Source organism: Amblyomma maculatum, chromosome 6 (genome assembly GCF_055883805.1).
Source record: "Amblyomma maculatum isolate TAMU_Amacu chromosome 6, ASM5588380v1, whole genome shotgun sequence".
Lineage (NCBI taxonomy): Eukaryota > Metazoa > Arthropoda > Arachnida > Ixodida > Ixodidae > Amblyomma > Amblyomma maculatum.
In genome coordinates, this window is record NC_139349.1 from 124,082,998 (window position 1) to 124,155,086 (window position 72,089).

Sequence of the window (72,089 nt, forward strand, 5' to 3'; positions counted from 1 at the left end):
AACATTCTTAGGGCGGGGGGTGCATGTGTGAGCCTACAGCCTCTGCCCTCATCCGCAGTCGGTGTTGATGTCTTACACAGTTCATCTTTCTTCGTTTCCCTGCACTGCCTTCCATCTTCAGAAGCCGAAGCCGGTATATAAGCCTTACCAATTGGTTGAATATTTAGGAGAAAGATGTATAGCTTTCCCCTATAGCCGCTTGGGTGCGCTTTTTGTGTATGCCAGTAAGTGATTACTTCCTATTTCAAGCCCAATCAGTCATGATCGGGCTACCAGGCGAAAGCAAGTCTCCTTATTGAAACATTTCCTTGACAACTGCGTCTCCACTTCCTTATTACTGATATTTTGGAATTTAAGGTAACAAATATAATAGATATTCACTTACAAGGAATTCGCATCACCCACGCACAAAAAGAAAAAGAAAACACGCAAGATCATTTTGCACACAGTATGTAAACATTCAGGCGGGCGACATTCGTTTCCCATCTGCAATAGCAATGCCAATTCGTGTCAGGTAAGAACCACGCTCTCAAGCTTACTTTTTTTGATGCATTTGCCATCAAGCTGCTTTGACGCTGGTTATATTATATATATAACCTGGTTATACCTGGTTATATATATAACCTTGTTTGATGCTGGTTATATAACCAGCCCTTATACATAGCATTGATTGATTACGAAAAAGCATTTGACTCAGTTGAAACCTCGGCGGTGATGCAGGCATTGCGAAATCAGGGGGTAGAGGAGCCGTACGTGAAAGTGCTGGAAGATATATATAGTGGCTGCACAGCAACCATAGTTCTTCATAAAGCAAGTAACAAAATTCCCATAAAGAAATGTGTTAGGCAAGGAGACACAATCTCCCCCGTACTGTTCACAGCTTGTTTAGAAGAAGTATTCAGAGACTTTGAATGGGAGCAGTTAGGGATAAGGGTAGATGGAGAATGCCTCAGTAATCTGCGATTTGCCGATGACATTGCCTTGCTAAGCAATTCGGCGATGAACTGCAAATAATGATTGATGACCTAGACAGGAAAAGTAGAAAGGTAGGCTTGAAAATCAATATGCAGAAGACTAAGGTAATGTTCAACAACCTCGGGAAGGAACAGCAGTTTACATTAGGTAGCGAAATAATGGAAATAGTAGACGAATATGTCTACTTAGGACAGGTAGTAACCGCAGATCCGGACCATGAAAAGGAAATAACAAGAAGAATAAGATTGGGATGGTGTGCATTTGGCAAGTACTCGCAGATTATGACTAGCAGCTTACCGGTATCGCTCAAGAGGAAAGTATACATCAGCTGCATCTTGCCTGTACTCACCTATGGGGCTGAAACATGGAGGCTAACCAAGAGAGTTCTACTTAAGTTGAGGACAACCCAGAGGGCTATGGAATGAAAAATGGTAGGGGTAACATTAAGAGATAGAAAGCGTGCAGAGTGGGTCAGAGAAATAACTCCAATACCGACATTCTAGTAGAAATTAAGAAGAAGAAATGGACATGAGCAGGACATGTAGTGCGAAGAGAGGATAACCGATGGTCGCTGAGGGTAACAAACTGGATTCCAAGGGAAGGAAAGCGGAGCAGGGGGCGGCAGAAAGTTAGGTGGGCGGATGAGATTAAGAAGTTCGCAGGGGTCAAGTGGATGCAGCTAGCACAGAACCGGGTTAAGTGGAGAAATATGGGAGAGGCCTTCGCCCTACAGTGGGTATAATCAGGCTGATGATGATGATGATGATGCTTTGATGCCAAAGGGTTGAATGATTTCACGGCAGTCAAATAGAGTCGATTGATAATTACATGCCGATTCAGTGCTCGGAGCTCGTGCGGTGGCGTTTAGATGAACCGTAGTGGTAGAAAGCTCCTCTTCTCGCTTTTTACCATAACCTCCGGTATTTTATGACAAAAGGTAAGATGGAGTCTAAAGTCAGACTCCGCCGGTACCACTAATGTGTCGCGGGGAGAGAAAGTTCCGCAATTCGAAAAATAAATGAATAGGTCAATGAGACAAAAATTTTTGTTTGGAACCCTAGTGAAAAATCCCGTATCGCGACAAACGGGTTTGAACCAGTCCTGTATTATCCCGTATATATCTGATACCATGTGCCCTGTCCTGTATGAAGCTTAAACGGGTTTATTTCGGACAGGTCATGTCCGTATGAATCTCGATCCGGACGGTCCAAACCGATATAGAGTTAATACAGGGCCGACCATTTCCAGTATGCAACATATACATGACATCCCAGTCCGGTATGGATATTAAACAGGGCGGACCAAACCTGTATTAAGCTTAAACGGGTTTTTATCGGACAGGTAATGTCCAATATGAATCTCAATCCGGTTGGTCCAGTCCGAGATAGAGTTAATACAGGGCAGACCATTTCCAGTATGCAACTTATACATGAAATCTCAGTCCGTTATGGATATTAAACAGGGCGGACCAAACCTGTATTAAGCTTAAACGGGTTTTTATCGGACAGGTAATGTCCAATATGAATCTCAATCTGGTTGGTCCAGTCCGGTATCGAGTTAATACAGGGCAGACCATTTCCAGTATGCAACTTATACCTGACACCCCAGTCCGGTATGGATATTAAACAGGGCGGACCAAACCTGTATTAAGCTTAAACGGGTTTTTATCGGACAGGTAATGTCCAATATGAATCTCAATCTGGTTGGTCCAGTCCGAGATAGAGTTAATACCGACATTCTAGTGGAAATTAAGAAGAAATGGGCATGGGCAGGACATGTAGTGCGAAGAGAGGATAACCGATGGTCGCTTAGGATAATAAACTGGATTCCAAGGGAAGGAAAGCCTAGCAGGGGGCGGCAGAAAGTTAGGTGGGCGGATGAGGTTAAGAAGTTTGCAGGGGTCAAGTGGATGCTTCTATCACAGAACCGGGTTAATTGAAGAAATATGGGAGAAGCCTTCGCCCTGCAGTGGGTATAGTCAGGCTGCTGCTGCTGCTGCTGCTGCTGCTGCTGCTGCTGCTGCTGCTGCTGCTGCTGCTGATGATGATGATGATGATGATGATGATGATGATATCATCTGAGTGTCAGCCAGCAGACATTTTGTGGTCATAGTTTGAGGGTGTGTCTGAGCTGATAGCCTGAGCACTAGTTTGATTTGAGAACCGGCATAACAGCTGTGCCTACTGTGCGAGCCTGTGCAATGTGCTGCTTCTGTATCTTGTTGGAGGACAATTCCTTTATAAAGGTTTCATTTTAGGCCTTACTCGCCCATTAAAAAGACAAAGAAAGTGGCCGCGTCACTGCAGCTTCGCGACATGACAAATCTGGAATGGCGTCAGTGGTCGCTGATCTGAATAAAATTGAAAGCATGTCGGGAAACATACTGATCTTACTTGGTTAAAGTTTGAGTCTCAGAGTCAAGATCTTGCATTTAGTAGCCAACAGATACGTGCTATCAGCATTTCCTGTCGCAAACTGCTCAATCTAACATATGCTGCCACATATGTGGTTGATACATGCCATTTGAAAACTGACGGTACAGGTTCCCAAAAAAAGGAAATGCTTGAGGTACAGATGTGCCGTAATTTCATAGCGGCGCCTTTCTTTGCCTCAGCGCATGAGCTATGTTGTCTTTAACATGCCGTTCATTTCAAGTCTCTCTCGGAAGCAAGAATCGGCGAAATTCTTGCTTCCCAATTTCTAACAGATTGACCATTTTTTTCCGCTTAATGAAATATCAGTGCTGTCTTCTGCAGTGCGGTGCTTACTTAGCTGATCACAATCGCTGATCACAAACATACGAGTGCGAGGATCTTAAACGCGCAGTATATCGTCCCTCGTAAAGTGTGTTTAGATCCAGATCGCTGCGGGGGTCTACATCGAAAAAACATTCTTAGGGCGGGGGGTGCATGTGTGAGCCTACAGCCTCTGCCCTCATCCGCAGTCGGTGTTGATGTCTTACACAGTTCATCTTTCTTCGTTTCCCTGCACTGCCTTCCATCTTCAGAAGCCGAAGCCGGTATATAAGCCTTACCAATTGGTTGAATATTTAGGAGAAAGATGTATAGCTTTCCCCTATAGCCGCTTGGGTGCGCTTTTTGTGTATGCCAGTAAGTGATTACTTCCTATTTCAAGCCCAATCAGTCATGATCGGGCTACCAGGCGAAAGCAAGTCTCCTTATTGAAACATTTCCTTGACAACTGCGTCTCCACTTCCTTATTACTAATATTTTGGAATTTAAGGTACCAAATATAATAGATATTCACTTACAAGGAATTCGCATCACCCACGCACAAAAAGAAAAAGAAAACACGCAAGATCATTTTGCACACAGTATGTAAACATTCAGGCGGGCGACATTCGTTTCCCATCTGCAATAGCAATGCCAATTCGTGTCAGGTAAGAACCACGCTCTCAAGCTTACTTTTTTTGTTGCATTTGCCATCAAGCTGCTTTGACGCTGGTTATATTATATATATAACCTGGTTATACCTGGTTATATATATAACCTTGTTTGATGCTGGTTATATAACCAGCGCTTATACATAGCATTGATTGATTACGAAAAAGCATTTGACTCAGTTGAAACCTCGGCGGTGATGCAGGCATTGCGAAATCAGGGGGTAGAGGAGCCGTACGTGAAAGTGCTGGAAGATATATATAGTGGCTGCACAGCAACCATAGTTCTGCATAAAGCAAGTAACAAAATTCCCATAAAGAAATGTGTTAAGCAAGGAGACACAATCTCCCCAGTACTGTTCACAGCTTGTTTAGAAGAAGTATTCAGAGACTTTGAATGGGAGCAGTTAGGGATAAGGGTAGATGGAGAATGCCTCAGTAATCTGCGATTTGCCGATGACATTGCCTTGCTAAGCAATTCGGCGATGAACTGCAAATAATGATTGATGACCTAGACAGGAAAAGTAGAAAGGTAGGCTTGAAAATCAATATGCAGAAGACTAAGGTAATATTCAACAACCTCGGGAAGGAACAGCAGTTTACATTAGGTAGCGAAATAATGGAAATAGTAGGCGAATATGTCTACTTAGGACAGGTAGTAACCGCAGATCCAGACCATGAAAAGGAAATAACAAGAAGAATAAGATTGGGATGGTGTGCATTTGGCAAGTACTCGCAGATTATGACTAGCAGCTTACCGGTATCGCTCAAGAGGAAAGTATACAACAGCTGCATCTTGCCTGTACTCACCTATGGGGCTGAAACATGGAGGCTAACCAAGAGAGTTCTACTTAAGTTGAGGACAACCCAGAGGGCTATGGAACTAAAAATGGTAGGGGTAACATTAAGAGATAGAAAGCGTGCAGAGTGGGTCAGAGAAATAACTCCAATACCGACATTCTAGTAGAAATTAAGAAGAAATGGACATGGGTAGGACATGTAGTGCGAAGAGAGGATAACCGATGGTCGCTGAGGGTAACAAACTGGATTCCAAGGGAAGGAAAGCGTAGCAGGGGGCGGCAGAAAGTTAGGTGGGCGGATGAGATTAAGAAGTTCGCAGGGGTCAAGTGGATGCAGCTAGCACAGAACCGGGTTAAGTGGAGAAATATGGGAGAGGCCTTCGCCCTACAGTGGGTATAATCAGGCTGATGATGATGATGATGATGCTTTGATGCCAAAGGGTTGAATGATTTCACGGCAGTCAAATAGAGTCGATTGATAATTACATGCCGATTCAGTGCTCGCAGCTCGTGCGGTGGCGTTTAGATAAGCCGTAGTGGTAGAAAGCTCCTCTTCTCGCTTTTTACCATAACCTCCGGTATTTTATGACAAAAGGTAAGATGGAGTCCAAAGTCAGACTCCGCCGGTACCACTAATGTGTCGCGGGGAGAGAAAGTTCCGCAATTCGAAAAATAAATGAATAGGTCAATGAGACAAAAATTTTTGTTTGGAACCCTAGTGAAAAATCCCGTATCGCGACAAACGGGTTTGAACCAGTCCTGTATTATCCCGTATATATCTGATACCGTGTGCCCTGTCCTGTATGAAGCTTAAACGGGTTTATTTCGGACAGGTCATGTCCGTATGAATCTCAATCCGGACGGTCCAAACCGATATAGAGTTAATACAGGGCCGACCATTTCCAGTATGCAACTTATACATGACATCCCAATCCGGTATGGATATTAAACAGGGCGGACCAAACCTGTATTAAGCTTAAACGTGTTTTTATCGGACAGGTAATGTCCAATATGAATCTCAATCCGGTTGGTCCAGTCCGAGATAGAGTTAATACAGGGCAGACCATTTCCAGTATGCAACTTATACATGAAATCTCAGTCCGTTATGGATATTAAACAGGGCGGACCAAACCTGTATTAAGCTTAAACGGGTTTTTATCGGACAGGTAATGTCCAATATGAATCTCAATCTGGTTGGTCCAGTCCGAGATAGAGTTAATACAGGGCAGACCATTTCCAGTATGCAACTTATACATGACATCCCAGTCCGGTATGGATATTAAACACGGCGGACGAAACCTGTATTAAGCTTAAACGGGTTTTTATCGGACAGGTAATGTCCAATATGAATCTCAATCTGGTTGGTCCAGTCCGAGATAGAGTTAATACAGGGCAGACTATTTCCAATATGCAACTTATACAGGACATCCCAGTCCGGTATGGATATGAAACAGGGCGGACCAGACATGTATTAAGCTTAACCGGGTTTATATCGGACAGGTCATGTCTGATATGAATCTCATTCCGGACAATCCAGTCCGGTATCGAGTTAATACAGGGCAGACCATTTCCAGTATGCAACTTATACATGACACCCCAGTCCGGTATGGATATGAAACAGAGCGGACCAGTTATGTATTGAGCTCATATATAGGACAGGTCATGTCCGCTTTAACAGAAACCGGACAAGTCCGATATGAATGAAACTGATACGGGACAGAGTATTTCCGCTTCTCAGTACAATTCGGGCAGATCGTGAAGCTCAGCAAGGATGACCACGTCGGAACATGCCTTCGCGCTAAATAAGCATGACACCATACATAATATATGTTAAAACTTTTCTGTATATGTGGAGTACGCGTTGTTTCGTACATACCTAGAAGATATGAAGCCATGGATGTGTGCGCTAGCAAGTACATACATGCATCGCGTTTTGTTTTTGCGTGTGCAACAGTCGCTGCAGCTTGTACGATCTTGCGGGGCATCTTCATAATCTGCGACTGAAGATGTGCCACCTTCAAGTGCAAGCAAGAACGTAGCGTTTCGTTAGCGCGGATAAAATACGCTCGAGAATAAATGAAACATTGCTGACCATCGAAATATGCACAGCTCAGCCGGACATCGGGAGTCGCTTCCTAGAGTGTTTACGCATGCAAAACACTTGGTGAGAAGTAAATTCATTGACGTCGCGGCTCCGCTGGCAGCACGTGAAGCTAAAACAAGCAGTATTACAAGTGTTGGTGCACCGCATATATCTATATGTAGCAAAAATTGCATGCGTTCGAAGACGATGACAAAACACATCAGCACTAGTAAATTGTGACATTCGAAGGTTTGTCTGCAAGAAAGCGATGCATTGTAAAGATGCGGGACACGGATAACCCTTCGTGATAGCCAGGAAAAAGATGCAGCGTGTTTAAAGGGCGATTGTTCAACTACAACCACAATTTCTACACCCTACAAAAATACACAAACTATAAAAGAGCAATCTCGACTACATAAGCAGATATATAACTACCATCACTGTGTGCTGCCGTGGTGTAGTGTAAATTGGGAAAAAAGTGCCGGTTTCTGGCATGGAGACTGGGATGTTACGCCTGAATACATTTCTCGTTTGCAATGGTCAAAATTGCCGACCCAGTATTTAGGCGTGCCGCTTGAATCGTACCGAGATCCCGCCCCTTTCTGGGCTGGCCAAGCAGAGAGAGCGAGAGAGAAAGCTAATTCATGGCAGGGCAAGCCGTTGTCAATGTTCTCACGCGCTTATGTGTGCAATGTTTTCCTTGTGGCAAAGATATGGTACGTAATGAATGTGCTTTCGGCGACGCGTGTTAGCATTCAAAAAATTCATCGTGTCTTTGCCGTTTTCATGTGGGCATCAACATGGGAAAAATGCAGCAGAACCAACCTCTTTCTTCCTGTTAAGGCGGGGGGCTTGGGCCTTGTGCATCTCTTTTTGCGACAGGTTGTCTCGCGCTTTTTTTTCCTTCGTGATCAAAACGACAAATTCTTGAGGACGGTCATGCAAGTACGACTGTGTAAAATGCTTCCAGAATACGTTGTCTGTTCTGGTGAGAATATGAGTGGCGCTTTAAAAGGGTACATGCGCGAAGTTGTCTTGTCTTTCAGAATGTTGCATGCGCGTTTTTCAATGGAATACTTGAGCAAAGTGTGTAAGAAGAAGCTGTACAAAGATCTTATGGATGTGATGATACCGTTGCCGATTTACCGTGCACCCTACCGTGGAGGCCCCGGACAGGATGTCTTAAAGCGTGTGAAAAAGATGCCAGTTAGGCCTTCAGTTAAAACGTTCTTCTTTAAGCTACATTCCAACACGTTACCTGTTAAAACCTGGTTACATGAAAGAGGCTTATTCGTTCCTTGGACAACAGACTGTCTCCTTTGCAAAAAACCAGAGACAATCGAGCACGTCTTTCTGGATTGCTGGGACCCAGTCTTTCACTGGGATGTTCTCCAGAGAACACTAAAGAAAGACCTTCCGTTAGATCCGTATGGCATACGGTTCCTTCCAGTCGAGAGTGAGGGTATTCCTTTGGATTTAGTCATGGTCTTGGGCCTCCACAGCCTGTGGAAAACAAGGATGCAAGTGCAACATGCAGATGTCAATACGCGTTCTGTACGCGAGAACTTTATCGAGAATGTGCTGCTCCTTAGAGAAACGTATCGGGTGCTTTCTGATCCACCTGACTGGATCAGTGTGCTCGATGAACTGGCTGTCCTCAAAAAATTTTAAACCTTTCGTGACAGCCGAAGTCTGGTTGTTGCGAGTTTTACCATTATTGTGGAACTTTTTTGAATTGATGTGAACTCAAAACAGGCAATAAAGAAAAAAAAAAAAAAAAAAACTGCCGTGGTGTAGTGGTTAAAGTACGCGCTTGCTGGATAAAAGACTGAAGTTCGAATCAGAAGTTAATTTTTTTTACTTTTCTATTTTGTTTTTTTTTTTGTTTTTTTCGTTTCTTTTTCTTTATTTTTCAAATGTAGTGGTGTTATGTAGTGTTCAGCCTGTATCAATTAACCAGAAACTGGACGAACGCGCCTTTTCTGGAACTGATACCGGGCAGAGTATTCCGCTTCTGAAAAGAAGCCGGGCCGATCGACGAAGCTCAACCAGAATGACCTTGCCGGATACGCCAGCGCACTAAATAAGCATAATACCAAACATATTATACAACTGTTCTGTATATAAAGGGCACGCTTCGTATCCCAAATACCCCGAAAATGCGAAGCCGTTGAAGTGTGCGTTAGCGAGCATATACGCGCGTCGCGTCGCTTTTGCGCGTACAACAGTCGCTGTAGCTCGTACGATCTTGCGGTGCGTCTTCATATCTGCGACTGAAGATCTGCCGCCTACAACATGAAAGTAGAAGCACGAACGTATCGTTTCGATAGCGATGACAAAAAACTGTTCGAGAAAAAATAAACATCGCTGACCATAGAAAGATGCTCAGATAGACACACACACGGCGACGCGTTCTCGAATGTTTGCATATTGAAACCGCTCAGTTGGAAGTGTATTCGTTGACATCGATGCTCCGCTGGTTGCACGTGAAGCTAAAACGCCCTGTATTACAAGTATTAGTGCACCCTATATCTCTGTATGTAGGAAAACTTACAAGCGTTCGTAGACGATGAAAAACACATCAGCACTAGTAAATTATATCTTGAGGTTTGCCTTCAATAAAGCGACGCATTATAAAGATACGGCACATTTGTGAACCCTTGTGATAGCCTGCAAGATATTCAGCATTTTTAAAGGGCGATCGGTGAATTACGGCCACAAATTCTACTGCCAAGGGAAATACACAAAGTACGAAAGAGCAAAAGTAGCTACATATACTCAATAATAACCACTGTAACCATAATCCGCCATAGAGTAGTGGTTAAGGTGCCCGTCTGAAGACTATAAGGACCGAGGTTAGATTCCCACATTCGGTAGCAAAATTGCTTCATTTTTTTTTTACTTTTATTTATTATTTTAAATGTAGTCGTTTTATTTTATATTGTTGCATGCTTTTTCTACCCTGGCGACGCGTTTCTTTCCGGAAACGAGGGCCATAACCATCAGGCCATTCCGGTATCAGGGCTCCGCGCGGTTTTATTCCGGATTTTCCAGGGCAGTACAGGAATTTCCTGAAATAGCCTCCAATCCTGTATTCAGAACCTGTACAGTAAACCTGTATACGATTTCCTGTACGAATTTTATTTAAGATTTTTCAGTAGGGAAGTTATTAAATAAAAGGGGGAGGTGCTACTAAAGCGACCCATAGCCGAGGAAGTGGGCCCGGGGAGACCCCACGCATCGCTCCTGGGAAGTAGCGGAAGGGATGGGTTGAAGGATAATGGGAAATAGGAATTAGGATAGGGTTATGGGAAGATGTAGGGGAATGTGGGCAGCGTAAGATTTGGCTGTTAGACAATTCGAGTCGAGCTCCCATATGGGCCTCCTTAGACGGCGAGCACTCGCTCTTATCCGAATATCGTGCCCTCGGCCCTTGGATCATTCCACCACCGCAATGCGTTTGCCGGGTCTCCGGCTTCTGAGACAGGCTCCCTGCATGAAGCCGCTTTTGAGGTTCCCCGTCCCCCCAGCTTGGTTTCCCCACCCCGACTCTAGTTGAAATACTAAGAGATAGATTTTGCAACGTTCATGCCCACTTCAAGGTACTCCGCAAGTGGCCAGACTTTAATCAGGCGCATACTGATGGATACTCTTTCACGGTTTTCGCTCGGCATGCATGTTGGAAGGTACATTTCATCGGCGTCCTGACCAGACAAAGGAAACGCTTTAATCCCATCCAATGGTTATGTCCGCTCTGGTGCTGGAGGTCCTTGTATCCTACAGAGGATACTTCCAACGTGAGCGCTTGGCGACTTGTTCACCGGCTACTAACCGTTTCCGAGGTCGGCTTTCACACCGTTCCTGCACCCCCCCTTGGGTGTGTACTCAGCCTTTAGGCCTTTCCGTACTAGGCGCTTCCACCTGTGTTCCACCACTCTTTTCCCAAGTTTCGGCATTACTAGCCTATAGCTACTCTCCATCTCCTTTCCGTTCTTTCAAGCCAAAGGTGGGTTCCCCAGAACCCGAGCTAGGTTCGCTCCAGCCGCCAGGCTTCCGTCGAGCCCAGTTCTCTTCGGCAACAGAAACCAACGCGTTTGCGGCTGGGTGGACACTACTGGGACCATTAATAATGTCTATAGACTTGCACGTGTGTTCATCGCATGCGGCATTATGACCATGTCCTCCTCTTTCACAACGTCGACAAACGTCGGGGCTTTTAGCGGAATGGTATAGTCGTGGCACATTGCCTTGAAATGAGTCACCAAGTACCTATTATTACGATAAAAATGAATGGTCGTGGCATTCATCTTGCACTATTGCTTGTTTTCCAGGAGTAATAGTATTATATATGCCCTGCTTTTACCGTAATCTGTTTCAGCATATGGCGCGTACCATGATTTCGCGTTATCTTGTGCGCCAGATTGATGAGTATGCTGATCTTATGTATGTTACTTTTTCCTTACTATCTTCAGACATTTAGCAAATTAGAGGTCTTTAGATTTAACTCTAGTTCCGCTGCCAGCTGGATGCCATGCTTTGAGCTTTCATTGCTTTAGTAATCCGTAAAGTGCGAAGTGGGGGGGGGGGGGGGGGCAAACCACCCTTAAAAGTAGCGTGCGTTCTCTACATTATGCGTTTATTTATTTTCCTCTTTATTTTGTGCAGCCCACTTCTGCAAGTGGCCCTCATTGAATATTGGTGAAATATTTTGACGAAATAGCTATTGCAAACCTTTCACAAAGTCCGAATGTCTTTGCATACATATTACTTGAAAATAACGAAGAGCAGATTTGCATAGAGCATGGCTGTAATGACTCACACAAATTTATCGTTATTAAAGCAACGCTTGTTTTTATCGCCTTCTTACAGCGATCAAGCACATATGCCATTAAGGAGTCCTTAAAAATATTTTTTTTTGGTTCAATTCTCAAATTTTTACAGAGCGGTGTTTGCAATTGTTGGAAACGAAAGTTCTATGATTTATCTAGGTACAATGCATATGTGCGGCAAATGTCAGTTAGCAATCTAATAAAAACGAACACCAATTCTGCGCACGATCCTCGAAGAAAAATACCTCGTCTACAATTGCATAGTATGTATGATCATCACCATATAAATATGAAAAAAGAAGGACAGGAATAAGTTAAAGGTCAATCGAAACTTTCGAAAGCGACAACAGCACTACGAACCAGCTGCGATGTTTTACGGCAGCGAAATGTCGATTTTGTTCTTTTATATTTTCTTGAATAATTCGGTGGCCAATAACTTCAGTAAATGTTGGCGCTTTCTTTCTTGAGCTGACATTTATCATTACTTGCTGACATTTTGAATCCTCTTGTACATCTTCAGTGTACGGCACCTCTCTCTTCTTTCACTCCTCTCCGCCTCTAGATGCACTCGCTGCAGCAGGAATGGCTAAGATACAGTTTACCCGCGCCGTACCGAAACGAGGTGGAAACTCGCTGGTTCAAAGAGAGCGCTTCATAGCTGTGTCCGGCAACTTGTTTTTGCGAAAAACCTTATAACGTATCCACAATTCACCATGAATCTGTTTAGATGGTGTTTGGATATTGCGAGGTAACATCAACGTGGCCTCTGGCTGGTAAATTAATCTGAAACTGACATAGAGGCTAAAACTCACAAGACTTTCCCGCTGAGATTTTTATTTACTAAAACCGGCTGAGAAGTTAATATAGCTATGACCGACCAATTGCTAGCTGTTACCGCTTTTGTTATTTTCACAGTAACAAAAAAAAGAACACCCGTAACGCATTGAACCCGATCGGGTTCAAAATCATGTACTATGGTTCAGTAGCCGACCGTCTTTTCCGCTAAGTCACCGCCGTGGCAACTTTTGCTCGTTAATACTAGGTTATGTCAAATCGTGTCCATTTTATGAAGTTGCTTCCGGGTGGGGCCACAAGTAGATTGTAACCGGTATCCGGCGTGATCATAGGCACCGTTGCATCGGACCTGGTCGTGTATATAGGCCGCGGTTAAACCTTTGCTATTTAAAGTGGCTGCTCCCAGATGACAGCATATGTATAGCTTAACCTGTTGCACGCCAGGCCCGTAGCCACATAACGTTTCCTTCGGCTAAATGTCGTGTCAAAAGAAGAATTACGCCGGGTTAAAACAAGTGACACGAAACAAATAATTTGCTTTTGTGCCATATTGCGTATAATGTAGATGTCCCCTGTCACTTTTTTAGTACGAAGTCAATGTCGAGCTTCCAGATTCGTTCAAGACAACTACCAATGAGCGACCTCAACTTAGCTTCCGGAGCAACTGTAATCACTTGGTGTACACAATTGGCTGCCAGGGAAAAACTATAAGGTCGCCGTGTAATGAATCTCAGGAAGTTCTGACAAGAAGAAAGTACGGAAAATCGTACTTATCCCAGAAGCCGACCGCCCCGCGTGTAGAATGCAGCACATCCTCGCGCTTTCTATTATCGTTTAAGAGTGTTTCCTTCAGAAACCTCAGTGTCGCCTCTTGCGATGTGAGCGAAAATCACAGGCATACATTGAGCTGGCGGAGTGTTGCGCAAGCGACGTTGAATGGCGCTCACTGGTAGCCGTGGTGGTGAGTTTAGGAAGCAATATTACATTGGAGTATTTCAGCACAACACTATAAACATAGGTGTCCCATAAAATATCGTGAACAAGACTGTGTGCTGATATTTGTGTGCAAAATAAAAAGGCTCAAATTAAGGAATCACTGCTAAAGCGGGCAGAAAAGAGCAAGTAGGGTAGGCTAAGGGAAATTCGCAAGAGCACTTGCACCCGTGAGCCATGAACATTGTTACGCAATACAGAGAAAAGCCGAACATCCATGTCCTCAACTTCTTTATATTTAATTCAAATTGAATCCGCGTACAGTAGCAATTTGATCGTCAGCATTTCTTGCGTCCTTGTTTAAGCCCACTCTTGTCTATTCATTGTAAGAGTTCCTTGCAGGATGTTCTAAAATTATCAAAATGATTCCCGCTCCAGCCATGTCTATTATCAACCAGTTGCTACATATTTCGCGGTAAAACTAGATTTTTGTTTTTGCTAAACATTACTGTCAACACTGCGCCTGTATATATGCAAGCTAACGTTTTAAAACGACATTTTATCGACCGTTTTCTGCTCAGTCTCTTGAACACAAGAAATCAACAGCCACGCACAAATTCAATAAACAGTGCTACCAACACCTTAAGCGAAGCTGTCACATGACAAGCCGAAAGCCCAAGCTGTGTCACTCAAGTGTATTTTATTACATAGCTAATAGTGACGGTCACCTTCTTTCCCGGCTTCTTACGATACTGCTGTAAATAAATCCTAACGAAGATGTCCTCATCCTTAACATCTTTTCACTGTGCATCATCTAAAATAAATGTTGACTTTTGGCATGAAAAGGGCATATAAGCCACATCCCCGAACAATGCTATTTAATGAAAATAAATAAACTGTTTAAGCGGTTATATTGACATTCAATTAGAAATACTAGCCTTGTATTTTATAATATGGCCTTACAGTTTTACCAACCTTCTATTTTCAAAAAAAGCAAAGAACATCTCGTCCCGCCTTACAAACTACACGAATGCGTCTTGCAGTGCGCAAACCACTAACCAGGATGTTGGGACTTGCAAACACTTTCCCTATCCACTTGTCTTTCGCCATTAAAAATACGCAACAATAAAACATGTTCGAAACCAGGTAATCTTGTAGGAAGACAATACAAAAAGTCGATATTGATCGCCCCACGCGCAGTGACATTGAAGTGCGCAATGCATTGCACGCAGTTGTCTCCATCCCAGAAGCCTTAAATATTTAGTACGTCCTAGTCGGCTTTGCTAAATAAAAACGCTGCATATTCAGACCTATTACATATGTCTAGTTTGCAAGGACTCAATAGACAGCAATGCTTTAAAGAACAATTTCCATCGCTTCAAATCGGATCCACACTAAGAATATTTACCAGCGTTATGAATATATAAACGGCATTGTTGACAAATAATGAACCTGCGCATTTAAAGAGGCACTGTTGAAATGCGATTGATAGTACTTTTCTGTCTGCTGGGCATTCCATTCATCCGGCTGGTTGGTTGTTTAGCCGAGAGTTTACGGGGTACGCAAAGCAGAAGTTCATCTAATTTATTTTACGAAAAGGGTGATGCTAATCTTTTCCGGGCGTACTGTAAAAGTGTTTCCAGTCAGAAGGTACCGGCACTTACGAATTCGGTACCGCGGCCGATGAAATCATAGAATGCAACAAAATAGTTGTTTTTTATCCATAAATACCTTTTGAGCTTATTTCTAGGCTAATGAAGATTTAATTTCAAATTATTAGGATGTCTAGCTTTGAACTGCTAACGATGTAAATCATTAGTTCGGCGAAAATCTACACCAAACGGGTATAATTAGAGTCAATGAGACGTCTGTATAATTTAGAAAATTATATGCGATCAACATACATAACGCCTGCAAGCAAAACAAATCCTTTCCTGACGCTTAGGCAATGCTCCATATCGGGGCATTTGGAATGAAATGAACTCGGACTTACGCTGCCCATCAAGTATCTATATTGGACCTATGAAAATAATGTCGGAAAGAAAAAATTGAGCTTGGCAAAGTACAGTCCAAATAGGCCCAAAGTCTTTATAGGCACGGCTAGGTAAAATCGAAATAAGCTTTCATGCAGAGCAAATGTCCACACCTGTCCACAATAGCACCACTGGGGTAAATTGGCTAGGTGTGTATCCGGATGGTGTAGCAAGATGGATGTTCGGGCAAGTTTGTTTCACATCCTGAAAATACAGCGCTTTAAAGACAGGGTGAAAACACGGGCTGATCACACTGTATTTGTCCTTTTCATTAAAGCTCTGTATTTCCGTGACAGATATACGTGTTGGTCAATAGAGAGGAATATCTACCGTGAAATATTTGCAGCATGCAGGAGTCCCAAGTGGGACCTATCCTGCTGTTTCGTGACAGTCCTTACCAGATCTACGTTGCCTCCTGTTGCGAAATCCGTATTGAGCCCACCAGGAATCACAGGATGTGCCCCAGCGGACCGACGGGCCGCGACTTAATTGCGCAGCACTTGTGATTGGTATTTTGAAGCCATTTATGCTATTTGTCGCTCTTGCTGTGTGAATGAAAAAGGCAGTTTCGGCTGCATTAACATTCATGATATGCGCGCACAAAATAATTCCTGAAAAGGCAGACATCGTATTTCTTTCAGAGAGCCATTTTGAAGGTCTTTCTACGTTCTCATTATTCTGAAAGCATTACTAGGCTATGTCGGCAAGATCGTTTGTGCTCAATGTGTGTACAGTTTGGTGGCGTTCACGTACTAGTTAGGATCAAAGGAGTGGTTGTAATTGAAAGAGAATTGTGGCAGGATGCTAAAAAAATATGTGAACAAGATGATTAGGTAACTATTTTAGGCTAAAAATGTAAAAGTAGTAAAATTAAGCAGATGTTAAAATCGCCATTCTCCTGATGTTGACGCCCAAGGCATGCGATTTCGCGTCAGCCGGAAGTGCTTATTTTTTACTTAATCAGCAAAATAAATGCAAGATAGAGATCAGAAGTGTGCAATGAGTATAAATTAAGATAATTCCGAGAGCACTGCAGAATCTGCACTGGAGAAAGGTGTAATCCTGGGTGTTGCTGGGACATCCAGAAATGTGATAGGGAAATTCAGCAGAAGACAGATACTGCACCTTCCTTCCCTGTAAACCAATTTAGAACGCCTGTGAACTTTGATGAGTTCAAAACGAACGCTTGTTGTGTTTGACAAGGGACGCGCGAGGTGCCGTGTGAAACAGCAAGGCTCAGGCATTCGCATTTCTTCTGTGCAGATTCTTCAGAGCTCTCGGAACTTTTCCGCTACTCCGATAACCAAGGAACACAACGCAAATATATACGTTCAAAGGAACCGTAAGTGTTGTACAAGTCGCATTTGTCACACTGTTACAAAAAAAAATATGTTAAACAGATCTCGACGAATGTATATTGTGATAGCAGGTACAGATAATCAGTCAAAACATATTCATCGAGCTGTTTTTATTTTATTTACATGTGAGTAAGAAGTGTAAACGCCTCCTAAGTGCGTCAATTCCCTTCGGCCTCTGACCTTATGGGCACGTTGTAAGAAAAGTGAATAAGAAGAAAACGCAAATCAAACGAAGAGTGGAGAGTTGAGCATGTTAAAGATATGATGGATGCAGCGCTGACAAAGGGTGAATCAAGAACTCAGCACAAGCGCTGAGTACCAAGAACCGTTTATATCAGATACAGAAATATGTGCTGCAGCCATGCAAAAACTACAAAAATAGAAACCGAATCCTTCACAGGAAGGTAAGAACCCACGTGCTCGGGTTATAAACAATGAACCCCATCTAGAGATGAATCGCAAAAAAGGCTGAAAATTTATAACAGCTTCTTGAAAGGATGGAAAAATAAAAAAAGCAATTTCGATAGTAAAGAATTTACCCTGTACCAGGCGCCTGTCAAACATGAAATGAACTACCATAAATGTAGGCGGAGGCGAAAGGAACATGCTCAGTTCGGGAAAGCGATACGCTGTCTCGGAATAAAGGTACGAAAAGTAAAGAATAGGGTTATCACGCGAACACAGACAGAAACAACCATACGAATAAAGGCAAGTCGGGCGGGTAGCGAGTAGCATTACTATGTGTTCAAGTGAAGCATTTCTTTCGAAAGCAGTGTAATCAACAGCGCACTAAGACAAATGCGATCATTTAAATAATTGATAAAATCATCCTAACGTTCTAAACAATGATGTTTCAAATATCATTTATTAATCGGGAATAATCAAGCAGGGTACATTGTTTGCATTTGGCGTGATCTTCTAGTCTATCCTTCGCACGACCTGCCGCAGGAAAGCTCAATTTTGTGCACGGCGTTCCCGTTTTATTGTACGTGGGGATTCATTTTTCATGCACTTTCTGATTCTATATCTTCACTAGTCAGGCGTTTTCTTCCAGCACCAAGTTTAATGGGACTAGAAAAAATAAGGTAAACTCCAAACTTAGCTTTTAAGTTTGCTGGAGTTTATGGGAGGATGCCTCCAAGACACTGTGCCATTTTTAGATAGCAGGTTATTCGAAAAGATGAGAGTCTAAGCAGGCTAATCTGTTAGTTTTAGCTGGTGTAGACTTGTTGCTGTCAAGATGAGCAGAGGGCGTTCTTGAGTGCGGCAGCGATGATGCCTCTTTTCATTAGCTTCGAGTGCGCGGCTCTTTTCATTAGCTTGGAGATTCGTGCGCACTGCCAGCACATGCTGCTATGTGCTTCGTGGAGCAAAATGTCGAGGAAAGAAAGCTCGTCGTATGCGCGTAGTTCTACTATTACAGTGAAATTTTTGAGATCAAGAATATCCGAGTATGCGGTCGGGTCCCACAGAGGCGTCATTGTTCGGGGGTCTCTTCAGCATCAACAGATAATCATCAAAATACCTGAAAATTATATACTGTGCTGTGGTCACAAGGTTAGCACCTGATTTCCTGCCCTTTACATGCACCTGCCGCACTCAAGCATGCCCTGTGCGGATCTTGCCAACACAAGGTCCTCGCCCGTCCTAACTATAAAGTGAGCAGGCTAGGATCTGCTGGTATCCCGAGCAACTTCGTCCGAAAATTACCAGGAAAAGATCTATACGAAATCTACAAAAGTCTAAGAAATGTTAGCACATCGAACGATAGCGAAAATTGGTAATTTTCTATGTACTTAGTGTGCACAATGAGCTCAACATGATATGGGCAAATAATGTATTTCGCGAACTTTTTTTCAATAGATAAAAACGTAGTACTAACGATACGGAATAGATGAAATGCATAAAATACACACAGTCTGTTTGTGCAATGCAAGAACCACGTTGTGTACACAATTCTGCTTTTCTTCAGCACGTCCAAAGTAATCAGACGAAACGATGCAATAATGAAAGGATGCTCAAGCACGCTAATTTTCGTAATGCAACTGCCGGATCCATTCCCTTGCTTGAACAATTTGGAAGGTTTAATAGACGACAAAAACAACTACCACAGCTAGAAGCAGCTAGCAGAAAGAGATGACTTATCTTCAGAATCGTCGTCATCGTACTTGCTAGCCGCCTGTCTTAAATTGCATTTCCCTTAATGCAAATTCTTCTGCTTGTTTAAACCAGATCAGCCCCATTAAGACCGCTAGCTCAACTGTTCTCATGCACAAACCTCAACGCCAATGAATGGTGCAAACATTAAAATTGAACCCTTATGCTGTGCGCAAACATATTCATCTTCCTCGTCGTGTAGAGGCAAAAGAGAACTAAGCCTTCACTGCAACCCATCAGGCCTCGTTTAACTACAACGCAGCCTCCCGTTGTTTATTAAACATAAAAATAATAAGCAAGCAGTAGCAGCAGCAAGCAGAACAGCAGCTAGGAGAAGCAGGAGCAAGCAGCAGCATCTACCCGCTAGCAAACACAGCTAGCAGCAAGCAGCAGGAGCAGGAGCAGCAAGCAGCAGCAGGTAGCAGCAGCAGCAGCTAGCACCAGCAGCAGGAAGCGGCAGTAGCAGCTAGCAGCTAGCAGCAGCAGCAGTAGCAGCTAGCAGAGTAGCTAGCAGCAGCAAGCAGCAGATGCAGCTAGAAGCAGCAGCAGCTAGCAGAAGCACCTAGCTGAAAGCACCACGCAGCAGCAGGCATCAGCAGCAACAAGCAGTAAGCAGCAAGCAGCAACTAGCAGAAACAAGCAGCAGCCTCAACGGCTAGCAGCTAGCAGCAGCAGCAAGCAGCTTTCAGCTAGCAGCAGCAGCAAGCAGTAGCAGCTAGAAGTTGCGAGCCGCAACAGCTGCAAGCATCACCATCAGCAGCAGCTAGCAGCAGCAGCAACAGTAGCTAGCAGCTAGAAGCAGCTAGCAGCAGCAGCACCATCACCAGCTACGGCACCTCGAAGCAGCTGGAAGCAGCTAGCAGAGGCAGCTAGAAACAGCTGGCAGAGGGTAGCAGCAGCTAGCAGAAGCACCTAGCAGCAAGCACCAAGCAGCAGCAGGCAGCAGAAGCAGCAACAAGCAGTAAGCAGTAAGCAGCAAGCAGCAGCTCGCAGCAACAAGCAGCAACTAACAGCAGCAGCAGCTGCGGCAGAAAGCAGAAGCAGCAGCCACAGCTAGCAGAAGCAGCTAGAAAAAGCTAGAAGCAGCAGCTGCAGCAGCATCTAGAAGCAGCTAGTAATTAGCAGCTGCTAGCAGCAGCAGCTATTAGAACCAGCTAGAAGCAGCTAGCAGCAGCAGCAAGCAGCAGTAGCAGCTAGCAGAAGCACCTAGCTGAAAGCACCACGCAGCAGCAGGCATCAGCAGCAACAAGCAGTAAGCAGCAAGCAGCAACTAGCAGAAACAAGCAGCAGCCTCAACGGCTAGCAGCTAGCAGCAGCAGCAAGCAGCTTTCAGCTAGCAGCAGCAGCAAGCAGTAGCAGCTAGAAGTTGCGAGCCGCAACAGCTGCAAGCATCACCATCAGCAGCAGCTAGCAGCAGCAGCAACAGTAGCTAGCAGCTAGAAGCAGCTAGCAGCAGCAGCACCATCACCAGCTACGGCACCTCGAAGCAGCTGGAAGCAGCTAGCAGAGGCAGCTAGAAACAGCTGGCAGAGGGTAGCAGCAGCTAGCAGAAGCACCTAGCAGCAAGCACCAAGCAGCAGCAGGCAGCAGAAGCAGCAACAAGCAGTAAGCAGTAAGCAGCAAGCAGCAGCTCGCAGCAACAAGCAGCAACTAACAGCAGCAGCAGCTGCGGCAGAAAGCAGAAGCAGCAGCCACAGCTAGCAGAAGCAGCTAGAAAAAGCTAGAAGCAGCAGCTGCAGCAGCATCTAGAAGCAGCTAGTAATTAGCAGCTGCTAGCAGCAGCAGCTATTAGAACCAGCTAGAAGCAGCTAGCAGCAGCAGCAAGCAGCAGTAGCAGCTAGCAGCAGCAGCAAGCAACAGCAGGAAGCAGCAGCAGCTAGCAGCTAGCAGAAGCAGCTAGTAGAAGCAGCCGAAAGCAGCTAGCAGCTGCTAGCAGCAGCAGCAGCTAGCAGGTGCTAGGAGCAGCAGCAGCAAGCAGCAGCCGGAACAGCAGCTAGTAGCTAGCAGATGGAGCTAGAAGTACATAGAAGCAGCTAGCAACTGCTAGCAGCAGCAGCCAGAAGCACCAGCAACAGCAGCAGCATCAGCAGCTAGCAGAAGCAGCTAGAAGCAGCAAGCAGGAGCACCAGCAAGCAGCACCCAGCAGCAGCAGCAGGAGCTAGAAGCAGCTAGCAGAGGCAGCTAGAATCATCTAGCAGATGGTAGCCGCAGCAGCAGCTAGCAGAAACAGCAAGAACCAACTACCTGTAGCAAGCAGCAAGCAGCAGCTAGCAGAAGCACATAGCAGATACCAGCTGGTAGCAGCAGCAGCAGCAGCAACAACAACATCAGCAGCTAGCAGCACCAGTAGCAGCAAGCAGCAGCTAGCAGAAGCAGCTAGAAGCAGCTAGCAGGTGCTAGTAGCAGCAGCAGCAAGCAGCAGCCACAACAGCAGCTAGCAGCTAGCAGATGCAGCTAGAAGCACCCAGAAGCAGCTAGCAACTGTTTGCAGCAGCAGCTAGAAGCACCAGCAGCAGCAGCATCAGCAGCTAGCAGCAGCAGCACCTCGCATCAACAGCAGCAGCAAGCAGCCTCAGCAGATAGCAGAAGCAGCCAGCATCTAGCCGCTGCTAGCAGCAGCAGCAATAAAGCAACAGCAGCAGCAGCTAGCAGAAGCAGCGGCAATAGCAGTAGCAGCTAGCAGAAGCAGCAGCTAGAAGGTGTGAGCCGCAGCAGCTAGCAGACGCCACTAGAAGCTGCTAGCAGCAAGCAGCAAGGAGCAGCAGCAGCTACCAGCAGCAGCTGCAGCAAACAGCCAGCAGCATCAGAGGCAGCTAGAAGCAGTAGCAGATGGTAGCAGCAGCAGCATACAGCCTATACATCAGCTAGCAGCTAACAGCAGCTGCAGCAGCAAACAGCCTCAGCAGCTAGCAGTAGCAGCTTCTTGGTGCTAGCAGAAGCAGCTAGCAGCAGCAGCAGCAGCCGTAGCAGCTGACAGCAGCAGCAGCATTAGCAGCTAGCAGCACGCAACAGCAGCACCTTGCAGTAGCAGCTAGAAGCTGCCATCCGCAGCAGCTAGCAGAAGCCGCTAGAAGCTGCTAGCAGCAGCAGCAAGCAGCAATCATCAGAAGCAGCAGAAGCAACAGTAGCTAGCAGAAGCAGCTAGTAGTAGCAGCAGCCGTAGCTGCTGGAAGCAGCAGCACCAGCATTAGCAGCATGCAGCACCAAGCAGCAGCAGGAGCCAGCAGAAGCAGCTAGAAGCTGCCAGCCGCAGCAGCTAGCAGAAGCCGCTAGAAGCTGCTAGCAGCAACAAACAGCAATCATCATCATCAGCAAAAGCAACAGCAGCTAGCAAAAGCAACTAGAAGCAGCAAGCAGCACCCAGCAGCAGCAGCAGCAGTGGAAGCTAGAAGCTGCTAGCAGAGGCAGCTAGAATCAGCTAGCAGATGGTAGCCGCAGCAAGCAGCAACAGCAGCAGCAGCTAGCAGAAACAGCAAAAAGCTGCTAGCTGTAGCAAGCAGCAAGCAGCAGCTAGCCGAAGCACATAGCAGATACCAACTGGTAGCACTAGCAGCAGCTGCAGCAGCAAGCAGCAGCTAGCAGAAGCAGCTAGAAGCAGCTAGCAGGTGCTAGTAGCAGCAGCAGCAAGCAGCAGCCGCAACAGCAGCTAGTAGCTAGCATATGCAGCTAGAAGCACCTAGAAGCAGCTACCAACTGTTAGCAGCAGCAGCTAGAAGCACCAGCAGCAGCATCAGCAGCTAGCAGCAGCAGCTGCTCGCAGCAACAGCAGCAGCAAGCAGCCTCAGCAGCTAGCATCTAGCCGCTGCTAGCAGCAGCAGACATAAAGTAACAGCAGCAGCAGCACCTAGCAGAAGCAGCGGCAGTAGCAGTAGCAGCTAGCAGCAGGAGCTAGCAGCAGCAGCAGCTATAAGGTGCGAGCCGCAGAAGCTAGCAGTCGCCACTAGAGGCTGCTAGCAGCAGCAAGCAGCAGCAGCTACAGCAAGCAGCCAGCAGCATCAGAGGCAGCTAGCAGATGGTAGCAGCAGGAGCATACTGCCTATACATCAGCTCGCAGCTAGCAGCTAGCAGCAGCAGCAGCAGCTAGCAGTAGCAGCTAGCAGCAGCAGCAGCAGCAGCAGCAGCAGCAGCTAGCAGGAGCCGCTAGAAGCTGCTAGCAGTAGCAGCAAGCAGCAATCATCATCAGCAGCAGAAGCAACAGCAGCTAGCAGAACCAGCCAGAAGAAGCAAGGAGCAGCACCAGCAAGCAGCACGCAGCAGCGGCAGCTACCAGCAGCAGCAGCAGCAGCAGCTTCAGCAGCAGCTAGAAGCAGCTAGCAGAGGCACCTAGAACCAGGTAGCAGATGATAGCTGCAGCTGCAGCAGCAGCAGCTAGCAGAAACAGCAAGAAGCAGCTAGCTGTAGCAAGCAGCAAGCAGCAGCTAGTAGAAGCACCTAGCAGCAGCAGCAGCAGCAGCAGCAGCAGCAGCAGCAGCAGCAGCAGCAGCAGCAGCAGCAGCAGCAGCAGCAGCAGCAGCAGCAGCAGCAGCAGCAGCAGCAGCAGCAGCAGCAGCAGCAGCAGCAGCAGCAGCAGCAGCAGCAGCAGCAGCAGCAGCAGCAGCAGCAGCAGCAGCAGCAGCAGCAGCAGCAGCAGCAGCAGCAGCAGCAGCAGCAGGAGCGGCAGCAGCAAGCAGCTAGCAGCAGCAGCGGCAGGAGCAAGCAGAAGCAGCTTCCGGCTAACAGAAGCAGTTAGAAGCAGCTAGCAGTTGCTAGCAGCAGCAGCAGCAGCTAGCAGAGGCAGCCTCAGCAGCTCTCAGAAGCAGCTAGCATCTAGCCGCTGCTAGCAGCAGCAGAAATAAAGCAACAGCAGCAGCAGCAGCAGCTAGCAGAAGCAGCGGCAGTAGCACTAGCAGCTAGCAGCAGGAGCTAGCAGCAGCAGCTATAAGGTGCGAGCCGCAGCAGCTAGCAGACGCCACTAGAGGTGGCTAGCAGCAGCAAGCAGCAGCAGCAGCTACAGCAAGCAGCCAGCAGCATCAGAGGCAGCTAGCAGCAGCTAGCAGATGGTAGCAGCAGCAGCATACTGCCTATACATCAGCTCGCAGCTAACAGCAGCAGCAGCAACAGCAGCAGCTGCTCGCAGCATTAGCAGCAGCAAGCAGCCTCAGCAGCTTGCAGAAGCAGCTAACATCTAGCCGCTGCTAGCAGCAGCAGAAATAAAACAACAGCAGCAACAGCAGCAGCAGCAGCAGCTCGCATCAACAGCAGCAGCAAGCAGCCTCAGCAGATAGCAGAAGCAGCTAGCATCTAGCCGCTGGTTGCAGCAGCAGCAATAAAGCAACAGCAGCAGCAGCTAGCAGAAGCAGCGGCAGTAGCTAGAAGGTGTGAGCCGCAGCAGCTAGCAGAAGCTAGAAGGTGTGAGCCGCAGCAGCTAGCAGACGCCACTAGAAGCTGCTAGCAGCAGCAAGCAGCAAGCAGCAGCAGCAGCTAGAAGGTGTGAGCCGCAGCAGCTAGCAGACGCCACTAGAAGCCGCTAGCAGCAGCAGCAGCTACCAGCAGCAGCTGCAGCAAGCAGCAGTAGCAGATGGTAGCAGCAGCAGCATACAGCCTATACATCAGATAGCAGCTAACAGCAGCTGCAGCAGCAAACAGCCTCAGCAGCTAGGAGTAGCAGCTTCTTGGTGCTAGCAGAAGCAGCTAGCAGCAGCAGCAGCAGCAGCTGTAGCAGCTGACAGAAGCAGCAGCTTTAGCAGCTAGCAGCAAGCAACAGCAGCACATAGCAGTAGCAGCTAGAAGCTGCCATCTGCAGCAGCTAGCAGAAGCCGCTAGAAGCTGCTAGCAGCAGCAGCAAGCAGCAATCATCAGCAGCAGCAGAAGCAACAGTAGCTAGCAGAAGCAGCTAGTAGTAGCAGCAACCGTAGCTGCTGGCAGCAGCAGCACCAACATTAGCAGCTTGCAGCACCAAGCAGCAGCAGGAGCTAGCAGAAGCAGCTAGAAGCTGCCAGCCGCAGCAGCTAGCAGAAGCCGCTAGAAGCTACTAGCAGCAACAAACAGCAATCATCATCATCAGCAAAAGCAACAGCAGCTAGCAAAAGCAACTAGAAGCAGCAAGCAGCACCCAGCAGCAGCAACTGCAAGCAGCTGCCAGCAGCAGCAGCAGTGGCAGCTAGAAGCAGCTAGCAGAGGCAGCTAGAATCAGCTAGCAGATGGTAGCCGCAGCAGCAGCAGCAGCAGCAGCTAGCAGAAACAGCAAAAAGCAGCTATCTGTAGCAAGCAGCAAGCAGCAGCTAGGCGAAGCACATAGCAGATGCCAGCTGGTAGCAGCAGCAGCATCAGCAGCTAGTAGCAGCTGCAGCAGCAAGCAGCAGCTAGCAGAAGCAGCTAGAAGCAGCTCGCAGGTGCTAGTAGCAGCAGCAGCAAGCAGCAGCCGCAACAGCAGCTAGTAGCTAGCATATGCAGCTAGAAGCACCTAGAAGCAGCTAGCAACTGTTAGCAGCAGCAGCTAGAAGCACCAGCAGCAGCATCGGCAGCTAGCAGCAGCAGCTGCTCGCAGCAACAGCAGCAGAAAGCAGCCTCAGCAGCTAGCATCTAGCTAAAAAAATGGGAAAAATCGATTTTGGGAATAATGACTAATTATCAAGCGGACATTCTTGGCTGGGCGTGTTCTAACCAGCTTGCTTGCTGTCTCGTTATCAGCGCTTTTATTAATCTGTGTTGCCTCTTTTTATTGTGTTGCTTGTTTCGCATGCCCCTCTGTAATGGAAATGCTCTAACAGCGCGGGGCTGCGGCATTTTCTTTGCGCCTACGAAAAGCCAAACATGGCTCTTGTCCCGAAATATCACAAAAGGCTCAAGAAGCCTCCACGCTTACAGAGGAAAAATTTAATGCTGGCAAACTCGGCCACAGGGAGCCGTGAGTCATCCCTATTGCAAAAACCAGTGCCACTGGGAGCCAGCGCCCCAGCGCCATACCTGATTATGGTCCCAGTATGACGCTGGACACTGGGCGCACTGGGACGCGGCATACTGGGACGCTCCGCGCTGGCGGCACTGTTCGCCCGGAAAAAAAGGTGTGGGATAAAAATTAAAAAGTAAAAAGGAACGAAACAAGTTAGGCACATAAAAAAACCTTAAAAAAAAGTAAAAGAAAAAAGAAAAAAAATTAGCACACCAACCGTGCCTCGAACTAAGTCCCTAGTACATACCAATCACTGGCTCGGCACGCTAACCACTCGGCCACGCCGAGAACTGGATTTTCTGTAAACATTTTTGCCTTTTATGTCATGACCCGCATTTATAAGGTTGGAACTTCATGTTTCGCAGTCTACAGGCCACCGCTACCGCTCTAACAGTTGCAACTTCTTGATCATTTTAGCTTGCTGTCTGCTCTCACGACTTGCAACTAATGTTCTGGGTGCATATGCGCGCTATTTTGTGCACTGGAATCATTTTAACATGTGGAGTTTGACATCGCTGGCAAATTTACCAACGCCGGCTCTTAGGTGGTGCTCTGCTACCGTGGGCGTAATTTTCGCTGAACACGGAGCTTTAGTAGAAGCCTTCAAGGAAAAACGTGCGACCAAGCTTCAATACCGACAAGCGCCGCAGCGATGACCGTAATTGCGTGTAACTAAACCTTATTTGTATGTAAACATTGCGGGAAGCGTTGCGATGACCGAGGGCTCGGCTGCTTGATACGCAGAGTAAGAAGGAGCGCAAAAGCTTGAGAAACACGCCAAATATTATGTATTACAAGCGCTGTATGTTTTTGCATTTTCTCTCATGGACCCATCCCTCGGTAAACTACTCTCTTCCTCGTTTTAGTTTTTCTTTCTGCTGTTGATACTGGGCCGTGGTGCAGGCTACGCTCGCCTGCGATTGAGCCCGCATTGAACATTTTGGCAGTAATCATTGTGTTAGAGTGCCCTTAAGATCAGCTGTGAAGTTGGTTATGCATGGTAGCCCACATTATTCAATTCCAGCTTTAGTAGTGCGTTAATCGTCAGTCTGTCATGAGATCGAGGTGCGGCGATCGTTGTCGCTCTCGAAACGCTCGAAACGACCTATCGAAACATGGAAACTAGAAAAAAGATACTGCCTTTGTTTTCTTACAAATGCGCAACGACTTCGCAGCAAAAAGCGGTTGCTTGAACCATATTTTTCATATGCCCCCGATGGTCGATTGAAAGTACGCTGTTGCCCTTTTGGCCCCTGAGGGATGCTACTCCGGCTGACGCCGCAGGCCGCACCGGCTATACTGGGGCACTGGGACCAGTGCGGTCCAGCGCACATACAGCGCTTCTCCCAGTGCATCGCGGATGCCAGCGACACACCCAGCGTCAAAAGTCTAATTCCAGCGTTTTACTCCCATCGCACCAGTGCAGCCAGTGTCTTCCCGTTACTGCTCCAGTGAATATCGCAGACCTCCAGCGTGCCCAGCAGATCCAGTGCAAAACCAGCGCGAAAATCTTACTGGTTTCGCACTGGAGACGCTGGTTTTTGCAATAGGGATATAACGAAAATACCCAAAGAACAAACATTTAAGAATGATTCGAGGAAAGTCCGCCCAAGAGTCACCCCCGGTAAGGATGACATGGTATCGTGACGGAAGCAGTCGATATTTACTGCAAATGTGGCTGAAAAGTGCGTCGCACACTAGAGTAGTCTGCGTCAGTAAACGGCTGGCCTGAAAACTGAAAGCACAACTAAAAATTTGCTTTAAACTCACACAATCGGCCAAAACTTCTAGAATTAGCCCGATACATCATGAATGGACCAAGAACCATTGGGCTCAGGTCGTGCTTGTGGGCGAACCAGCGTTTACAACAAGGTTAGATCAGGGCAGACTGCCGGTCGAATAGCCGTTGGTAAAGATACACACATAAGCTATCGAATCCTAGAAAGTGTGAACTGATGTGTTGTGGCTTTTACTGGCTATTGGAATGTATAATAAAACGTTTGTAATTAGGCTAATTCTAATATTGTGCCCCAATGAAGTTTGTGCAGGGCCGATTGGCGTATACTGGAAACATATCCCAAGATAGTTCAGCAAAAACAAAGTACGTAATATCAACGTCATTTTGCTGTTTCCACAAACCATTTGAGGGAAGATATTTTAAGCGGGATGAAAAGCTCGCACTTACACCAATGCATTTATTAACAGTATAAGTATGCCGTCTTTGCTCTCTTTGATTTATGGATACATGTTAAGCTGGCGCATTTGCGTCCACTGAGCTTGGTGTTGCGACAACGGAAATCACATCTTGGCGGTATGTCATGTTTTGTCTGAATATTGAAATATATTCTGATATCACACAGTAAAATATTTCAGTAAATGGGCCCTATTTGTCATCAAAGTTTTAAGTGAAAATAAGTGTTAGCTGTTTATAACTGCTGTTCATTAAACGCTAAAGAGTAAAATCAACCAATACTGCTCCCTTGTAGCTTGGTGTTTGCATTTTCTTTTAAACTATTATCAGCGAAATCTTTCATTGTTGTAGATTTATGCCAGAGTACATCATCTAATAGCAGCTTACCGGTATCGCTAAAGAGAAAGGTATATAACAGTTGCATCTTACATGTACTCACCTATGGGGCTGAAACGTGGAGGCTAACCAAGAGAGTTCTACTTAAGTTGAGGACAACCCAGAGGGCTATGGAACAAAAAATGGTAGGGGTAACATTAAGAGATAGAAAGCGTGCAGAGTGGGTCAGAGAAATAACTCGGGTTACCGACATTCTAGTGGAAATTAAGAAGAAGAAATGGGCATGGGCAGGACATGTAGTGCGAAGAGAGGATAACCGATGGTCGCTTAGGATAATAAACTGGATTCCAAGGGAAGGAAAGCCTAGCAGGGGGCGGCAGAAAGTTAGGTGGGCGGATGAGGTTAAGAAGTTTGCAGGGGTCAAGTGGATGCTGCTATCACAGAACCGGGTTAATTGAAGAAATATGGGAGAAGCCTTCGCCCTGCAGTGGGTATAGTCAGGCTGCTGCTGCTGCTGCTGCTGCTGCTGCTGATGATGATGATGATGATGATGATGATGATGATATCATCTGAGTGTCAGCCAGCAGACATTTTGTGGTCATAGTTTGAGGGTGTGTCTGAGCTGATAGCCTGAGCACTAGTTTGATTTGAGAACCGGCATAACAGCTGTGCCTACTGTGCTAGCCTGTGCAATGTGCTGCTTCTGTATCTTGTTGGAGGACAATTCCTTTATAAAGGTTTCATTTTAGGCCTTACTCGCCCATTAAAAAGACAAAGAAAGTGGCCGCGTCACTGCAGCTTCGCGACATGACAAATCTGGAATGGCGTCAGTGGTCGCTGATCTGAATAAAATTGAAAGCATGTCGGGAAACATACTGATCTTACTTGGTTAAAGTTTGAGTCTTTCAGAGTCAAGATCTTGCATTTAGTAGCCAACAGATACGTGCTATCAGCATTTCCTGTCGCAAACTGCTCAATCTAACATATGCTGCCACATATGTGGTTGATACATGCCATTTGAAAGCTGACGGTACAGGTTCCCAAACAAAGGAAATGCTTGAGGTACAGATGTGCCGTAATTTCGTAGCGGCGCCTTTCTTTGCCTCAGCGCATGAGCTATGTTGTCTTTAACATGCCGTTCATTTCAAGTCTCTCTCGGAAGCAAGAATCGGCGAAATTCTTGCTTCCCAATTTCTAACAGATTGACCATTTTTTTCCGCTTAATGAAATATCAGTGCTGTCTTCTGCAGTGCGGTGCTTACTTAGCTGATCACAATCGCTGATCACAAAGTGATTCGCTGATCACAAACATACGAATGCGAGGATCTTAAACGCGCAGTATATCGTCCCTCGTAAAGTGTGTTTAGATCCAGATCGCTGCGGGGGTCTACATCGAAAAAACATTCTTAGGGCGGGGGGTGCATGTGTGAGCCTACAGCCTCTGCCCTCATCCGCAGTCGGTGTTGATGTCTTACACAGTTCATCTTTCTTCGTTTCCCTGCCCTGCCTTCCATCTTCAGAAGCCGAAGCCGGTATATAAGCCTTACCAATTGGTTGAATATTTAGGAGAAAGATGTATAGCTTTCCCCTATAGCCGCTTGGGTGCGCTTTTTGTGTATGCCAGTAAGTGATTACTTCCTATTTCAAGCCCAATCAGTCATGATCGGGCTAACAGGCGAAAGCAAGTCTCCTTATTGGAACATTTCCTTGACAACTGCGTCTCCACTTCCTTATTACTGATATTTTAGAATTTAAGGTACCAAATATAATAGATATTCACTTACAAGGAATTCGCATCACCCACGCACAAAAAGAAAAAGAAAACACGCAAGATCATTTTGCACACAGTATGTAAACATTCAGGCGGGCGACATTCGTTTCCCATCTGCAATAGCAATGCCAATTCGTGTCAGGTAAGAACCACACTCTCAAGCTTACTTTTTTTGATGCATTTGCCATCAAGCTGCTTTGACGCTGGTTATATTATATATATAACCTGGTTATACCTGGTTATATATATAACCTTGTTTGACGCTGGTTATATAACCAGCCCTTATACATTGCATTGATTGATTACGAAAAAGCATTTGACTCAGTTGAAACCTCGGCGGTGATGCAGGCATTGCGAAATCAGGGGGTAGAGGAGCCGTACGTGAAAGTGCTGGAAGATGTATATAGTGGCTGCACAGCAACCATAGTTCTGCATAAAGCAAGTAACAAAATTCCCATAAAGAAAGGTGTTAGGCAAGGAGACACAATCTCCCCAGTACTATTCACAGCTTGTTTAGAAGAAGTATTCAGAGACTTGGAATAGGAGCAGTTAGGGATAAGGGTAGATGGAGAATGCCTCAGTAATCTGCGATTTGCCGATGACATTGTCTTGCTAAGCAATTCGGGGGATGAACTGCAAATAATGATTGATGACCTAGACAGGAAAAGTAGAAAGGTAGGCTTGAAAATCAATATGCAGAAGACTAAGGTAAATGTTCAACAACCTCTGGAAGGAACAGCAGTTTACATTAGGTAGCGAAATATTGGAAATAGTAGGCGAATATGTCTACTTAGGACAGGTAGTAACCGCTGATCCGGACCATGAAAAGGAAATAACAAGAAGAATAAGATTGGGATGGTGTGCATTTGGCAAGTACTCGCACATTATGACTAGCAGCTTACCGGTATCGCTCAAGAGGAAAGTATACAACAGCTGCATCTTGCCTGTACTCACCTATGGGGCTGAAACATGGAGGCTAACCAAGAGAGTTATACTTAAGTTGAGGACTACCCAGAGGGCTATGGAACGAAAAATGGTAGGGGTAACATTAAGAGATAGAAAGCGTGCAGATTGGGTCAGAGAAATAACTCCAATACCGACATTCTAGTAGAAATTAAGAAGAAGAAATGGACATGGGCAGGACATGTAGTGCGAAGAGAGGATAACCGATGGTCGCTGAGGGTAACAAACTGGATTCCAAGGGAAGGAAAGCGTAGCAGGGGGCGGCAGAAAGTTAGGTGGGCGGATGAGATTAAGAAGTTCGCAGGGGTCAAGTGGATGCAGCTAGCACAGAACCGGGTTAAGTGGAGAAATATGGGAGAGGCCTTCGCCCTGCAGTGGGTATAATCAGGCTGATGATGATGATGATGATGATGCTTTGATGCCAAAGGGTTGAATGATTTCACGGCAGTCAAATAGAGTCCATTGATAATTACATGCCGATTCAGTGCTCGCAGCTCGTGCGGTGGCGTTTAGATAAGCCGTAGTGGTAGAAAGCTCCTCTTCTCGCTTTTTACCATAACCTCCGGTATTTTATGACAAAAGGTAAGATGGAGTCCAAAGTCAGACTCCGCCGGTACCACTAATGTGTCGCGGGGAGAGAAAGTTCCGCAATTCGAAAAATAAATGAATAGGTCAATGAGACAAAAATTTTTGTTTGGAACCCTAGTGAAAAATCCCGTATCGCGACAAACGGGTTTGAACCAGTCCTGTATTATCCCGTATATATCTGATACCGTGTGGCCTGTCCTGTATGAACCTTAAACGGGTTCATATCGGACAGGTCATGTCCGTATGAATCTCAATCCGGACGGTTCAAACCGATATAGAGTTAATACAGGGCCGACAATTCCAGTATGCAACTTATACATGACATCCCAACCGGTATGGATTTTAAACAGGGTGGACCAAACCTGTATTAAGCTTAAACGGGTTTTTATCGGACAGGTAATGTCCAATATGAATCTCAATCTGGTTGGTCCAGTCCGAGATAGAGTTAATACAGGGCAGACCATTTCCAGTATGCAACTTATACATGACATCCCAGTCCGGTATGGATATGAAACAGGGCGGACCAGTCATGTATTAAGCTTACCCGGGTTAATTCGGACAGGTCATGTCTGATATGAATCTCATTCCGGACGATCCAGTCCGGTATCGAGTTAATACAGGGCAGACCATTTCCAGTATGCAACTTATACATGACACCCCAGTCCGGTATGGATATGAAACCGGGCGGACCAGTTATGTATGAGCTCATATATAGGACAGGTCATGTCCGCTTTAACAGAAACCGGACAAGTCCGATATGAATGAAACTGATACGGGACAGAGTATTTCCGCTTCTCAGTACAATTCGGGCAGATCATGAAGCTCAGCAAGGATGACCACGTCGGAACATGCCTTCGCGCTAAATAAGCATGACACCATACATAATATATGTTAAAACTTTTCTGTATATGTGGAGTACGCGTTGTTTCGTACATACCTAGAAGATATAAAGCCATGGATGTGTGCGCTAGCAAGTACATACATGCATCGCGTTTTGTTTTTGCGTGTGCAACAGTCGCTGCAGCTTGTACGATCTTGCGGGGCATCTTCATAATCTGCGACTGAAGATGTGCCACCTTCAAGTGCAAGCAAGTACGTAGCGTTTCGTTAGCGCGGATAAAATACGCTCGAGAATAAATGAAACATTGCTGACCATCGAAATATGCACAGCTCAGCCGGACATCGGGAGTCGCTTCCTCGAGTGTTTACGCATGCAAAACACTTGGTGAGAAGTAAATTCATTGACGTCGCGGCTCCGCTGGCAGCAGGTGAAGCTAAAACAAGCAGTATTACAAGTGGTGGTGCACCGCATATATTTATATGTAGCAAAAATTGCATGCGTTCGAAGACGATGACAAAACACATCAGCACTAGTAAATTGTGACATTCGAAGGTTTGTCTGCAAGAAAGCGATGCATTGTAAAGATGCGGGACACGGATAACCCTTCGTGATAGCCAGGAAAAAGATGCAGCGTGTTTAAAGGGCAATTGTTCAACTACAACCACAATTTCTACACCCTACAAAAATACACAAAATATAAAAGAGCAATCTCGACAACATAACAAGATATATAACTACCATCACTGTGTGCTGCCGTGGTGTAGTGGTTAAAGTACGCTCTTGCTGGCTAAAAGACTGAAGTTCGAATCAGAAGTTAATTTTTTTACTTCTATTTTGTTTGTTTTTTTTTGTTTTTTTCTTTTCTTTTTCTTTATTTTTCAAATGTAGTGGTGTTATGTAGTGTTCAGCCTGTATCAATTAACCAGAAACCAGACGAACGCGCCTTTTCTGGAACTGATACCGGCCAGAGTATTCCGCTTCTGAACAGAAGCCGGGCCGATCGACGAAGCTCAACCAGAATGACCATGCTGGATACGCCAGCGCACTAAATAAGCATAATACCAAACATATTATACAACTGTTCTGTATATAAAGGGCACGCTTCGTATCCCAAATACCCCGAAAATGCGAAGCCGTTGAAGTGTGCGTTAGCAAGCATATACGCGCGTCGCGTCGCTTTTGCGCGTACAACAGTCGCTGTAGCTCGTACGATCTTGCGGTGCGTCTTCATATCTGCGACTGAAGATCTGCCGCCTACAACATGAAAGTAGAAGCACGAACGTATCGTTTCGCTAGCGATGACAAAAAACTGTTCGAGAAAAAATAAACATCGCTGACCATAGAAAGATGCTTAGATAGACACACACACGGCGACGCGTTCTCGAATGTTTGCATATTGAAACCACTCAGTTGGAAGTGTATTCGTTGACATCGATGCTCCGCTGGTTGCACGTGAAGCTAAAACGCCCAGTATTACAAGTATTAGTGCACCCTATATCTCTGTATGTAGGAAAACTTACAAGCGTTCGTAGACGATGAAAAACACATCAACACTAGTAAATTATATCTTGAGGTTTGCCTTCAATAAAGCGACGCATTATAAAGATACGGCACATTTGTGAACCCTTGTGATAGCCTGCAAGATATTCAGCATTTTTAAAGGGCGATCGGTGAATTACGGCCACAAATTCTACTGCCAAGGGAAATATACAAAGTACGAAAGAGCAAAAGTAGCTACATATACTGAATAATAACCACTATAACCATAATCCGCCATAGAGTAGTGGTTAAGGTGCCCGTCTGAAGACTATAAGGACCGAGGTTAGATTCCCACATTCGGTAGGAAAATTGTTTTAATTTTTTTTTACTTTTATTTATTATTTTAAATGTAGTCGTTTTATTTTATATTGTTGCATGCTTTTTCTACCCTGGCGACGCGTTTCTTTCCGGAAACGAGGGCCATAACCATCAGGCCATTCCGGTATCAGGGCTCCGCGCGGTTTTATTCCGGATTTTCTAGGGCAGTACAGGAATTTCCTGAAATAGCCTCCAATCCTGTATTCAGAACCTGTACAGTAAACCTGTATACGATTTCCTGTACGAATTTTATTTAGGATTTTTCAGTAGTGAAGTTATTAAATAAAAGGGGGAGGTGCTACTAAAGCGACTCATAGCCGAGGAAGTGGGCCCGGGGAGACCCCACGTATCGCTCCTGGGAAGTAGCGGTAGGGATGGGTTGAAGGATAATGGGAAATAGGAATTAGGATAGGGTTATGGGAAGATGTAGGGGAATGTGGGCAGCGTAAGATTTGGCTGTTAGACAATTCGAGTCGAGCTCCCATATGGGCCTCCTTAGACGGCGAGCACTCGCTCTTATCCGAATATGCTGCCCTCGGCCCTTGGATCATTCCACCACCGCAGTGCGTTTGCCGGGTCTCCGGCTTCTGAGACAGGCTCCCTGCATGAAGCCGCTTTTGAGGTTCCCCGTCCCCCCAGCTCGGTTTCCCCACCCCGACTTTAGTTGAAGTACTAAGAGATAGATTTTGCAACGTTCATGCCTACTTCAAGGTACTCCGCAAGTGGCCAGACTTTAATCTGGCGCATACTGATGGATACTCTTTCACGGTTTTCGCTCGGCATGCATGTTGGAAAGTACATTTCATCGGCGTCCTGACCAGACAAAGGAAACGCTTTAATCCCATCCAATGGTTATGTCCGCTCTGGTGCTGGAGGTCCTTGTATCCTACAGAGGATTCTTCCCACGTGAGCACTTGGCGACTTGTTCACCGGCTACTAACCGTTTCCGAGGTCGGCTTTCACACCGTTCCTGCACCCCCCCTTGGGTGTGTACTCAGCCTTTAGGCCTTTCCGTACTAGGCGCTTCCACCTGTGTTCCACCACTCTTTTCCCAAGTTTCGGCATTACTAGCCTATAGCTACTCTCCATCTCCTTTCCGTTCTTTCAAGCCAAAGGTGGGTTCCCCAGAACCCGAGCTAGGTTCGCTCCAGCCGCCAGGCTTCCGTCGAGCCCCGTTCTCTTCGGCAACAGAAACCAACGCGTTTGCGGCTGGGTGGACACTACTGGGACCATTAATAATGTCTATAGACTTGCACGTGTGTTCATCGCATGCGGCATTATGACCATGGCCTCCTCTTTCACAACGCCGACAAACATCGGGGCTTTTAGCGGAATGGTATAGTCGTGGCACATTGCCTTGAAATGAGTCACCAAGTACCTATTATTACGATAGAAATGCATGGTCGTGGCATTCATCTTGCACTATTGCTTGTTTTCCAGGAGTAATAGTATTATATATGCCCTGCGTTTACCGTAATCTGTTTCAGGATATGGCGCGTACCATGATTTCGCGTTATCTTGTGCGCCAGATTGATGAGTATGCTGATTTTATGTATGTTACTTTTTCCTTACTATCTTCAGACATTTCGCAAATTAGAGGTCTTTACATTTAACTCTAGTTCCGCTGCCAGCTGGATGCCATGCTTTGAGCTTTCATTGCTTTAGTAATTCGTAAAGTGCGAAGTGGGGGGGGGGGGGGGCAAACCACCCTTAAAAGTAGCGTGCGTTCTCTACAATATGCGTTTATGGTGAAATATTTTGACGAAATAGCTATTGCAAACCTTTCACAAAGTCCGAATGTCTTTGCATACATATTACTTGAAAATAACGAAGAGCAGATTTGCATAGAGCATGGCTGTAATGACTCACACAAATTTATCGTTATTAAAGCAACGCTTGTTTTTATCGCCTTCTTACAGCGATCAAGCACATATGCCATTAAGGAGTCCATAAAAATATATTTTTTGGTTCAATTCTTAAATTTTTACTGTGCGGTGTTTGCAATTGTTGGAAACGAAAGTTCTATGATTTATCTAGGTACAATGCATATGTGCGGCAAATGTCAGTTAGCAATCTAATAAAAACCAACACCAATTCTGCGCACGATCCTCGAAGAAAAATACCTCGTCTACAATTGCATAGTATGTATGATCATCACCATATAAATATGAAAAAAGAACAGCAATAAGTTAAAGGTCAATCGAAACTTTCGAATCCGACAACAGCACTACGAACCAGCTGCGATGTTTTACGGCAGCGAAATGTCGATTTTGTTCTTTTATATTTTCTTGAATAATTTGGTGGCCAATAACCTCAGAAAATGTTGGCGCTTTCTTTCTTGAGCTGACATTTATCATTACTTGCTGATATTTTGAATCCTCTTGTACATCTTCAGTGTACGGCACCTCTCTCTTCTTTCACTCCTCTCCGCCTCTAGATGCACTCGCTGCAGCAGGAATGGCTAAGATACAGTTTACCCGCGCCGTACCGAAACGAGGTGGAAACTCGCTGGTACAAAGAGAGCGCTTCATAGCTGTGTCCGGCAACTTGTTTTTGCGAAAAACCTTATAACGTATCCACAATTCACCATGAATCTGTTTAGATGGTGTTTGGATATTGCGAGGTAACATCAACGTGGCCTCTGGCTGGTAAATTAATCTGAAACTGACATAGAGGCTAAAACTCACAAGACTTTCCCGCTGAGATTTTTATTTACTAAAACCGGCTGAGAAGTTAATATAGCTATGACCGACCAATTGCTAACTGTTACCGCTTTTATTATTTTCACAGTAACAAAAAAAAAACACCCGTAACGGATTGAACCCGATCGGGTTCAAAATCATGTACTATGGTTCAGTAGCCGACCGTCTTTTCCGCTAAGTCACCGCCGTGGCAACTTTTGCTCGTTAATACTAGGTTATGTCAAATCGTGTCCATTTTATGAAGTTGCTTCCGGGTGGGGCCACAAGTAGATTGTAACCGGTATCCGGCGTGATCATAGGCACCGTTGCATCGGACCTGGTCGTGTATATAGGCCGCGGTTAAACCTTTGCTATTTAAAGTGGCTGCTCCCAGATGACAGCATATGTATAGCTTAACCTGTTGCACGCCAGGCCCGTAGCCACATAACGTTTCCTTCGGCTAAATGTCGTGTCAAAAGAAGAATTACGCCGGGTTAAAACAAGTGACACGAAACAAATAATTTGCTTTTGTGCCATATTGCGTATAATGTAGATGTCCCCTGTCACTTTTTTAGTACGAAGGCAATGTCGAGCTTCCAGATTCGTTCAAGACAACTACCAATGAGCGACCTCAACTTAGCTTCCGGAGCAACTGTAATCACTTGGTGTACACAATTGGCTGCCAGGGAAAAACTATAAGGTCGCCCTGTAATGAATCTCAGGAAGTTCTGACAAGAAGAAAGTACGGAAAATCGTACTTATCCCAGAAGCCGACCGCCCCGCGTGTAGAATGCAGCACATCCTCGCGCTTTCTATTATCGTTTAAGAGTGTTTCCTTCAGAAACCTCAGTGTCGCCTCTTGCGATGTGAGCGAAAATCACAGGCATACATTGAGCTGGCGGAGTGTTGCGCAAGCGACGTTGAATGGCGCTCATTGGTAGCCGTGGTGGTGAGTTTAGGAAGCAATATTACATTCGAGTATTTCAGCACAACACTATAAACATATTTGTCCCATAAAATATCGTGAACAACACTGTGTGCTGATATTTGTGTGCAAAATAAAAAGGCTCAAATTAAGGAATCACTGCTAAAGCGGGCAGAAAAGAGCAAGTAGGGTAGGCTAAGGGAAATTCGCAAGAGCACTTGCACCCGTGAGCCATGAACATTGTTACGCAATACAGAGAAAAGCCGAACATCCATGTCCTCAACTTCTTTACATTTAATTCAAATTGAATCCGCGTACAGTAGCAATTTGATCGTCAGCATTTCTTGCGTCCTTGTTTAAGCCCACTCTTGTCTATTCATTGTAAGAGTTCCTTGCAGGATGTTCTAAAATTATCAAAATGATTCCCGCTCCAGCCATGTCTATTATCAACCAGTTGCTACATATTTCGCGGTAAAACTAGATTTTTGTTTTTGCTAAACATTACTATCAACACTGCGCCTGTATATATGCAAGCTAACGTTTTAAAACGACATTTTATCGACCGCTTTCTGCTCAGTCTCTTGAACACAAGAAATCAACAGCCACGCACAAATTCAATAAACAGTGCTACCAACACCTTAAGCGAAGCTGTCACATGACAAGCCGAAAACCCAAGCTGTGTCACTCAAGTGTATTTTATTACATAGCTAATAGTGACGGTCACCTCCTTTCCCGGCTTCTTACGATACTGCTGTAAATAAATCCTAACGAAGATGTCCTCATTCTTAACATCTTTTCACTGTGCATCATCTAAAATAAATGTTGACTTTTGGCATGAAAAGGGCATATAAGCCACATCCCCGAACAATGCTATTTAATGAAAATAAATAAACTGTTTAAGCGGTTATCTTGACATTCAATTAGAAATACTAGCCTTGTATTTTATAATATGGCCTTACAGTTTTACCAACCTTCTATTTTCAAAAAAAGCAAAGAACATCTCGTCCCGCCTTACAAACTACACGAATGCGCCTTGCAGTGCGCAAACCACTAACCAGGATGTTGGGACTTGCAAACACTTTCCCTATCCACTTGTCTTTCGCCATTAAAAATACGCAACAATAAAACATGTTCGAAACCAGGTAATCTTGTAGGAAGACAATACAAAAAGTCGATATTGATCGCCCCACGCGCAGTGACATTGAAGTGCGCAATGCACTGCACGCAGTTGTCTCCATCCCAGAAGCCTTAAATATTTAGTACGTCCTACACGGCTTTGCTAAATAAAAACGCTGCATATTCAGACCTATTACATATGTCTAGTTTGCAAGGACTCAATAGACAGCAATGCTTTAAAGAACAATTTCCATCGCTTCAAATCGGATCCACACTAAGAATATTTACCAGCGTTATGAATATATAAACTGCATTGTTGACAAATAATCAACCTGCGCATTTAAAGAGGCACTGTTGAAATGCGATTGATAGTACTTTTCTGTCTGCTGGGCATGCCATTCATCCGGCTGGTTGGTTGTTTAGCCGAGAGTTTACGGGGTACGCAAAGCAGAAGTTCATCTAATTTATTTTGCGAAAAGGGTGATGCTGATCTTTTCCGGGCGTACTGTAAAAGTGTTTCCAGTCAGAAGTTACCGGCACTTACGAATTCGGTACCGCGGCCGATGAAATCATAGAATGCAACAAAATAGTTGTTTTTTATCCATAAATACCTTTTGAGCTTATTTCTGGGCTAATGAAGATTTAATTTCAAATTATTAGGATGTCTAGCTTTGAACTGCTAACGATGTAAATCATTAGTTCGGCGAAAATCTACACCAAACGGGTATAATTAGAGTCAATGAGACGTCTGTATAATTTAGAAAATTATATGCGATCAACATACATAACGCCTGCAAGCAAAACAAATCCTTTCCTGACGCTTAGGCAATGCTCCATATCGGGGCATTTGGAATGAAATGAACTCGGACTTACGCTGCCCATCAAGTATCTATATTGGACCTATGAAAATAATGTCGGAAAGAAAAAATTGAGCTTGGCAAAGTACAGTCCAAATAGGCCCAAAGTCTTTATAGGCACGGCTAGGTAAAATCGAAATAAGCTTTCATGCAGAGCAAATGTCCACACCTGTCCACAATAGCACCACTGGGGTAAATTGGCTAGGTGTGTATCCGGATGGTGTAGCAAGATGGATGTTCGGGCAAGTTTGTTTCACATCCTGAAAATACAGCGCTTTAAAGACAGGGTGAAAACACGGGCTGATCACACTGTATTTGTCCTTTTCATTAAAGCTCTGTATTTCCGTGACAGATATACGTGTTGGTCAATAGAGAGGAATATCTACCGTGAAATATTTGCAGCATGCAGGAGTCCCAAGTGGGACCTATCCTGCTGTTTCGTGACAGTCCTTACCAGATCTACGTTGCCTCCTGTTGCGAAATCCGTATTGAGCCCACCAGGAATCACAGGATGTGCCCCAGCGGACCGACGGGCCGCGACTTAATTGCGCAGCACTTGTGATTGGTATTTTGAAGCCATTTATGCTATTTGTCGCTCTTGCTGTGTGAATGAAAAAGGCAGTTTCGGCTGCATTAACATTCATGATATGCGCGCACAAAATAATTCCTGAAAAGGCAGACATCGTATTTCTTTCAGAGAGCCATTTTGAAGGTCTTTCTACGTTCTCATTATTCTGAAAGCATTACTAGGCTATGTCGGCAAGATCGTTTGTGCTCAACGTGTGTACAGTTTGGTGGCGTTCTCGTACTAGTTAGGATCAAAGGAGTGGTTGTAATTGAAAGAGAATTGTGGCAGGATGCTAAAAAAATATGTGAACAAGATGATTAGGTAACTATTTTAGGCTAAAAATGTAAAAGTAACATTAAGCAGATGTCAAAATCGCCATTCTCCTGATGTTGACGTCCAAGGCATGCGATTTCGCGTCAGCCGGAAGTGCTTATTTTTTACTTAATCAGCAAAATAAATGCAAGATAGAGATCAGAAGTGTGCAATGAGTATAAATTAAGATAATTCCGAGAGCACTGCAGAATCTGCACTGGAGAAAGGTGTAATCCTGGGTGTTGCTGGGACATCCAGAAATGTGATAGGGAAATTCAGCAGAAGACAGATACTGCACCTTCCTTCCCTGTAAACCAATTTAGAACGCCTGTGAACTTTGATGAGTTCAAAACGAACGCTTGTTGTGTTTGACAAGGGACGCGCGAGGTGCCGTGTGAAACAGCAAGGCTCAGGCATTCGCATTTCTTCTGTGCAGATTCTTCTTCAGAGCTCTCGGAACTTTTCCGCTACTCCGATAACCAAGGAACACAACGCAAATATATACGTTCAAAGGAACCGTAAGTGTTGTACAAGTCGCATTTGTCACACTGTTACAAAAAAAATATGTTAAACAGATCTCGACGAATGTATATTCTGATAGCAGGTACAGATAATCAGTCAAAACATATTCATCGAGCTATTTTTATTTTATTTACATGTGAGTAAGAAGTGTAAACGCCTCCTAAGTGCGTCAATTCCCTTCGGCCTCTGACCTTATGGGCACGTTGTAAGAAAAGTGAATAAGAAGAAAACGCAAATCAAACGAAGAGTGGAGAGTTGAGCATGTTAAAGATATGATGGATGCAGCGCTGACAAAGGGTGAATCAAGAACTCAGCACAAGCGCTGAGTACCAAGAACCGTTTATATCAGATACAGAAATATGTGCTGCAGCCATGCAAAAACTACAAAAATAGAAACCGAATCCTTCACAGGAAGGTAAGAACCCACGTGCTCGGGTTATAAACAATGAACCCCATCTAGAGATGAATCGCAAAAAAGGCTGAAAATTTATAACAGCTTCTTGAAAGGATGGAAAAATAAAAAAAGCAATTTCGATAGTAAAGAATTTACCCTGTACCAGGCGCCTGTCAAACATGAAATGAACTACCATAAATGTAGGCGGAGGCGAAAGGAACATGCTCAGTTCGGGAAAGCGATACGCTGTCTCGGAATAAAGGTACGAAAAGTAAAGAATAGGGTTATCACGCGAACACAGACAGAAACAACCATACGAATAAAGGCAAGTCGGGCGGGTAGCGAGTAGCATTACTATGTGTTCAAGTGAAGCATTTCTTTCGAAAGCAGTGTAATCAACAGCGCACTAAGACAAATGCGATCATTTAAATAAATGATAAAATCATCCTAACGTTCTAAACAATGATGTTTCAAATATCATTTATTAATCGGGAATAATCAAGCAGGGTACATTGTTTGCATTTGGCGTGATCTTCTAGTCTATCCTTCGCACGACCTGCCGCAGGAAAGCTCAATTTTGTGCACGGCGTTCCCGTTTTATTGTACGTGGGGATTCATTTTTCATGCACTTTCTGATTCTATATCTTCACTAGTCAGGCGTTTTCTTCCAGCACCAAGTTTAATGGGACTAGAAAAAATAAGGTAAACTCCAAACTTAGCTTTTAAGTTTGCTGGAGTTTATGGGAGGATGCCTCCAAGACACTGTGCCATTTTTAGATAGCAGGTTATTCGAAAAGATGAGAGTCTAAGCAGGCTCATTTGTTAGTTTTAGCTGGTGTAGACTTGTTGCTGTCAAGATGAGCAGAGGGCGTTCTTGAGTGCGGCAGCGATGATGCCTCTTTTCATTAGCTTCGAGTGCGCGGCTCTTTTCATTAGCTTAGAGATTCGTGCGCACTGCCAGCACATGCTGCTATGTGCTTCGTGGAGCAAAATGTCGAGGAAAAAAAGCTCGTCGTATGCGCGTAGTTCTACTATTACAGTGAAATTTTCGAGATCAAGAATTTCCGAATATGCGGTCGGGTCCCACAGAGGCGTCATTGTTCGGGGGTCTCTTCAGCATCAACAGATAATCATCAAAATACTTGAAAATTATATACTGTGCTGTGGTCACAAGGTTAGCACCTGATTTCCTGCCCTTTACATGCACCTGCCGCACTCAAGCATGCCCTGTACGGATCTTGCCAACACAAAGTCCTCACCCGTCCTAACTATAAAGTGAGCAGGCTAGGATCTGCTGGTATCCCGAGCAACTTCGTCCGAAAATTACCAGAAAAAGATCTATACGAAATCTACAAAAGTCTAAGAAATGTTAGGACATCGAACGATAGCGAAAATTGGTAGTTTTCCATGTACTTAGTGTGCACAATGAGCTCAACATGATATGGGCAAATAATGTATTTCGCGAACTTTTTTTCAATAGAGAAAAACGTAGTACTAACGATACGGAATAGATGAAATGCAGAAAATACACACAGTCTGTTTGTGCAATGCAAGAACCACGTTGTGTACGAAATTCTGCTTTTCTTCAGCACGTCCAAAGTAATCAGACGAAACGATGCAATAATGAAAGGATGCTCAAGCACGCTAATTTTCGTAATGCAACTTCCGGATCCGTTCTCTTGCTTGAACAATTTGGAAGGTTTAATAGACGACAAAAACAACTACCACAGCTAGAAGCAGCTAGCAGAAAGAGATGACTTATCTTCAGAATCGTCGTCATCGTACTTGCTAGCCGCCTGTCTTAAATTGCATTTCCCTTAATGCAAATTCTTCTGCTTGTTTAAACCAGATCAGCCCCATTAAGACCGCTAGCTCAACTGTTCTCATGCACAAACCTCAACGCCAATGAATGGTGCAAACATTAAAATTGAACCCTTATGCTGTGCGCAAACATATTCATCTTCCTCGTCGTGTAGAGGCAAAAGAGAACTAAGCCTTCACTGCAGCCCATCAGGCCTCGTTTAACTACAACGCAGCCTCCCGTTGTTTATTAAACATAATAATAATAAGCAAGCAGTAGCAGCAGCAAGCAGAACAGCAGCTAGGAGAAGCAGAAGCAAGCAGCAGTATCTACCCGCTAGCAAACACAGCTAGCAGCAAGCAGCAGGAGCAGGAGCAGCAAGCAGCAGCAGGTAGCAGCAGCAGCACCTAGCAGCTAGCACCAGCAGCAGGAAGCGGCAGTAGCAGCTAGCAGCTAACAGCAGCAGCAGCAGCAGCAGCTAGCAGAGTAGCTAGCAGCAGCAAGCAGCAGATGCAGCTAGAAGCAGCAGCAGCTAGCAGAAGCACCTAGCTGAAACCACCACGCAGCAGCAGGCATCAGCAGCAACAAGCAGTAAGCAGCAAGCAGCAACTAGCAGAAACAAGCAGCAGCCTCAACGGCTAGCAGCTAGCAGCAGCAGCAAGCAGCTTTCAGCTAGCAGCAGCAGCAAGCAGTAGCAGCTAGAAGTTGCGAGCCGCAACAGCTGCAAGCATCACCATCAGCAGCAGCTAGCAGCAGCAGCAACAGTAGCTAGCAGCTAGAAGCAGCTAGCAGCAGCAGCACCATCACCAGCTACGGCACCTCGAAGCAGCTGGAAGCAGCTAGCAGAGACAGCTAGAAACAGCTGGCAGAGGGTAGCAGCAGCTAGCAGAAGCACCTAGCAGCAAGCACCAAGCAGCAGCAGGCAGCAGAAGCAGCAAGAAGCAGTAAGCAGCAAGCAGCAGCTCGCAGCAAAGAGCAGCAACTAACAGCAGCAGCAGCTGCGGCAGAAAGCAGAAGCAGCAGCCACAGCTAGCAGAGGCAGCTAGAAAAAGCTAGAAGCAGCAGCTGCAGCAGCATCTAGAAGCAGCTAGTAATTAGCAGCTGCTAGCAGCAGCAGCTATTAGAACCAGCTAGAAGCAGCAGCAGCAAGCAACAGCAGGAAGCAGCAGCAGCTATCAGCTAGCAGAAGCAGCTAGTAGAAGCAGCCGAAAGCAGCTAGCAGCTGCTAGCAGCAGCAGCAGCTAGCAGAAGCAGCTAGCAGGTGCTAGGAGCAGCAGCAGCAAGCAGCAGCCGAAACAGCAGCTAGTAGCTAGCAGATGGAGCTAGAAGTACATAGAAGCAGCTAGTAACTGCTAGCAGCAGCAGCCAGAAGCACCAGCAGCAGCAGCAGCATCAGCAGCTAGCAGCAGCAGCAGCAAGCAGCAACAGCAGCAGCGGCGGTAGCAGTAGCAGCAGCATCAGCAGCTAGCAGCAGCAGCAAGCAGCAGCAGCAGCGGCGGTAGCAGTAGCAGCTAGCAGCAGCTGCAGCAGCAGTAGCACCTAGCATTAGCACCAGCTAGAAGGTGCGAGCCGCAGCAGCAAGCAGCAGCCGCTAGAAGCTGCTAGCAGCAGCAGCAGCTAGCTGCAGCAAGCAGCAGCAGCAGCTGCTGCAGCAAGCAGCCAGCAGCAGCAGAGGCAGCTAGAAGCATCTATCAGATGGTAGCAGCAGCAGCATACAGCCTATACATCAGCCAGCAGCTAGCAGTAGAGCTGCTTGCTGCTAGCAGAAGCAGCTAGCAGCACCAGCACCAGCATTAGCAGCTAGCAGCAGCAAGCAGCAGAAGCAGATAGAAGCTGCCAGCCGCAGCAGCAAGCAGCAATCATCATCATCAGCAAAAGCAACAGCAGCTAGCAGAAGCAGCTAGAAGCAGCAAGCAGGAGCACCAGCACCAGCAAGCAGCACCCAGCAGCAGCAGCGGGAGCTAGAAGCAGCTAGCAGAGGCAGCTAGAATCAGCTAGCAGATGGTAGCCGCAGCAGCAGCTAGCAGAAACAGCAAGAACCAACTACCTGTAGCAAGCAGCAAGCAGCAGCTAGCAGAAGCACATAGCAGATACCAGCTGGTAGCAGCAGCAGCAGCAACAACAACATCAGCAGCTAGCAGCACCAGTAGCAGCAAGCAGCAGCTAGCAGAAGCAGCTAGAAGCAGCTAGCAGGTGCTAGTAGCAGCAGCAGCAAGCAGCAGCCGCAACAGCAGCTAGTAGCTAGCAGATGCAGATAGAAGCACCCAGAAGCAGCTAGCAACTGTTAGCAGCAGCAGCTAGAAGCACCAGCAGCAGCAGCATCAGCAGCTAGCAGCAGCAAGCAGCCTCAGCAGATAGCAGAAGCAGCTAGCATCTAGCCGCTGCTAGCAGCAGCAGCTAGCAGAAGCAGCGGCAGTAGCAGTAGCAGCTAGCAGCAGCAGCAGCTAGAACGTGTGAGCCGCAGCAGCTAGCAGACGCCGCTAGAAGCTGCTATCAGCAGCAAGCAGCAAGGAGCAGCAGCAGCTACCAGCAGCAGCTGCAGCAAGCAGCCAGCAGCATCAGAGGCAGCTAGAAGCAGTAGCAGATGGTAGCAGCAGCAGCATACAGCCTATACATCAGCTAGCAGCTAACAGCAGCTGCAGCAGCAAACAGCCTCAGCAGCTAGCAGTAGTAGGTTCTTGGTGCTAGCAGAAGCAGCTAGCAGCAGCAGCAGCAGCCGTAGCAGCTGACAGCAGCAGCAGCATTAGCAGCTAGCAGCAAGCAACAGCAGCACCTAGCAGTAGCAGCTAGAAGCTGCCATCCGCAGCAGCTAGCAGAAGCCGCTAGAAGCTGCTAGCAACAGCAGCAAGCAGCAATCATCAGCAGCAGCAGAAGCAACAGTAGCTAGCAGAAGCAGCTAGTAATAGCAGCAGCCGTAGCTGCTGGCAGCAGCAGCACCAGCATTAGCAGCTTGCAGCACCAAGCAGCAGCAGGAGCTAGCAGAAGCAGCTAGAAGCTGCCAGCCGCAGCAGCTAGCAGAAGCCGCTAGAAGCTGCTAGCAGCAACAAACAGCAATCATCATCATCAGCAAAAGCAACAGCAGCTAGCAAAAGCAACCAGAAGCAGCAAGCAGCACCCGGCAGCAACAACTGCAAGCAGCTGCCAGCAGCAGCAGCAGCAGCAGTGGCAGCTAGAAGCAGCTAGAATCAGCTAGCAGATGGTAGCCGCAGCAGCAGCTGCAGCAAGCAGCAACAGCAGCATCAGCAGCAGCTAGCAGAAACAGCAAAAAGCAGCTAGCTGTAGCAAGCAGCAAGCAGCAGCTAGCCGAAGCACATAGCAGATACCAGCTGATAGCAGCAGCAGCATCAGCAGCTAGCCGCAGCTGCAGCACCAAGCGGCAGCTAGCCGAAGCAGCTAGAAGCAGCTAGCAGGTGCTAGTAGCAGCAGCAGAAAGCAGCAGCCGCAACAGCAGCTAGTAGCTAGCATATGCAGCTAGAAGCACCTAGAAGCAGCTAGCAACTGTTAGCAGCAGCAGCTAGAAGCACCAGCAGCAGCATCAGCAGCTAGCAGCAGCAGCTGCTCGCAGCAACAGCAGCAGCAAGCAGCCTCAGCAGCTAGCATCTAGCCGCTGCTAGCAGCAGCAGAAATAAAGCGACAGCAGCAGCGGCAGTAGCAGTAGCAGCTTGCAGCAGGAGCTAGCAGCAGCAGCAGCTATAAGGTGCGAGCCGCAGAAGCTAGCAGACGCCACTAGAGGCTGCTAGCAGCAGCAAGCAGCAGCAGCAGCTACAGCAAGCAGCCAGCAGCATCAGAGGCAGCTAGCAGATGGTAGCAGCAGGAGCATACTGCCTATACATCAGCTCGCAGCTAACAGCAGCAGCAGCAGCAGCTAGCAGTAGCAGCTAGAAGCTGCCAGCCGCAGCAGCTAGCAGGAGCCGCTAGAAGCTGCTAGCAGCAGCAAGCAGCAATCATCATCAGCAGCAGAAGCAACAGCAGCTAGCAGAACCAGCCAGAAGAAGCAAGGAGCAGCACCAGCAAGCAGCACGCAGCGGCGGCAGCTACCAGCAGCAGCAGGTTCAGCGGCAGCTAGAAGCAGCTAGCAGAGGCACCTAGAACCAGCTAGCAGATGATAGCTGCAGCAGCAGCAGCTAGCAGAAACAGCAAGAAGCAGCTAGCTGTAGCAAGCAGCAAGCAGCAGCTAGTAGAAGCACCTAGCAGCTACCAGCTGCTAGCAGCTGCAGCAGCAGCAGCAGCAGGAGCAGCAGCAGCAAGCAGCTAGCAGCAGCAGCGGCAGGAGCAAGCAGAAGCAGCTTCCAGCTAACAGAAGCAGTTAGAAGCAGCTAGCAGTTGCTAGCAGCAGCAGCAGCAGCTAGCAGCTAGCAGAAGCAGCCTCAGCAGCTCGCAAAAGCAGCTAGCATCTAGCCGCTGCTAGCAGCAGCAGAAATAAAGCAATAGCAGCAGCAGCAGCAGCTAGCAGAAGCAGCGGCAGTAGCACTAGCAGCTAGCAGTAGGAGCTAGCAGCAGGAGCTAGCAGCAGCAGCTATAAGGTGCGAGCCGCAGCAGCTAGCAGACGCCACTAGAGGTGGCTAGCAGCAGCAAGCAGCAGCAGCAGCCACAGCAAGCAGCCAGCAGCATCAGAGGCAGCTAGCAGCAGCTAGCAGATGGTAGCAGCAGCAGCATACTGCCTATACATCAGCTCGCAGCTAACAGCAGCAGCAGCAGCAGCAGCAGCAGCAGCAGCAGCAGCAGCAGCAGCAGCAGCAGCAGCAGCAGCAGCAGCAGCAGCAGCAGCAGCAGCAGCAGCAGCAGCAGCAGCAGCAGCAGCAGCAGCAGCAGCAGCAGCAGCAGCAGCAGCAGCAGCAGCAGCAGCAGCAGCAGCAGCAGCAGCAGCAGCAGCAGCAGCAGCAGCAAGCAGCCTCAGCAGCTTGCAGAAGCAGCTAACATCTAGCCGCTGCTAGCAGCACCAGAAATAAAGCAACAGCAGCAGCAGCAGCAGCTCGCATCAACAGCAGCAGCAAGCAGCCTCAGCAGATAGAAGAAGCAGCTAGCATCTAGCCGCTGGTAGCAGCAGCAGCAATAAAGCAACAGCAGCAGCAGCTAGCAGAAGCAGCGGCAGTAGCAGTAGCAGCTAGCAGCAGCAGCAGCTAGGTGTGAGCCGCAGCAGCTAGCAGACGCCACTAGAAGCTGCTAGCAGCAGCAAGCAGCAGCAGCAGCAGCTGCAGCAAGCAGCAGTAGCAGATGGTAGCAGCAGCAGCATACAGCCTATACATCAGCTAGCAGCTAACAGCAGCTGCAGCAGCAAACAGCCTCAGCAGCTAGGAGTAGCAGCTTCTTGGTGCTAGCAGAAGAAGCTAGCAGCAGCAGCAGCAGCAGCAGCAGCAGCAGCAGCAGCAGCAGCAGCAGCAGCAGCAGCAGCAGCAGCAGCAGCAGCAGCAGCAGCAGCAGCAGCAGCAGCCGTAGCAGCTGACAGCAGCAGCAGCATTAGCAGCTAGCAGCAAGCAACAGCAGCACCTAGCAGTAGCAGCTAGAAGCTGCCATCCGCAGCAGCTAGCAGAAGCCGCTAGAAGCTGATAGCAGCCGCAGCAAGCAGCAATCATCAGCAGCAGCAGAAGCAACAGTAGCTAGCAGAAGCAGCTAGTAGTAGCAGCAGCCGTAGCTGCTGGCAGCAGCAGCACCAGCATTAGCAGCTTGCAGCACCAAGCAGCAGCAGGAGCTAGCAGAAGCAGCTAGAAGCTGCCAGCCGCAGTAGCTAGCAGAAGCCGCTAGAAGCTGCTAGCAGCAACAAACAGCAATCACCATCATCAGCAAAAGCAACAGCAGCTAGCAAGAGCAACTAGAAGCAGCAAGCAGCACCCAGCAGCAGCAACTGCAAGCAGCTGCCAGCAGCAGCAGCAGTGGCAGCTAGAAGCAGCTAGCAGAGGCAGCTAGAATCAGCTTGCAGATGGTAGCCGCAGCAGCAGCAGCAGCAGCAAGCAGCAACAGCAGCAGCAGCAGCAGCTAGCAGAAACAGCAAAAAGCAGCTAGCTGTAGCAAGCAGCAAGCAGCAGCTAGACGAAGCACATAGCAGATACCAGCTGGTAGCAGCAGCAGCATCAGCAGCTAGTAGCAGCTGCAGCAGCAAGCAGCAGCTAGCAGAAGCAGCTAGAAGCAGCTAGCAGGTGCTAGTAGCAGCAGCAGCAAGCAGCAGCCGCAACAGCACCTTGTAGCTAGCATATGCAGCTAGAAGCACGTAGAAGCAGCTAGCAACTGTTAGCAGCAGCAGCTAGAAGCACCAGCAGCAGCATCAGCAGCTAGCAGCAGCAGCTGCTCGCAGCAACAGCAGCAGCAAGCAGCCTCAGCAGCTAGCATCTAGCCGCTGCTAGCAGCAGCAGAAATAAAGCAACAGTAGCAGCAGCAGCTAGCAGAAGAAGCGGCAGTAGCAGTAGCAGCTAGCAGCAGGAGCTAGCAGCAGCAGCAGCTATAAGGTGCGAGCCGCAGCAGCTAGCAGATGCCACTAGAGGCTGCTAGCAGCTGCAAGCAGCAGCTGCAGCTACAGCAAGCAGCCAGCAGCATCAGAGGCAGCTAGCAGCAGCTAGTAGATGGTAGCAGCAGGAGCATACTGCCTATACATCAGCTCGCAGCTAACAGCAGCAGCAGCAGCAGCTAGCAGCAGCAAGCAGTAGCAGCTAGAAGCTGCCAGCCGCAGGAGCTAGCAGGAGCCGCTAGAAGCTGCTTGCAGCAGCAGCAAGCAGCAATCATCATCAGCAGCAGAAGCAACATCAGCTAGCAGAAGCAGCCAGAAGAAGCAAGGAGCAGCATCAGCAAGCAGCACGCAGCAGCAGCAGCTACCAGCAGCAGCAGCAGCTTCAGCGGCAGCTAGTAGCAGCTGGCAGAGGCACCTAGAACCAGCTAGCAGATGATAGCTGCAGCTGCAGCAGCAGCAGCTAGCAGAAACAGCAAGAAGCAGCTAGCTGTAGCAAGCAGCAGCTAGTAGAAGCACCTAGCAGCTACCAGCTGCTAGCAGCTGCAGCAGCAGCAGCAGCAGCAAGCAGCTAGCAGCAGCAGCGGCAGCAGCAAGCAGAAGCAGCTTCCAGCTAACAGAAGCAGTTAGAAGCAGCTAGCAGTTGCTAGCAGCAGCAGCCTCAGCAGCTCGCAGAAGCAGCTAGCATCTAGCCGCTGCTAGCAGCAGCAGAAATAAAGCAACAGCAGCAGCAGCAGCTAGCAGAAGCAGCGGCAGTAGCAGTAGCAGCTAGCAGCAGGAGCTAGAAGCAGCAGCAGCTATAAGGTGCGAGCCGCAGCAGCTAGCAGACGCCACTAGAGGCTGCTAGCAGCAGCAAGCAGCAGCAGCAGCTACAGCAAGCAGCCAGCAGCATCACAGGCAGCTAGCAGCAGCTAGCAGATGGTAGCAGCAGCAGCATACTGCCTATACATCAGCTCGCAGCTAACAGCAGCAGCAGCAGCAGCAGCAGCAGCAGCAGCAGCAGCAGCAGCAGCAGCAGCAGCAGCAGCAGCAGCAGCAGCAGCAGCAGCAGCAGCAGCAGCAGCAGCAGCAGCAGCAGCAGCAGCAGCAGCAGCAGCAGCAGCAGCAGCAGCAGCAGCAGCAGCAGCAGCAGCAGCAACAGCAGCAGCAGCAGCAGCAGCAGCAGCAGCAGCAGCAGCAGCAGCGGCAGCAGCAGCAGCAGCAGCAGCAGCAGCTAGCAGCAGCAAGCAGCAGCAGCAGCACCTAGCAGTAGCAGCTGGAAGCTGCCAGCCGCAGCAGCTAGCAGGAGCAGCAAGCAGCAATCATCATCAGCAGTAGAAGCAACAGCAGCTAGCAGAAGCAGCCAGAAGAAGCAAGGAGCAGCACCAGCAAGCAGCACGCAGCAGCAGCAGCAGCTACCAGCAGCAGCAGCAGCAGCGGGGGCAGCTAGAAGCAGCTAGCAGAGGCATCTAGAACCAGCTAGCAGATGATAGCTGCAGCTGCAGCAGCAGCAGCTAGCAGAAACAGCAAGAAGCAGCTAGCTGTAGCAAGCAGCAAGCAGCAGCTAGCAGAAGCACCTAGCAGCTACCAGCTGCTAGCAGCAGCAGCAGCAGCAGCAGCAGCAGCAGCAGCAGCAGCAGCAGCAGCAGCAAGCAGCTAGCAGCTGGCAGCAGCAGCCGCAGCAGCAGCAAGCAGAAGCAGCTTCCAGCTAGCAGAAGCAGTTAGAAGCAGCTAGCAGTTGCTAGCAGCAGCAGCAGCAGCTAGCAGAAGCAGCGAGTAGCTGCTTGCTGCAGCAGCTGCAGCAAGCTGCAGCAGCATCAAACATCAGGCATCAGAATCAGCAACTATCAAATAGAAGCAGCTAGCAGCAGCAGCAAGCGGCAGCAGCAGCAGCAGCTAGCAGCTGCTAGCCGCAGCAAGCAGCAAGCAGAAGCAGCAGCAGCAGCAACAGGTGCTGCCCTTGTTCTGGGTGCTGTGCTCCGGGCCGGATAGGTCCAATTCTCCCTTGCCCTCCTTTAGGGCTCCAGCGAGCCGACTGGAATAACTAGGAGCCTTTAATTCAGAGGCCAGTGCAAAGGCATGCCAGTAGTAAACCTGATCTTACTACCAAGAACAGCCTACGACTTAATGCCCGTTGACCGGTTTACCGGAGCCCTTATGGTGAAGCCCATCTCCTGAGCAGAGGATTCCCAGCGTTTACGAAGCTCTGTGAAATCCAGTAGGTCACCCTTTTGTGTCGGTTCATTTTTGTATAGATATTGCTCATGAGCGCAGCATGTGCCGTTCACTTCGCCATCTTTTTGTTCAGCAATTTGTTTTTTTTTCTTTTCAGTGTTTTCTTACATTTCGGTATTTATGAAATAAATTCCAGCTTCGTCAGATCCTCTGTTATATTGCTTCAAACTGTGTTAGCGCCTGTTACTCCATGACAAACCCAATGTTCATGTCCTGTACGGAAATTGCGCTTTCAGTGAGGCTTTACGATTGTATGTCAGAAATATTGCAGAATTAATGTAAGAGCACCTAAAACCTCATATACAATTTGGATTTGCAGTCATTTTGATAGTCACTTGTGACCTGACAAAAAGGCTGGCGGGGGCTTTGATAAACGGGTAGTACTTTTAGAGTTTCTATTCATAGTAGTGCATGCAAAGAGATTTGGTGCCACTTGTAATATGTGCTACTGTAAACGCGAATAGAAATCGCATCGTTTTGAACAATCTTATGCGCATACGTCGGTATGTGATGATATGGTGATGAAACTCCGTGAAACCATTCGAAATGTTTTTCCTCTTCTGCAGCCAACGGTATGTGGCCTTTCAGTGTGATTGTGGTGCACGGACCGATTTTGTTCTCTTTGTTTGTTCATGCTCGGTGTCCCGAAAAGCGCCTTTACCGCTTTACTTCTAGCGCGAGGTGCGCCTAGAATGCGTCTAGAGGTGTTTCTAGAATGATTGTAGGTAAGCGGACGTTCTTCTGGCAATTCAGGACGTTTCAAATATCCGGTTTGTCTAGATATTACAGCGGCGACATTAAATTGAGCACTGCTGATTTCAACGGGCATTCCTTGATGGACGACTGGCAGGCAGGCCTGCTGCTATCGCCGCCGCCGAATATCGGTTCTTTTGCAGGCGCAAATCAGTGCCAATATAGAGTCAATTTGAGCGAATCTCTAGTCTCCTCATTTGCTATATTCGCATTTCCACGAACACGTAACATCAGGAGGAAATGCTGTGTGATTGACGTCCTTGCTACCCTCTCAAACTGGAAGCACCAACCAAGCCGCCTAGGCTGAAAGCAGCCTACGAAGGAGCCGCCGTCTTCAGTAGCTTCCACCAAAGCATGACTGCTACAGGACCGCACCAAAGCACAAAATACACCGCAGTGAATACGTCCACCATGAATGCAACACCAGCCGGTATTGTTCTGCAGCGCCACCTCGCCTCACATGTCCAGCAGGTCAGCAGGCGAATATGCCAAAGAATATTAGGAGCACTCACAGCGCTTCGCAGCCTTTAACAAAGAAGACGCTGTGAAAATTCGGTATGTTTTTTTTTGTATTGAATAGCTCATTCTCAGCGTGGTCTCAAAACCAGGAGACCCCAGTCCAATCATCTGCGAAACGTTCAAAAAAGAGTTTCGGAATATATTCACAACTGTCATATAAAAAAAGAGAGCAGATGTACTACTGAGCTCACGCGCACAACAGCCCAATCTGTTGGTCACCATTTTTCACTGGTGAAGTGACGCGTCTTTAAAGGCCTTGAAATGATGAAGGCAAGAAGGTAATGCTGTTGATGCGTGGTATCAAAGAAGAACTGTCTGCGGGTACCGAACTCAATCCTACACAAACAGTTGACGAGTTCGTTAGAGAAGCTTCAAAGACCCCAGATGAACGAGGGCGGAAATGTGACCACCATTCTCAAACATCAGTTGTCTACGTGGAAGCCACATCTCCAAACACTGAGTATATCCGCCACCGTTTGCGAAGCTGTTCACAAAGAATTTCTCTCAATCCTGCCATCAACAGTGCTCAACCCAAATGGCGTCAAGAACCAAGCGTGAACTTTGCCTCCGCATTGCGCTGCTATTTGTTTCGCGCACAACTCCCAAGCCACCAGCGACACGAACAAGCACACGCACGGCGAAATATCGTGTCCACACAACCGGACTTCAAACAGAATGCCGCCCAGAGAAGTGAAAGGTGGTCACTGGCAGCGACCACAGCACATAACAGAGCCGATATTGGGCACCAAGGCCAATGCGTAACGCAATAACTAGACTGTGACGTTGATGTTCCTGTCGGGGGTTGTGGTGTATCTTGCTCTGCTTAATTTCGAAGCATCAAGGCGATAACGTTTAATTGGGAAGTAATGCCGCAAACCAGTGAAACCTTTGTTGCTTTTTCACAGCGGCCGGCATGCTTTCTTGTCATTGTTTGAGGTGCAAGGACCGATTTTGTTTCCTTTGTTCGTTCGCTCTTGTATCGTGTAATACCCCTTCATCGCTTTATTTACAGCGCGATACGCGCCTAAACAGTCTGAAATGATCACAGGCACGCACAATGGCTTCAGTATTGCTTCGGACTTTCCAGCATCTCTTAGCTAGTTCATCTAGATAATTTTGAGCCGGTTTTAAATAGAGCACTGCCGATTGCAATGGCCATTTGCAGATCAGTAACCACCAATCGCGCTTGCTCCTCTCGCCGCTGCCGATCAACTTAGTTCTTTGAGCGGGCGCAGCAGCCCAATAGAATCCATTTGAGCGAAACTAAACTCTCATCATTTGCTGTAATCGGCATGTCGATGCTCGTGTTCGCGCTCTTGTAAAAGCATTCTAAGAAGGTGGTTTTCAACCATCTGTTGCATGCAGACGGCTAGCCTTCATTGACGCGAAGAGCTCGCTATGACAACTTTTCTCATCGGCAAAACTTTCTTCTTAACCCTGAACGACATTTCGGCTGTCACAGATCTATTGAGAAGCCACCAATACAAAGACTTCGCGGCGTATCTCAGAATTTTCACCATCTATTGTAGTCCTTTTTTTACGCCTACATTACTAACTGCTCCCAGTATCCACACAGCTAGAGAGGAAAATCGTGCGTTCTTTACAAACATTTTAGATTTGAAAACATTACCAGCTATGGTGTTTGAAAAGCAAACACCATTTTCCAGGGCGGTCTCTTTAGTAACTCAGCCTATAGGTCCTGCTTTGCGGTAGCGCTTTTATTAAATCGTACACACGTATTGCGAATGATGTAAGTTTCGATGAGTTGCAGAAGTTTTCTTTCAGCGTTTCACGTGGGCTCTTAGGCAGATGTAAACGCAGTAGAAAACAAATCGGCAGGGTTTTCACGAAATCTAGAGGAAAGGTTCAAATATTTTGGATGCTTTTATGAACCTATTGATAGATTTCACCTAAGCGGCCGATAACTAGCAAAATGTCTAAAATTTGTCCGGTGCTGTAATAAAACTTTTTGCTACAATAAATTGCGTGTGGTTGCCAGAAAAATGGATAAAAAATCTGTTTGATAAAATAATGTCCACGCACACTTGTAGAAACCGTCCAATGTTTCAGACTTTTTCAGGGCGGGCAGCAGGTAACTTTAGGTCCACAGTGAATTGACCCTTTGATCGATGCGGCAACTGTACCATTCAAAGGCTCAGGAGACAGTGCCAAGATCTATTACATATATAAAGATACGTTTACAATCTCCTTTTCATCCAATATAAACTGCAGAGATAAGAAGAAAAACTATAAGGCCATTGCAGTTACTTCATTGTTAAACATGTGGCTCTGCTTTATTGTTAGGACGCGGATAGTGCCGATTCGAGGCACACGCTCCACCAATGAATCTAAGCAGGACAGCGAGCTGCTCGAACCTCTGGGAGACAAGAAATTAATCCACAATAAGCGAAAACGATGTTAGTTCAATGTTTAGGCTATTAGGACACACTCCAACACGATATACTGTGATTTCACATGTGTTGCGTGAGCAAGGAAGATCAGAATTTTCTCTAAGAAGCCACTTGCATTAGGACACCACAAGATTACAATCACTTCATGATGTTAAAAGGACATGCGATGTATTTCCTTGCGTACGCTACGTGGCTAAGCGAATTTAAGATAAGGTGGTTTCTTTATAATATTGATGTATAATGTGCTATATAACTGATAAAAACATAATTTAGCAAAACATAATGAAGTAAACTGTACAAATCTGCAACCATACATATCTATCGCGGTCTTAAAGCAATCAAACTTGAACCAAAATGGTGCTAGAATCAAAGAGGAAGTTAATAACTAGTAGTTAGAGTTATTATTTTTTGTTAAGAAAGAGTGCAACACTGCAGGGTTACACTCTTGCCGGTGATGCCTCAAAGTTGCCGGTTATGGTAGAGTGGTACGAAGTATCAATGAAGGCAAAGACACACTGGTTTGAGCACAGTAATAAGCGTGTAATTTCCAAGTAGGGTCTACTTTTGTCGCAGTGAAATGAGCGGTAGGAAATAGAAAATACGCAAAGGAAAAAATTTGGAACACATGCTTGACATCGTCAACATTACATCACTTCATCTTATAGTTTTCAAGAACATCGCACCCCTTATGTAATACCTTCGCAAGGGTCTTTAAGGCAATAAACCTCGCCTGAACTGAAGTAATCTATTACGACATACATTATGACATATAGAACACGCATAGGCGCCCAGTCAAAACAGGCCATCTAAGTGATAGCGACCATGTTACATAAGTAACCCAGACAGGGCAACTAAGAACAAACTAACTAGGGCTAGAAAACACAGCTTTTGGAAACTATCTTATACAATCGAAATAGCTCCGGCTTAAGTGCTTGCACGGGATACATGCAGGAGATATTCAAAAAGTGGGGGCGCAATAGCGATTTTATCTTCGCATCGCGTATAATACACAATTTCTCGCACATTTTACGTTTATATCTGATTTTGTAAGGTACGAAATTTCTATAGTTTACGTCAATATGTTATGTATAAATCTCATTTTTCTCAGTCGCCTTGCAGGACATTAGTCTTGCAGCAGTCTTGCAGAAAGTAACAATTAGAAAAAAGTAACCAAAGCGGAAGTTGCCTCTAGATTAAACTGTACCGTAACTCACATCGCAAAAAGACGTATTTTATTCAAAATGCTCTTAGCTTTGCGATAAATGTAATTATCATTTAGGAGGTCCTTTGGGGTGCGTGCCTGTGCCGCAAAAGGAACTACGAAAATGCATCTTGCAGGAGCTTGCAGGTTCTTTGTACATTGCGTGGTTCCCAGTTTCGCAGCTCGTTCAGCGATAATTAAGACAGATCATCTCTCTGGTATTATCTACTGAGATAGGGGCCAGCAGCTCGGCGTGTGGTAGTCTTGAGGAACCGCCCAAAAAAGAAGGCTTCATTATAACTACCTCGCAGACCTTAAGGTGATGTGCAGCCCTTCCTCTGATGATTGTATAGGATCGTTGCCTCACTTCCTGTGGTTATGAACCTGCTGTAAAAGATGACAGACCGAGGATTTAGCGGCGATTATTTTGGCCAACCCAAATCGCTCTAAGTTTCCAGTTCATTGAGGCCGGTTGTCAGCTCGCTCATTCACTGCAAAGTGATGGCGAGGCGCTTTCACTGTATTACCGACCGCTGTCATCTTTTTTCTTATGAAGGTGCGGTATCACTTCGATGCTCGGTCATTTCCAGGTGACAGGTGCAGCGCTGTAGCATATATTCTCTCAGCTCGCCACTGCAAAAGGCGGCCTACGTCTTATACCGCAAACACTACAGTCCCAGCTTAAAGACTTATATCCCACTTCACAAACAAAAACATTTCCTGGAACATTTCCTCCGCAGCCATTTTCACCTTATTTTGCAATGAACCATGTACTAGGCGCCTTAACCATTCACTAACGTTGTTCTATTAATTGGTGCAGTTATTTGCTCTCGGCCTTGTTTTCGAGCGGCGCGCCATCCTAGTTTGGCTAGTTGGTGGAGCATCCGTCTTATAGTGACTGTGTAGGGTGGTGACAGTGAGCCAGAGCAACGTGAATAAATGTGGCTTGTGATCAAAGGTCGTTTTTGTTTTTATTAGTACCATTCTGCTTGGAATGAGCAGTAGAGTGTAAATGCCACCTTGTAACGGTAATCCATCCGGTGGCAGTCCTTACCTTTTGATGAATACAGCTGCAGCATCGATTAATGGGTCACTTAAGTAAATATTTAAAGTGTGATCTGCGGGTCGTCCATAAATGTTAAAAATCTTAGTCATAAATGTTAAATAAAGTGTTCCTGAACATTAATTTATCGCATATCCGCGGAAGAGTTATCATCATGTCTCCACGCGACATGCGTGCAGATTTTTTTGTTGATTTTCAGAAACACACTGGAGTGATTTTCATAAACAATTTCCTTGAAGAGCAGAGCAAATTTCCGAAGACAAAATTTGCTTATCACAGGCAACTTAGAGGATATCTGTCATTATTATCATAACAGTATTAAAATATGTGAAACTTGCCTCGCATTTTCTTTGAAAAGCACCACAATAGATTTAGGATTTTGAAGTTATGAACGTAAGCATAGGTAAAAATTTGAAATCGGGCATTTTTTGCTCATTGCAAATTGCACCGTCGGCCACAGCTAGTTCATTACAACGCTGTACATTACCCATAGTTCTTGAGAGATAACATAGGTGCCATCATCATCATCATCAGCCAGATTATACCCACTGCAGGGCGAAGGCCTCTTTCATATTTCTCCACTTAACCCGGTTCTGTGCTAGCTGCATCCACTTGAACCCTGCGAACTTCTTAATCTCATCCGACCACCTAACTTTCTGCCGCCCCCTGCTACGCTTTCCTTCCTTTGGAATCCAGTTTGTTACCCTCAGCGACCATCGGTTATCATCTCTTCGCACTACATGTCCTGCCCATGTCCATTTCTTCTTCCTAATTTCCACTAGAATGTCGGTAACTTGAGTTATTTCTCTGACCCACTCTGCAGGCTTTCTATCTCTTAATGTTACCCCTACCATTTTTCGTTCCATAGCCCTCTGGGTTGTCCTCAACTTAAGAACTCGCTTGGTTAGCCTCCACGTTTCAGCCCCATAGGTGAGTACAGGCAAGATGCAACTGTTGTATACTTTCCTCTTGAGCGATACCGGTAAGCTGCTAGTCATAATCTGCGACTGCTTGCCAAATGCACACCGTCCCAATCTTATTCTTCTTGTTATTTCTTTTTCATGGTCCGGATCTGCGGTTACTACCTGTCCTAAGTAGACATATTCGCCTACTACTTCCAGTATTTCGCTACCTAATGTAAAACTGCTGTTCCTTGCCGAGGCTGTTGAACATTACCTTAGTCTTCTCCATATTGATCTTCAAGCTTACCTTTCTACTTTTTCTGTCTAGGTCATCGATCATTATTTGCAGTTCATCCCCCGAGTTGCTTAGCCATAGGTGCCAAAAAGGAGAATTTATCTCAGTTAGTAATGCTATCGCACTGAAATATGGTGTTTGCGCGTTCGAATCCTCGCATCAGGAGAACTGTTTGAACTCTAAATTTCTTTGAGTACCTTTCAGCTATATTGCGGCTATACGGCTCAACAAGCGTTTCAATATTGATTGGGTTACAAATTTATGTTTTAGAGGTAAATGAATGCAAGCTTTGCTGTAAGTTTTGAGATTGACAATTTTTTTGTTTTTGCAGACTTGCAAAACTATTTGATTCTCCAAAAACATAGCAGAGGCTATTCGATTTTGAATATATTTTCGCCCATCAGAATGAAGAAGCATCATCGAGGGTCTGTCGCTTCTTTCAGGCCTAAGCGTTTGCTTGCAAGATGCGTTGAAAAGTTGCTCTTTTCGAACGTATCTAACGATAACGACAACGCCCATTTGGAACGCTGTATGGTTGGGTGGGGGTGGGGTGCAGTGGAGTGTGAAGATATCGTTTAATGAGGTACTGTTCCTCATGCTCATAAAAGAGCACGAAACATCTGCTCTCTAGTCGCATAAAAGACAGGACAGTTCAGTTCAGTCGTGTCCGACTCTTCGTGACCCTATTGACCATGTCACGCCATGCTTTCCGGTCTCTCACTATCTTCCTAACATCACTTAACTTCATCTGCAGTGCCTCGAGGATGCCATCTAACCATCGCGTTCGCTGCCTACCCCTTCTCCGACGACCCTCAACCTTTCCCAACATCAAATCTTTCTTCAGCGACTCCTCTCTTCTCATCAGATGACCAAAGTAGCTGAGCTTTAACTTTAGAAGTTGACCCTCCAATGAGCAGTCAGGGTTTATGGTCGACAATATTGACTGATTTGATCTTCTGGCAGTCCCAGGAACTCTCAAGAGTCTTCGCCAGCACCACAATTCAAACGCGTCAATTCTTCGGCGGCCAGCCTTTTTCACAGTCCAACTCTCGCATCCATACATCACAACTGGCAAAACCATAGCACGAGTTATACGGATCTTGGTTGGCAGACTAATGTCTCTGCTCTTCACTAGGCGGTCAAGGCTAACCATTTCTCTCTTTCCCAGAAGGTCTTCTAATTTCATGGCTGCAGTCTCCTTCCGAGGTAATCTTGGTGCCCAAGAAGAGAAAATCTGTCACAGCTTCCAGTCCTTGTCCCTTGATGCTCCAGGACTTGATAGGGCAAGACGCCTTGATCTTTGTCTTTTTAATGTTCAGTTTAAGCCCAAACTTCTCACTCTCTTCTTGTACGCGCATCAGAAGTCTCTTGAGTTTCGCTTCACTTTCTGCCATTAAAGTGGTATCATCCGCATATCTAAGGTTGTTGATACGTTTTCCAGCTATCTTCACTCCAGCTGAAGACTCGTCCAGACTGGCCTGCCTCATGATGCACTCTGCATATAGGTTAAATAGGCAGGGCGACAGTATGCAGCCTTGCCTCACTCCTTTCTCAATCGGAAACCAATCAGTAAGACCATGCCCAGTTCTGACTGTGGCCTCTTGCCCTTCATACAGGTTCCTGAGGAGACAGATGAGGTGAATTGGAATTCCCATCCCTTGAAGAGCTTGCCACAATCTGCTGTGATCTACGCAGTCAAACGCTTTCGCATAATGAATAAAGCAGAAGTAGATGGGTTTCTGGAACTCTCTTGCTTTTTCCATACTCCAGCGAAGGTTGGCAACTTGATCTCTTTTCCTCTGCCCTTGCGAAACCCAGCTTGCACGTCCGGAAGCTCCCGATCCACATACTGCTGCAGCCTACCTTGGAGGATTTTCAGCATCACCTTGCTAGCATGCGAAATAAGCGCAATCGTGCGGTAGCTGGAACAATCTTTGGCATTGCCTTTCTTTGGAATGGGGATGTAAGCTGACCTCCTCCAATCCTGTGGCCACTGCAGGGTTGTCCAAATCTTCTGACATAATGTATGCAGAATGTTAACAGTGCCATGGTTGAGGTTTTGAAGCAACTCAGCTGGAATGCCATCAATTCCGCTAGCTTTGTTCTTAGCAAGGCTGGCTAAGGCCCATTCAACTTCACTCTTCAGGATGCCCGGCTCGAGATCAGTGATCACAACCGTCTTATGTTGCGTTTGCACATTCGGGTCCTTCTTGTACAGTTCTGTGTATTCCTGTCACCTCTTCTTTATCTCTGCGGCTTCAGTGAGGCCCTTGCCTAGTTTGTCCTTTATCACGCCCAGCTTAGCACAAAAGCATCCTTTGATATATTTGATTGTCTTATACAGAGCTCTTGTGTTCCTTAATTGGCTGTTGTCCTCAACTGCTCGGTACTGTATGTTCAGGAAAGTATTCGTATCTCTCCTTGCTATTTTCTGAAAATCCGCATTGAGAGCCTTGTATCTTTCTCTTTCCCCCATAACTTTTGCCATCCTCCTTTCCTCAGCTATTTGCAAAGCCTCTTCAGATAACCAGTTTGCTTTCTTGCATTTCTTTTGCTTTGGAACTACCTTAGCAGCAACTTCTTGTGTTATATCACGAACATCAGTCCACATCTCTTCGGGCTCTTAGTCTTCTAGATCTAATTCTTGAAATCGATTCCTCACTTCCACAGCATTATCTAATGGAACTTGATCCAGATTATACCTGAAAGGCCTTCTAGTTTTCTGCGTTTTCCTCAATCGAAGCTTAATCTTGGCAACAAGAAGCTGATGATCGGTGCCACAATCGGCCCCAGGCTTGTTTTTACTGCTTGAATAGCGCTTCTCCACCTCTGCCGGCAAATAATATAATCGATCTGATTCCTGTACAGACTGTCCGGTGAAGTCCATGTGTACAGGTGCCTCTTGTGCTGTTGAAATTCGCTATGGTCAGGTTGTTTTCTTGACAAAACTCTACTAGCCTCTGCCCAGCTTCATTTGGCTCACCAAGACCGAACTTGCCTGTAGTTCCGGATATTTCTTCACTCCCTACCTTAGCATTCCAGTCTCCTATGAGAAAAACGACGTCTGATGATGGGGTGCGGTCTAAAAGGCATTGTAGGTCCGCATAAAATCTCTAAACGTCAGCTTCTTCAGCAGTAGTGGTCGGTGCATAGACTTGGATAACTGTTATGTTGAAAGGGTGACCTTGGATCCGAAGTGAAATCATTCGGTCGTTTTTGGAGTTGTACCCTAGCACTGCTGTGCCCATTCTTCTGTTTACTATGAGAGCGACCCCATTCCTTCTCTTGGATTCGTGCCCACAATCAAAGACATCATGGTCGCCGGAGTTAAATTGTCCCATTCCGGTCCACTTGAGCTCGCTGATACCCAAGATATCAATGTTCAATCTGTCCATTTCTCGCTTGACGACATCCAGTTTACCTTGCGTCATGGATCTTACATTCCATGTTGCTATGTGATACATCTCCTTGCAAAATCGGACTTTCCGGTCGCTGCCCGACACATCCACAACTGAGCGTCCTTTTGGCTTTAGCCCAGCCGCTTCATTCGTCCTGGAGCTACTAGGAATCGCCTTTTGTTCATCCCCAGTAACATGTGGGACGCCTTCCAACCTGGGGGGCTCATCTTCCGGCGCCATATCATTAATGGTATTCTGACTGGCCATAGGGTTTTCTTGGCAGGAAATACTGGAGTGGGTTGCCATTACCTTCTCCAGTGAATCACATTTTGTCAGAACTCTCTGCCGTTACCTATCTATCTTGGGTAGCCCTACACTTCAGAGTTCACGAGTTCATCGAGTTTTGCAAGCCCCTCCGCCACGACAAGGCAGTGATCCATGAAGGGGAAAAGACAGGACACTTAGGGTATAGTAATTATATTATATTGTCAGGCATGCGCACAGAAGAAGACAAGGAAGTGAAAAAGAGGCTCTCGAGAATAAAGGTAGGGGACGAGGAAGCTCACCATCGGTTGGTTACAGCACCAGGCTGTGCTCTCTAAATAAACCTTAACAGTCTGGTGGTAGGTGCTGCAACGATCACCAGGGATTCGTCTCTACCTCGTTCGAGCCGACGACTCGCTGTACTCCCCCCTTTGAGCGTGACAATGATCCAAGACGGCGACGCACGGCAGCCAGGCTCAGCGGCACCCACATGGCAGCATAACCGTGAGCCGGTAGCCTTTTCTGGCAAGGCTGGTGAAGGTGTGGATGAGTGGCCCACCAATTACCAGCGGGTGAGCAAGTACAAACTTTGGGATGCCACAGTCAAGCTGGATAATGTTGTTTTCTTCTCGGACTCCATAGCACTGACATGGTTTGAAAACCGTGAAGCATCTTTAACAGCTAAGACGGCTTCGAAGAGGAGATTCGCAGTTGCTTTGGGGATACCACGGCAAAACGAAAATGCGCTGAACAGACTTTACTTCATCGCGCGCACGTGCCTGGGTTAAACATGCACGACGTACATCGAAGAGGTCGTAAAGCTTTGCAAAACGGTGGATCCCCACATGTCTGAGGAAGACAGGGTTAGTCACCTCTTAAAAGGTCCCATTACAGCTCGTCACTGCCTCTGCAACAACACCAGAGCCCGGAATTTGATAATCGCTTCGATCCTGCCTCCAAAGACTCTTATTTGGACTGTGCTCGCGAACCACCAGTATGTTATCGCTGTAGTATGCTCAGCCACGTATCCTGATTGTACCGCCGACGAAACCAGGTTCCACGTTACCAGCGCCAATGGTCAAACCGTTGATATAATGTGAGTCCTTAAGTCAGTGACCAGACCTTTCTATCCTCTTCTGGTTCCTACTGCTATGAACCACAACGAAATTACTCTCCAGCTTCTGACCGCAGCTTTACTCCTCCTGCTCGCCTCTCCCGACGTTCGCCATCCCACTCGCCACTCGCCGCCACCGGGAAATTAGTGTGCGCTGCCGATGGAGGTGCGGTCGCCAGGTCATCGATGCGGCCAATTCCTCTATCGGTCGTTATGCTAAATAACTGCCTGGAAGTGTTAGTGGATGGTGTTCTGTTATGGCCTTAGAAGATACGGATGCTACAGTTTACGTGAACGTAAAGTGTCGCCTCGGTCGTAAAACTGTGTTTGGCTGGAACAGATTTGTCATATTTCGTGGCGTAGGTGGAGAATCGTTGATTCCACTTGGTAATTGTTGCGTAAATGTAGCGATTTATGGTCACGTGTTTAGAAATGAATTTACGGTGCTTCCTCGCTCTACGTATGAAGTTATTCAAGGTGCTGACGTTTTACAACAGTGTGGCGCAACTCTCGATTTTAACAGTGGTGGGATATCAATAATCCCTAGCCTTCGATCAGCCCTCATAGAAGAATCGCTGCCGACTCCTCAAGCATTTTCTGTCTTGGAAGATTCCGTTGTTCAGGCGATGTCCGCCATTTTCGTCCCAGTTGTATCCTCGGGAGCGGTTTCCAATGCCTTCGACGCTCTGGTGGAACATGCTGCTCTTGCTGGCGTGAAAAAGAACGTGTTGGTGCCCCGCAGCGTTGTTCGAGTGAACGGGGGTCATGCCACGGTTTGGACTGTCAACCGTTCCAACGAACCTGCCGTATTGCAACGTGGTTTGAAGCTCGCAGACTTCGGAGTAGAATGCCTTTCTATGGACATCGCCGCGTTCGCTGACGGCGTTGCTTCTTCAACTAGACAGCCCGATCTTACCGACAACCAGTTCCAGTCCATGATAAACGAATCGCTACCCACGAGCGACCGCCTGATATTGATGGAAGTTCTTAAACATGCGGATGTGTTCGACTCTGCTCGAGATCAGCGACAACCGATACCTACTTACCGCACCCATAACATGATCAACTGGGTCTGCACACCCGTTTAGACAGACGCCATGTTGTGTCTCACCTTCAAAACGCAAGATTATCGACGAACAGGTCCGTGATATGATTCAACGGGGAATTATTTAGGAATCGTCTAGCCCGTGGGCCGCCCCTGTGGTTCTCGTGAAAAAGAAGGTTTGCAAATGGCGATTTTACGTCGGCTATCGCCGTCTCAACACTGTCACAAAGGAGGATGTTTATCCCTTCCCGCGCGTTGATGATGCCATTGACTGCCTCCATTCAGCGTCCTACTTTTCTTCTCTTGGTTTACGGTCCGAAAACTTGCAGATCTCGATGCATCCGAAAGACAAAAAGAAGACTGCGTTTGTGACTCCAGATTGGTTATATGAATTTAATGTCATGCCTTTTGGGCTATGCAACACTCCGGCTACCTTTGAACAATTTATGGACACCCTGTTGCGTGGACTAAAGTGGCAAATTTGCATGTGTTACTTAGATGAAGTGTTGATTTTCGGGAGCACATTCGCCGAGCTTAAAAGCCGTTTAGCTGTTGTCCTTAACTTCATGGAGAAAGCTGGCCTCGTACAGTACTGTAAGAAGCTCCGCTTCGGTGAGCGCCAGAGCATTGTGCTTGGGCACCTGATTGACAAGGACGGTGTTAGGCCCGACCTAAGAAAGATTGAAGCTGTCAGGTTCGTCAAAGAGCCGAAGTTTTTGAAAGAACTTAGGAGCTTCTTGGAACTTTGATCTTACTTTCTGCGCTTCATCCCCAAGTTTGCGGACGTAGCCTACCCGCTCACATGCTCTATTTAACCAAAGGAAACAACAGCGCTAAATATTAGACAGAACACAGAAAGACGAATGGGACAGGCGCTTGGCAACAGACGCTTGGACGAGTTGGCAACAAGTACGGGGTCGCCATGGTCTTCTCCGCGTCCTGCAAATTGGCCAAGGTGTGCCCCAAGGTTACCAGCAGTGCTAAAGCAACATCGGGGTGTGGAAAGAAACACTCGAAACCCTATGTAAAGTGTGCCACGGGAGTGGTCTACGAGATCCCCCTTACTTGTGGCAAGGTGTATGTTGGTCAGACCGGGCGCTGCGTTAACGAGCGTGCCAGTGAACATCACAGGTCTTTAGGGAACGCATCAGATTCGTTCCAAAACCTACCCACCCATTGCCGCTCCTGCTTTGATGAAAACAAAAAAGATGTGAACCACAATTTGAAGAGATTAGAATTCTCACCAGAAGCAAAGACAGATTAGCTCGCGAGCTCGCAGATGCCTTCTTTAACAAGGCGAGGGGGGGGGGGGGGGGGGGCGGGGTGTGTGTCAGCACCACTTCTATATCTCTGCATGAAAGTGAGAATAGATTGTGGAAAGATGCGAGGTTATGACAAGTTTTACCTGAGAGCGGTTTTTTTTTTCTCGTACCACCTTTTAGGACATGCGCAGGCGCTCACCGTCTTCGGGCTATATATTTGTACACATGTGTCTTTCAATAAACTCAGTTGGAGTCAGCGCCTGTCCCGTTCGTCTTTCTGTGTGTTCTGTCTAATATTTAGCGCTGTTTTTTCCTTTGGTTAAACACAATGTCAGATCAACTAGTCTAGCAAGAGACTGTTGACTGAACGCTCACATACCTCTTGCAGAAAGATGTTGCTCTCAAATGGACTCTAGAATGGGATTCAACGTTTCGCCAGCCCATACTTTGTCATTTAAGCCCGACAGCTCCCATCGGCGTGGGTGTTGTGCTCATACAACGGCATGGAGGGAGTCAACACTTTGTCGCTTATGCTAGTCGCACCCTCAGCAGTCTGAACGCAATTCTACCGCGACGGAGCAAGATTGCCTTGCCGTCGTTTTTGGCGTAAAGCGGTTTCGCTCTTACCTTTATGGACGTGCTTTTACAGTCATCACTGATCATCACTCGCTTTGCTGACGGGTGAATCTGCGCGACCCCTGCGGTCCGTTGCCCCGCTGGGCATTAGGCCTTCAAGAGTTCAAATTTACAGCGTCGCACAAAAGTGGTCGCCAATATGCCGACGCTGACTGCCTTTTGCGGCTACCTCTCGCTACTACCCTTTGCGATGACAACTTTTGCGACTATCTTGCCGCCGCTTCCTTCCAATTTCCAGATCTTGTCATATTCCAACGAGAACAACGAAAAGATCAAGATTTGTTACCACGTTATGAAAAAGCTTGTGATCGGAATCTGAAAACCCTTTCTGCATTCGCGATGGTTTGCTCTACCGGAAAACTTACTCGTTCGGCGGCGGGCGCTTCCTGCTAGTCATGCCAGCTAGCCTCTACTCCTCTGCTCTACACGCTATGCACGATGACGTTACAGTTGGACACTTGGGGTTTGCCAGGACGCTTACCAGCATTAAGGAACGTTTGTTCTCGCCAAATATGCGTCGAACGACTCAGCTTTACGTGAACTCCTGTGTGCAGTGCCAGCGATTCAAGTTCCCCACGACTTCCCCGCTGGGCCGCTTACATCCGGTGACACCACCGACGACACCATATCAGCATGTGGGAGTTGACCTCATAGGCCCATTTCACCGCTCGCTCAAGGGCAATCGTTGGGTCATCGTGTGCGTTTATCATCTCACGCGTTACTGTGAAACCGCCGCAATCCCTTCCGCCACAGCTGATGACGTCTTTTTTCTTCTTCTCGCTGTCGTTCTCCGTCGTGGGTAAGCAAGTAAGAGAGCACGAGCATGGGGTCTGTCTGATTTTCTTGTTCACATTCCTAAATATGTTTCTAGAGTTAACGGCCTAAGGACATAATGCACATTGAAGGCGTTTACCTATGATACTCTGATATAAAGTAAAATAAAACAAGTAGACGAAGCCCTTTGGTGTCTTGTCTGAATCTGCTATTGCAAAGCACATTGTTCGAGAGCTGCTTAATATTATTTTAACAAGTATGTCAAAAATACGACACAATGCTTTTAGTTTTCTTGGAACGTTTATATACTCTGCGCGTTAAGTATTCAAAGCAATATCGAAACAGGAATGGTGAAAGACCTTCGAAACTCGTTTGAAAGAAGCGCAATGAGAGTTTTTGCACAACTGATTTTGTTTGCCCATGTCATGAAAGTGTTTGGAACTGAAACTTCCTCTAGCTGTTCCACAGCAAGCACAACAAATCAGCGCATAGACGGCTACAGTGTAAGCAAGTATCTCTGTTTGGTAAATTTTTTACTATAAGAATGGTAGCCCTTTTTCCGCAGTGTTTTATTGACTTGTTTGTATGATTATATTTTCAAGGTTGTCTGTAAACATAGATTATATCACATATTCTGTACAGAGGCTTGTAGCGTATGCAATTTGGTGCAAACTAATGTCACTGTTGTGCACTTTAGCAAAATACATTTTAAATAAAAGATTTAGCTAGCAGGCTTAATAATATACGTTACAGCGTTCTGATTTTATTTCCACTAAGGTGCTTCAATGTAGTATGAGAAAGAAAAATCATGGTTAGTCGAAAACGGTTTTAAATAACTTGAGGATCGGCGGAATAAACCCCTTAATGAAGTGCGTTAAAAAGAAATGTTTTAGCGAAAGCGATGAGCTCGAATCGGGTCATTTTATCTCATGGCTGACACGCCAATAGTAAGCCACACATTCATAAATGTACTACTTTCTTACAACGGCCTCTATACCTGCATTATGTTATCGTTCGCATACGTTAGCTAACTATTCTATGCTAAAGAACTTAGGAATATTAGTGCCTGTGTATTCGCAACTGCTTTAAGTACAAAATGAGGCTTACGCACTTCACCTCTTTTCTTTTTTTTTTTTTTTGAAAAACCTGTCGTGTGAATATTATGGAATGGCATGAGGCGGTGCTGGACGAAACGCTGGATTCTCTGCCGCGCCGGTGGCAGAGCGATGCACATGACGGACTGGCTTCGCGCCGGACAAGCGCGTACCGGGCTAGATGAACGTAGAGTTCATGTGTCGTGAAATGGAGGCATCGTGGAACAGAGAGCAACGCAACGGTATTCGAGCTTAGAAGTTAGCAGAGGGCAAACGTCTGGTCCGTGCTGCTAAGAGGCCTCTCTTGAATCACCCACAAAAGACGGAGTGCGTCCAATGGCAACAACAACGAAACGGGATTCGGGCATAGGGGTAGGTAGTTGACAGAGTCGTGGTGCGTGCTGTCGCGAAAGACCTCTCCTAGGCCACCAGTGCAAAGCTTACCTGATTAACGCTTCAGCGTGACATGACGCCATCGACGGGTACGGCGCTGGTTTAGGACTTGCTTATGCTGCCAAGATCCTGGGAGTACTGACGCAAGTCCACGGGCGTCTCTTTTGTGTCCTCTCTGCTCCTGTTTTTACCTGGTTCTTCGTAGAGCCTTCTTGAATGCAACTGCTGACGCAAAGCAGCTCACCTATCCGCTTCAAACTGGCTATAAGGCATCCCTCCTTTGTACTGAACACTCTTTACCCGGTGACCGTTTTCATTTAAATTGAAGTTTTGTGCGCGTTTTGTGCTTGTGTTTTATGTTAATAACTTATTGGCGTCCTAGCTTTTGATCTCTTTCCTCTGTGAACTTGTTCGAATCTGCATACGTAAACGCTCCATGTTTGCGTTTGAGGACTCGTTCTCTAGTTCGAAACAATTGGCGTTCGGGGCAGGAAGAAGGTGTTTAAGTTGGGGGTGTGTAAGGATAGACGAAGATAATTAACACATTACAAAATATAATTGAGCTGGATAAACAGTTGGGGTTCATAGATGCCGAGATGCGTTCGTGGTGCCACTGAGTAAAAGGAACACGCTACGCGGGCGACCAAATGCCAGCATGCGAAGTCGCAAACAGAGGCCAAGGAGCTTAGATTTCACGTCAATTTAGGGCTCGCAGCAGCTGGTGGAGGCAATCGAGAATTTATAGCGGGACCGTCAGCAACTTAGCCCACATAAGTTCATCTTGCCTCTCGGTGACCGCAGGGATTATTTGGGTGAGTGCCTCAAACATATTTAGCGTATCGCGGGAGTGCACAGCTGGCTTAAGGAAAATTGGCCACATCATTGAGTATTTATTTTACTGGGGAGGCTCTCCGTATGTTCGGTAGACTGTGGCCAACAGACTCAGTGCATTATAATGAGGCAAGACTAGTTCCGGTCTACCATTTCAAGTTTGCAGCAGAAGGCTATCGAAAAAAGATTTGTGAAAGTAAGCCGATTGATAAAGAAACAGGCAAGCAATGCGAGGTCTGCTTTGCCGGTGTTTTTGATCGATGGGTCGAGATTTTAGGTACGACCACAACCTACAATGTTATATTTTAGCTTGGCTGTGGCCTAACAGTTCATGAATAATTGTCATAGTCGTCTGACGATTTTATTTCGGGAAGTATACTGCAGGATGCTCGATAAAATGGCTAGGACGGCAGATAATTTTCTACAGACCCAGCGGCAAAGAAACTTATCTTCGTTCAGTTTTTTAGGTGGACTTCCCAAGAAGAAAGAATATTCCGGCCGCAGAGAGTCAGGAAGATGCCTCCTGTGTAACCAACCTGGATATAAGACTGCTTATTTTTGTTATCGGATAAAACAGCTTTATTGTAGTTATTGTAGAAAGGTAGAACATGATGTAAGTTCCTGTTCACGTAAGCACGAAAACCAGAAGCAGTCTTCCTGTTGTTTTCAGCTGGAGAGTGTTGCGCCTTAGAAGGCGTACACAACGGAAGACAAGCTGTAACCAGCTGAGGAGAAGAAGCTTGTGGCCAGATTTGTCCGCAAAAGATCTGCAGACGCACAAAGCACGCCTGTGCTGGAGGGATTGCTCTGAGGTCTATCCGTACGTGTTTTACGCGACACGGTGAGCAATACGGTAGTTGTACGGAGGGCCCTAGTTCTTGGCACAGCTCTCATCAGCACCATATCCACGGCGTTCCTGGTTGATGGCAACAGTATGGAAGTTCTCGAGGGAGAAGTATATATTGCTTCCTCTTGATTCACTGCCACGGTCCTGGCGAAATGCATAGAGACACCATCTGACGAAGTGATAATAGGCAATATACCAGAGGACCGTGAGCTGTCAGATCCAGATAGCAATTAGACGAAACCTGAAGGCGTCGCTAAATTATTTCCTAGTATAGAGAAAGGCATTGTGGTTAGCCTAAATTGAAAAGGAGAAGACCCAAAAGCAATGTTTTGCGGAAAGGAAGTTTCTGGGCGAAGAATTAAAAAGACTGCTTGAAGTGTCGGCCCCATGCGGATTATCAAAGCAATGTTAGATAAATAGAAAGGGAGGATGGATCATATAAGGCATTTAGGGTAAACGTAGGCAAGGCCTTCCATGGTGAACCCGAAACTTCTCAATCGTATTCGGTCAAATATGGTTCTCTGTACCGCGTCTATCACCTCGTCTCCGCTAGAGACGTTCGACAGCTAATACTTCCAAAGTGTTACTGATCGTGTAAATCTTGCCATAATATCTCACTG